This window comes from Carassius auratus, unplaced genomic scaffold (genome assembly GCF_003368295.1).
Source record: "Carassius auratus strain Wakin unplaced genomic scaffold, ASM336829v1 scaf_tig00017270, whole genome shotgun sequence".
Lineage (NCBI taxonomy): Eukaryota > Metazoa > Chordata > Actinopteri > Cypriniformes > Cyprinidae > Carassius > Carassius auratus.
In genome coordinates, this window is record NW_020524764.1 from 1 (window position 1) to 53,469 (window position 53,469).

At 34.6% G+C, this 53,469-nt stretch overlaps 1 protein-coding gene and 2 long non-coding RNA genes across 3 annotated transcripts; all 3 read left to right on the plus strand.

Annotated features, from left to right (window-relative positions):
* Nucleotides 1-27,390: 27,390 nt before the first annotated feature.
* On the plus strand, nt 27,391-27,847 carry LOC113075609 (uncharacterized). Its single transcript, XR_003280995.1, has 3 exons — nt 27,391-27,484; nt 27,576-27,703; nt 27,821-27,847. It is a non-coding gene; the product is annotated as an uncharacterized LOC113075609 (long non-coding RNA).
* Nucleotides 27,848-32,885: 5,038 nt separating this feature from the next.
* Nucleotides 32,886-43,473, plus strand: LOC113075608 (asialoglycoprotein receptor 1-like). The gene is made up of 5 exons (XM_026248290.1): nt 32,886-33,045; nt 42,354-42,743; nt 42,846-42,973; nt 43,091-43,197; nt 43,308-43,473. The coding sequence occupies exons 1-5, from the start codon at nt 32,886-32,888 to the stop codon at nt 43,471-43,473; spliced, it is 951 nt and encodes a 316-aa protein (XP_026104075.1).
* A 3,909-nt stretch (nt 43,474-47,382) lies between these two features.
* LOC113075610 (uncharacterized) lies at nt 47,383-52,322 on the plus strand. Its single transcript, XR_003280996.1, has 3 exons — nt 47,383-47,965; nt 48,428-48,523; nt 51,830-52,322. It is a non-coding gene; the product is annotated as an uncharacterized LOC113075610 (long non-coding RNA).
* Nucleotides 52,323-53,469: the final 1,147 nt, after the last annotated feature.

A 53,469-nucleotide genomic window follows, 5' to 3' on the forward strand; every position in this document is an offset into this window, starting at 1 on the left:
TGCAAACGTTGTGTGGATTGGTTCTGACTGACAGATAAAGAAGGGACTGGAAGTGGGTTGATGGCAGCACACTGCCCTCCAGGTGAGCAGCTTCATCTCAGTTCTCTGTCACGCTGTTAAACCATACAATTTAAACCATAACCTATTTGCAAGCAATATCAATGCATTCATGCATTAACTTCCAAACCTATTTAGTCACTTGAGCCATATTATATAATATGACAAATAATCTTGAGCTGTTTTACTGATGATCTGTTGTAGCTTCTGGAGTTTCTGGGGCCGAGTGAGCCCAATGGCAGAAGAAATGAGGACTGTGCTGTATCTCAGTATAAATGGTCTGATTATCCATGTAATTATACCTTTGTGTGGATTTGTGAGAGAAATTTACAGGTTTAACAAAGCTGTTTCATCAAATCTGTACATCCGAAGTAAAGTGGTAACCAAACAGATTTCTTGTAATGTGAAACACAGTAAAAAAAGTTAGGTCTATTGTTCTTATTATTTTAAATGAACGTATGATTTTAATAAAATTTAAAGAACAATTAAACATATTAAAACAAATAAAAAATTTCACTAATTTCTCTATGCAAAATTGGTTAGTACTGTTTGGGGAACTCTGTTATAATGCAAATATAATTTAATATATCAAATGTTTTTATTTGAATACCCTCTCATTTTTATCATGGATAGTGGTAAAAAAAAAAGGTTGAACTTTTTAGCGCTTATCCAAAACTATGAAAGAACTTGTGTTTATTTATTATTATTATTTTACTTAGGCGGATATGTGTTATAAAACAAAGGAAGAACTATGAATTAATTAATTAATTAATAATAAATAATAATAAATAATAATAATAAAAAAACTAACAAACAACCTTTTATCTTAAAAAGAAATTTTGCAGTTCACTGTAATTTTGCAAGTTTTCACTGGATGGATGGATGGATCAATTAAATGAATCTGAAAACACACATCACTCAAGAGCAAAGAGTCACTGCTGTGTTCTGCTCTGGGAACTAAACTCTTTATTCTGCTTCTGCCTCCTTTGGAACTATTTTCATTGGTGGAGTAAAAATAATAACTGTCGTTCTGTGTATAAAATATAAGTTCCTCAATATTAAATTCTTGTTTATTGAACTGTTGTGTCTGCTTCTGATGTCCTTGAACATAAGCAATACTGCACAAGGAGGTTCTTTTGATAATAATTGTAATTTCAACCTAAATTTAATTTGAATATGTGTCTGGCAGTTCTGTATCGTCACATAGTTTGTGTGCCCAGTTATAATGATGAGAGACATGTACGGAACATCATATCCGTTGTGTTCAGGAAGTGACTTCAGGAAGCTGCAGAGCAGCTACAGAGTGCTTACAGCTACTGTGTTTTCTTTCAAACATTTAGCAAATGAGAAAAACTTGGTCATTTGGTAGTGACCTGCACTTTAGAGGAATGCCTATGAACATCCTATAATATATTTCTATTGAATATAATATATTTCTATATATTTCTATTGAACACAAACATAATATAAGTTTTCATTATAAATTTAAATGGAATATTGCTGTATTTATTATAAATGAATTACAGTATACTTTAAATAACACATAATTTAAAATAACTTCCCCCATCCCCCTTAAGCTTTTTCCTCTTCTCTGATGAGGTGCTTACTGGAGCGTGGGTGGGACAACCTGTCAATCACATCCAACATCCAATCAATTTTCTAATGAAAAAAAAAATCCCATCCCATCATCCCATCCCATCTCTCTCAATGTTTGCATTATCGGTTATATATATATATATATATATATATATATTATATATATATATATATATATATATATAGAGTATGCAAACATTGAGAGAGACCACTTCAGTGTACAGGTAAACACATTCATTTATTTGATTCAATGTTCCAGTTTGCACATGTTCAGTCATTTACCATCATGTCTGTGGTGTTCAGGAACTGATTGTGTGAAGATCAGAAGCTCAAGTGTGCTTGGTGCTGCTGTCTTCTTCTGCTTACATACAATAACTAACCATCTGTTTATGTTTTTGGAAAGTCACTAACCTGCTCAGAACAAACACAGAACAAAACATGTTTACTCAGTTAAGATGGTCATAAACCTGCTATCTGGAATGAATTTGTTAACAGAACTGCACACTGATAATACTAAGTCTATCCTCTGTTTGCCCTTTATTAATGAAGCAAACATCATACGAGGTCAGGTTTTTTCAGGTCATTTGAGTGTCTGTTAAAATATTACCCATAAACATCCAACATTAGTGTGGTGTTTTGTGTCTCGCTTTGTCTAAACCCCGCTCAATATCAGATCTGGCCCACATCTGGCCTACATGGATTTCACTCGGGCCAGATGGTACAACAGAATACAGAGTGGAACCTTTATGCGCCTCGAGATTTCACAGGAAATACTTATGCTGTGTGCAGTGCATTGATTCTATTACCTAATTCTGTGGACCAACTACCCCCTAGTGGTCGGGAACATTTCCTTTGTTGTGGCTTAATGTCATTGTGTTGTGGCTTAATTTTGTTGAGTTGTGTGAATGTCGTTGTGTCGAGGCTTAATGCCATTGTGTTGTAGCTTAATGTTGTTATATTGTGGCTTGATGTTGATGTGTAGTGAGAATGTCATTGTGTTGTGAGCTAATGTTTGCTTTTTTAATGTCTTTGTGTTGTGCACTACTAGGCCACCTTACATTTCACTTAGACATACACTCACCTAAAGGATTGTTATAACACCTGTTCAATTTCTCATTAATGCAATTTTCTAATCAACCAATCACATGGAAGTGGCCTTCAATGCATTTAGGGGTGTGGTCCTGGTCAAGAAATAACGACTCGTTACAACCGAGGTATGCAGCAAAGCATTTGAGAAGCCACAACACGCACAACCTTGAGGCGGATGGGCTACAACAGCAGAAGACCCCACAGGGTACCACTCATCTCCACTAAATAGGAAAAATGTTGCCTGGTCTGATGAGTCTCGATTCTGTTGAGACATTCAGATGGTAGAGTCAGAATTTGGTGTAAATAGAATGAGAACATGGATCCATCATGCCTTGTTACCACTATGCAGGCTGGTGGTGGTGGTGTAATGGTGTGGGGAATGTTTACTTGGCACACTTTAGGCCCCTTTGTGCCAATTTGGCATCGTTTATATGCCACGGCCTACCTGAGAATTGTTTCTGACCATGTCCACCCCTTTATGACCGCCATGTACCCATCCTCTGATGGCTACTTCCAGCAGGATAATGCACCATGTCACAAAGCTCGGATCATTTCAAATTGGTTTCTTGAACATGACAAAGAGTTCAATGTAATAAAATGGCCCCCACAGTCTCCAGACCTCAACCCAATAGAGCAATAGACCAATAGACCCTGGATGTGCATCCCACAAATCTCCATCAACTGCAAGATTATATCCTATCAATATGGGCCAACATTTCTAAAGAATGCTTTCAGCACCTTGTTGAATCAATGCCACTAAATGGACTGTGAATAAGCTCACATTCCATCTAGGCCAAACAAATGAATAAATAAATAAACTTAAAGTGCAACCTGAAACCTTGAAGTCCAAAAGAGTGCCTCATATGGTTTGGTACTGATATTAGCAGACACAAGTCTCTGTTATATCTTAAAATAAATGTGCTTTAACTGAATAAATCTGAGAAACCCAGTTTTGCCAAACTTTACTCTACCCTGTAACTTACTCATTTCAGCCAGTTATTACAGATAAACAGAAAATTCAAGTTAGTCTGATACGCTTTATTATAGTCAGACTTGGGGTTTTGATGTAATTTGATCCATCTGAGAAGTGGTTGTTTACACAACAAAAAGTAAATAGTGTTAAATAAAGAAAGTACTTTTCAAATGTGCCATTTTAAGTAACATTTTACATTTAATCATGTAATTATTCAGCTTATTTAGGCAATAATATCCAAAAGATAAAGGAATTATGGTGTTTAAAAAAACTATTCAATTCACCAACAACTCCACTGACCAGTAGCCACTGCACGATAAACAAATCCCTGCCGGGTCCGACACTTTTTAAGGTCTCCTTGAAACATTTCCATTGTGGTCAGCAGTGTTAATTTCGTTGACTAAATATTTTCGTCATTATTTTCGTCACGAATATATTTTTGCGGACGAAAACGAAACGAAAACTAAAATAGAAGGCACTGATGGAGACTAAAACTATGACTAAATTGATTGACATTATCGTCAACGAATAAAGGACGAGACGAAAATAGACTGTGACGAAAATCAAATCAGCAGACGGGAGAGATGCGAGGAATGAGCAAAAGAACCGGCAAAACAGAACAGACTGCATGAGAGAAGAGAACCAATAAGAGCCTGACTTATTGAGACGTGAAGCGAAGGTTTTCAGTTTTTATGAGCTCCCGGGAAGTCGGCATTCGAAGAGGTGACAGGGACTTTAAGCAACAGCCTCTGGTGGAACGGCAAAGCCATTCTGGCGTTGTATTGCGCCTGCGCGAATTTAACTGCTACTCTGTGACGTTCTAATTTAACGGTCTACTACGGGAGAACAGCTGATTTGCCGGAGTCGCTACAACGTGAGAGGTTAGGTAAATAAATGTTATGTTTTTAGACTTATTTACATCATACAATATTAAAAACTCCCTCTTCTGACAAAAGATTGTCATTTAACGCCAAAAGCAATCCTTCTCTTGCTTTTTTAAATTATATATTTTTTTGGATCTCAATAAATGAATTAATGCTGCGTTGCGCTGTTCTGTTTTACCGTTGTTTAGTGACTTTTACGTTCTTGGCTACAGCGGTGTGACGGCAAACTTCCGGTCGCTGTAGCCGTTCCATTTGCAGCTGTTGCTTAAAGTCCCTACTGTCTAAAAGAGCGACAAAATGTCCACAGCTCACTTCACGTTTGACGAGGAACAAAACAAAACAAAGTGTAAAGCACGCGGAGCGCTCATTCGTGGCAAGAACACAACCAATTTGAAAAGACATTTACAGACGAGCCACCCGGACATTTTCTCAAATGTAATTTTACAACGATGTTCTTTTGTTTATTGAGCTAAGCAAAATTGGAATAGTGCAGTGCGTAGATGTTGTAGCATTAAATATTATGAACTGAAAAGTACTGTAAAATAGCCCCTTCTTCAAGTTAGATGAGAGCACAATACTAATACGTAATATCATGATAAATACATTTGATTAATACTAATGTTTAGTATATTTTATAATGTTCTACTTGTTGACAATATCACAAATGTTTCTATATTAGTCATGTGAAACATGAATGTTCACATCCTATCATTATACATACAAATCTAGCAATATTGTAGTATTTAAAACATACAATATTGCTAGACAAATGAATACCTTATAAAATCTTGTTACTTTTTTTATCCACCCAACTTATTAAATAATTACTTTAAATGTATGCACTTATTGTTCAGCTCAGCTGTAAGCTTTAAGGTCCTGGACCTAACGTTATTTTTCTTTTATTGATGGTCAGTTGGCAGCTAGTTATTGTTTACATTATCATGACAGTGTTTGTTGCTGCATAAAAGCTTTTGAATCGAAATAAAGACACAGTTGTGTTGAAATAAAGTTGAATTTGTGTTTTATATATTTTGGTTAAGTTTGTTTCCTATACCAGCTGTAAAAAATTGTCTAGTAAATCTGTTATTGATTTTAGTCTTATTTTAGTCGACTAAAATACCAAGCAATTTTAGTCGACTAAAATACCAAGCAATTTTAGTCGACTAAAATAAGACTAAAATTAAAACAAATCAGATGACTAAAACTTGACTAAAACTAAAAAGAATTATAGTCAAAAGACTAAGACTAAAACTAAATTAAAATTTTGTGTCAAAATTAACACTGGTGGTCAGTGCTATTTGCAGTGCGTTTCGTTATATGCATGTGTCGTGATGATTTGCAGCATTTCTTAATATGCGTGTGATGCACTTCATGGGTTTTCCGTTACTTATCATGGGTATAAAATCTGTACTTTTCATTGCCCCTTGTATGTTTAGATAACATGAATGGTGTTCCTAGTAGTTTACATTTAGAAAAGGGAGCACAGCACAACTGTTCGCACACATGTGCATATAACAGACTGTCATCTGACTTCTCCTCTTTAGTAACCTCATTAGTAAATGTGAAATAGTTCATTATAACCTCGTTTAGGGCACTGATAAAGTTTTCTGCCTGCAGCAATAAATTGCTATTTTTCTTGCTCTTAAGTGAAATTTTCCAAGATATTTTCAGAGAAGATAGATCTTATAGACAAGACAAGATGTTATAGAATAAAAATCATAATTTTGACAAAAAATAATAATAATAATAAAAAATCATATTTGACAAATTTTTCTAGTTTTATGAAAATGACATCTGATGGGTTTCCCCAGATCACAAACACGCACACATTGTAATTTTTATGGTAGGTTTATTTCAATGGATAAGAGACAGAATATCCCGGAAAAAAACCCGGAAAAACACAAATTATATAAAAAAGTTAGAAAATGATTCGCAATTCAGTAAGTGAAATAAGTATTTGATGCCCCACTAACCAGCAATAATTCTAGGTCTCACATACTGGTTTTGTGCCCATGTGGAACACAGATTAGTCCTTTCAGAAGTTATTCCTAATATTAGCTAATATTAGCTCATTAGGTGTATGAGACACCTGTCCACAATATCTGTATCTACCATTCTAACCATTCTTTGGGCAAGACCAAAGAGCTGTCAAAGGATGTCAGAGACAAGATTGTAGATCTGCACAAGGCTGGAATGGGCTACAAGACCATCAGCAAGAAGCTTGATGAAAAGGAGACAACTGTTGGTGCGATTATTCTCTCTCTTTCTCTCTCTCTCTATATAAATATATATATATATATTAATCTATATAATATATATGTATGAAATAGCTCATTGCGATGTATATATACACACACTTTACTATTTTTACATTTATACTGTACTGTATGCATGAAAGCACATTTACCACCATGTCTGTCATCATCAGGAAGTTTGTCATTTTCACTAATGCCACAGTTCTTCAGAACAGCAGCAGTGTGAGATAAGATTTCAAGCTGACAAGCATTTTAAAGATGTTGATACACTGAATACTGTCTTTTAGAAAGAATCATCAAATTATTAATTCAAATGATTCATTCAGTATTGGTTGTTCACCAGTGCACGTGATGATGTACACTAGAGTTTCAGGCACCACTACAAAAAGTGTGGTTGTAGCTGCTGTATTTTCTTCTAAACTTTTAGCAAATGAGGACAGGCCTGCAGAGAAATGCTATGAACTTCATTCAAATTCTTCAGTGTTACTATTGATATTATATACAGTACAAGTCTTGATATTATAAGATTCACACACAAACACCCACAATATAGTGGTAATGTGACAAAAAAAAAAATCTAAATAATTATAGATTAAAATTATTATATAGTTAAAACTCTGAAGCAATGTTAATACAGTATATACACTTTATGGATTGTTCTAAACTGAACTGTCATGTTTTAGTTTTCACACATTGACCACGACTTTGTTTCTCTGTTGTTAAAAGGAGACAAGCACTGACTACTTAAACACATCTATACAGGAACAAGGAACTAAATAGTTTAATGTTAGACTGTTGAAGAGCAAACATGTCTGATGATAATTATGACAATGACTTTGTGACAGAGACTGAGGGAATGAAAGGAGAGAGAATGGAGATGACCGTGGTTGTCTTTGAAAGTATAGAGCACCTGAGAGGTTATGATTTCAAGACAGAGACTAACACCCACAAACCACTTCAGTGTACAGGTAATCACATGCATTTCTTTGATTAAACATCACAGTTTGCACATGTTCAGTCATTTAGTTCAGCACGTGATTGTGTGAAGATCAGAAGCTCCAGAGCAGCTTCAGTGTGATTGGTTTTGCTGTCTGTTCTTCTGATCCTACTGTATAAATATGACTGTAAAGCTAAAGTTACAGACAATACTAACTAACCTGTGCATATGTCACAAACTGTGAATGTTCCTCATGAATGACCATGCTCAGGAAGGTCATAAATATGATATCTAGAATGTGTTTTATATTTATAGCTGAACTGTATACTTATAACCTTAAACACATCTTGCACCTTACACAACAAAAATAAATGGGAATATACTGGAAAATATAATGCATTATTAAATAATACATTTCCACATTACTGGAAACATATATAATATATAAAAGCAATATATAAGTTTTGTGCACTCTCCCTTTTGCAGTACATATATGTGTGACAGATGGTGCAAAATTGGTTTGTGCATCTGTAGAGGAAACGGCGAGCACTGTTCAGAGATCAGAGAGTTTTGACCAATCAGAAGAGTTAGTTTAGGCACTTATTAGCAGGGAGGAAAAAATAACTTTTGTGAGTTGTTGCTAGCATCTTCCAAAGCAGATAGCGGAAACCAAGGTATGTTTTCTTTCTTTCTTTTTCTGACATCACTCACCGTTATACTGTACATTTGTTTAGAATTTAAATATTAAATGATTTTACCTCCAACCCTGATAAAACTCACTTGTATCATTTTAGTTAATTAAGTTAGCTGGTAGAGGTGCGTTTGATTAGAGGTTAAGCTAAACTGCAGGACTGCTTCACCTCACAAAGATAGTTCATAAAATATTTATTAACCCTTTAATTAAATAGATTATTATTAGAACGCCATACACAAGATGATTGAAAATATTAAATATGTATAAATTGTTAACAAATTTACAGTTTAACAGTGAGTGATTTCACAAAAAGAAAGAAAATGTACATTTATTGGTATTTGTAACTCTCAGGTCTAGAAGATGCTCACAGCTTGCAGCTCGCAAACATTTTTATTAATTTATTTTTCTTCCAGCTCGTTCAGTTGCCAACTGAAATGCACCTAGACTACTCTGTAAAGAGCTTGCTGCAAATTTTACAGTAGATGGATGTATTATTACTGTATTTTCATTTAAAGTATTATTACTGTATTGTCAGTGTTAGTACTGTTCAGTTTATTTGCATTTTTTACCTGTATAAAACAATCTAATTGCAATACAGCACTGTAAACCATATTTTGTTTAAATCCCCAACCCCATAACAATCAGAATAACTCAGTAGCATTTGTCCTGATAATATTCTTTTTAATTGTTGAATATTTCCTTTTTAAAAATATTAATTACAAGCCTTGACCTATAGTATGCACTAGCTCAAAAAGGGCATCATCACAGTCCCTCCAAAACATGCTTTTGAGAAGTAAAATACAGTAAAAATTTAGTTTGTGGTGTTGTGTTAAATTTCAGTAATTTTGGCTAAACTGACAACATTGGCGAAGCTAGATGGGTGGCCAAGGCTAATTCAGGAGTTCCATGACAGAAAAATCGGTGTATAACTCCAACCAGGTATAAAAAAAAGGGAATTATATTAATACTTTCATTTAACAAAGATGTTTTAAAATTATCCAAAGTGATGATAAATACATTTATAGTGTTACAAAAGATTTCTATTTCAGATCAATTGTGCTCTTCTGAACATTCTATCCATTAAAGAAACCTGAAACAATTCTACTCAGCTGTTTTCAACATGATAATAATAATTACTTTTTTTTGAGCAGCAAATCTGAATATTAGCATGATTTCTGAAGAATCATGTGATTGGAGTAATGATGCTAAAAATTCAGTTTTGAAATCGCAGGAATATTTACATATTATACGATGTAAATATAATATTATATATTATATTATATTATATTATTATTATATATCATATTATATTATATAAACATATTATATTTTTAGAATTACATTTTAAAATATATTCAAATAGAAAGCAGTTATTTTAAATAGCAAAAATATTTCACAATATTAATGCTTTTGCTGTATTTTGGATCAAATAAATGCAGGCTTCGTGAGCAGAAGAGGTTTCTAAAAAAAACAGAAAAACAAACAAAACAAAAAAAAACATTAAAAATATTTTTGGCTGGTAGCACACACTTTATTTTATTTTCTAAACTAAACTACACAGGGAACCCTAACAAATGTTTTGTATAAAAGTTATACAAAAAAGCAATTTTGAGTAAATATATAAATGTAATTTTTGCACTACATTTTTCTCACTAGTTTATGTCAATGTCAATGTAAATTTTATTGATATAGCACTATTAAACACAACCACTGGTTGACCAATGTGCTGAACAAGACACTAGTGAGTGGACTTTCTGCTGTAAATATCTTCTAGCTGCTGTCTTTCCGCGGCTGAAACACTCATTGAGTGATTACATGATACACATTAAGTAAGTTGTAGTGTATCTTTCAATATTGATCAGACGTCCTTCAGTGTTTACTTCATGCTAATAAGAATACACTCCTACTTTGCTTGAACTTGAGAAGATACTGGTCACACTACTAAAAATCTCCAAAACTATATTTATCGTTTGAAATTCTTAATAAAATTTGAATGAAGATTTTGAATGCTGAGACTTAGTTTCCTGCTGTGTCGTGTCCGTCAGCTCGTTGTCTGTGACCTCGATGCTCTACAATGTTTTCCACTCCATAAGAAAATGAAGGTGTCGTGAGAGTGTGTACACGAGAGGCTAGACATAGAACTTGGGATGAACCTGCAAGCACAAGAGAGAGAGAGAGAAAAACCATCTGTTAACATTTTTTATGAAGCCCATATTTAATAAGCATAAGCAGTCTGAGATTATGAAATACACTATACCAGAGCTTCCCAAACTTCAGAGGGGTAAGGCCCCCCAAAAACACAGCAAAAGCTCCATGACTATTATTATAGGTGCACCCTAGTGATTCAGGACAGGCTAAAAACACGGTTTGGAAAATGGATTCATGGTGTACTCGCTTATTATATACATTTTGTACTTTTTTAACACACACACACACACACACACAAAAAAAAAAAAAAAAAAAAAAAAGACAGAAAACAGCTAACATTGCAAGTTAATGCAAATAAAAACATTGCAAGTTGCATTATCAAAGATCATTTTCACTGAAAGTCTAGGTTGGGCACTCTCAAAAGCTCCCATTAAAATCACTGAAGCTTTTTTTTTTTCAATATGTAAATTGATTATATGTCTGTTGTTGTTGGTCTTGTGTTTTATTCTGAATGGATATATTAGCTTATTTGTTATAGGCTGTGTTAAAAAAAAAGGAAAAAAAATCACTGAATCTGTTTACACTTTGAAATTAATATCTTACAGATTCGTACACATATTTGATGTTTCTGACTAGAGAATTCACCAGAAAGAGTTATTCAGTAAGTGAGCGAGTGAAGAAAACATCCGCATTTCAGCGATGACTCATCTGAACACATCTGATTGGTCATTGCATTAATAAGCTCAACAACATGGTGTGTAATTGGTTAATGCGCAGTGCAGTAAAAACACATCTGTATATGGCTCAGTGCCAGCCAGGAAACAAACGCAGATTTGAATTCAGCAGCTGATGATATGACACGCTGAAAGTTATAATCAAACTGGTGTGATTGTTTTCAGATTGTATTTAATATAGAAAATATTAATCTGCATTTGTCTTGTCTTTTGGAAGTTGCAAAATCCACTTGGCTCAAAAATCTCTCTTTGAATGGGCAATACGCCTCTGCCTAGCCCAGTCAGCATAAGCATCTGATCAAATATATCATGAGATTTTGTATAAAAAATATCATGTAGTATACACATAGTATAAAAATTAGAATATTTTAATTATTTTAATATTTCTAGCCTAACCACGGAAGCACTGTCTGAATGCACCTATAAAAATAGTGCAATTAATTTATAATCCATCACAAATCATTGAAGCTCCAGTCCTTACAATGCATTCATGTAGATCAAACAGTAGAGCAAATTGCTATATTGCTGAAAAAAAAATGGAATTGATTCCCAGCAAATGGATAACGATAAAAAACAAACAAACAACAACAACAAAAACTTTTAGCTAGTTTACTTTGGTTAACTTACCAGTTGATGTTATCACCGTTATGATGGCAATCACAAGTAAATCCAGACCACAAACTAGAAAATAAAAAACAAAATAAGTAATTTTTATTCAGTAAACAGGCTACCGTTTGGATAACTCAATAATGTGTAGCTTATGCAGCACAAATTTCTTTGAATTAAAGCATCTAGCAGATGCATGAATGTAAATATACTGCAAAATCTAAATATTTTGGGTTACCTAATTCTGTATTTTAATAATATGGACAGCTGGCCATATGATGAGCCCCTCATAATCTGGAGAAACTGGAGAAATCTCCTGTAACAGACAGTCACAACAGCCCTTTATAGTTTATGGTCAGAAAAGAAAAAAAAACTACTATACAACAACAGAACAGTTTATAATAAATAAACAGCATTTCTAATATTTGTTAACAAATTTTGATACATTAATATATTGCTATTCCTGTGCTTTGTGACGAGCAGAACCGGGGGCTAACTCAGCTAATACAGTAGTTGATGGCAGCTTACTCACCTGTTGTAAGCTTCGCTACGATGACAATCACAATAAAAGACTCCAATGCACCTCCGTTGCAGATGACATGACAAATGACCACAACCTGAAAATAAAATAAAAAAGATGTACATAAAAACAGTGTTTATTAACTCAGTTTTCTTTACTATTTTAATGTTAGCTCGCTGCTATGCAAGGCATGTCTGTGATGTCCTGCGATAAAGAGGCAAGGAATAATTATAATGTTTCTTTGATTAATTTACTTGGGCTAACTGACGTTATAACTTACCAGTTGATGTAATCTCCATCACAATGGCTCCAAAATACACCTCCCGACTTTGCAGACGATAAGATTCACAAACTTTAACATAGCAAAAATCAGATAGTGTAGTTCTTCTGATTGGTCAAAACTCTCTGATCTCTGAACAGTGCTCGCCGTTTAATCTACAGATTAAACCATTTTTGCACCGTATGTCACACAGATATGTTGTGCAAAAGGTAGAGCGAGCAAAACTTGTCATTTGCAGTTAAAAAACATCTTTGAGACTTGTAGCAGCAGATTCATGGCGTTGTCATTATACGGAATATATATATAAGAAAACATTCTACAAGTGTGTAAATCTCATTGCAAGAAATCAAATACTGATTTGCAGACGTACAAAGAAATAGTAGCAAAATGTGAGTGTCTTGATTTGTGATTCGTAGAACAGGATTTGTGCATCTGCAGTGAAGGTTTCGAGAAGGTGTAACTATTGTGTTGTTTGTGGACGAGAAAAAAAAATCTACGAGTCTACAACTTTTGTCTGTGACTTCAAATGTACTGGTCCTCATCTGTGGCAATTCTCTACGACTACAAATTCACAGACGCTCAGTTGTTTTGCACCAAAAATACCTTCATATTAATGCATGAGTGTGCATAAAGCTGAACACATTTGATTTAACTTTTTTTGTTTGCATATTTATACAATTTATATATGAAAATATTGTGATGGTATATAATGAAAAGTGTTAACTGAAAACAAATCTTAAAATGTAGAATGCTGTGTAGAAATAATGGCAATCATGGTATAAAGTGGTATATCACCATATACATTTTCCCCATACCTGTGTGAGAACCGTATGAGAAAGAACAAAATAATTAAAGCTCATTTATTACACTGTCGGTCAAAATCAGGAAGTTGGTCAATGAACTAATGTCACAGAATGTGAGAAGTTGAGCTGCTGTTGCTCCTGAAAGCTCACAGAGATCAGAAGGAAGGTCCTGAAGATACAAAACCACAGATGAAGAACAGACTTTACACACTGACCTCAGAACAGTTTCGTTTTACTTTTCTCAACAACTCTCGAAATAGCATTTAAAAGAAGCAGCCATTTTAAATATAAATTCTAATAAGGAACACAGACTTGAGCACCAGTTAAAGGTGCTGTAGGGAACTTTTATAAAAAAATATTTTTTACATATTTATTAAACCTGTCATTATATAGAATATGAGACAGATAATCTGTGAAAAAATCAAGCTCCTCTGGCTCCTCCCAGTGGTCCTATTGCCATTTGCAGAAAGTCCATTGCTCCCGGTAAAAAATAACCAATCAGAGCTGCGGTCCGTAACTTTGTGTTCAAAATGTAGGAAAATTTATATAATAAGCGAGTAAACCATGAATCCATTTTCCAAACCGTGTTTTTGGCTTGTCCTGAATCACTAGGGTGCACCTATAATAAGTGTTTATATTCTGACTATTTTAGATTGCTTCGGGGAAACCGTGGCGGAGTAACCCAGTACCTTTGTGATTCTTCATAGACATAAACAGAGAGAAGTAGTTCCGGCTACGATGTTCTTCCGCAAGACGCAAGCAGTTCTGTTTATTAACCGCTAGAGCGTCAAAAGTTCCCTACCGCAGCTTTAAGTTGAATTTGTATCCAATTTTAAGGATTAAGTCAGGTGACTTTTCACTCATATACTAATTTAAACCTGGCTGCTACGTTTAATCATATTGCCACAACAAATAAAAATAATTATATGGTAATTGGCATGAACCAATAGGATGTCACATGCACCTGTACTTCGACATAATTTGGCTCACCTACTGAAATCTCAAAAAGCAGAGCGCCACAAAGTAGAAACACACAGAGAAAGATTCCACCATTCACAAAACGAACAAAAACATCTGTCTGTGTATGGCAATACTAACACTGATGGAACACGGGGGAAGGACAAAGAAGAGAAAACAAACTCAACACACAGAAACAAATACAAACACACTTTCAATACTGTATGTAGACATTAAGAAACATTTCTTCATGTCTGTCATCTTCAGGAAGTGATTCAGTGAAGAGCAGAAGCTCCAGAGCAGCTGTAATGTGTTTGGTTCTGCTGTGTGTTCTTCTGCTGGCTGCAGTCATAGTTCTGTGTGTCCACATCTACACAAACCTCACAGAACAAAGAAATGAGCTTGAAATCAAGATCACCAACCTCACAGAAGAAAGAAACAAGCTTGAAATCAAGAACAACAACCTCACAGAAGAAAGAAAGACCAAGAGAGACCAGCTAATAAATCAGCTTTCAATTCTTGGTAAAGATTTTAAGTTTATTAATTCTATTCTATAGTCTACACTATACAGTACATTATTAAAGATGAATATTTATATGAATACATACACATGAATATATATATATATATATATATATATATATATATATATATATATATATATTTAAATATATGTTACAGATGAATGGATTTACTATCAATTCAGTTTTTACTATAAGTCCAATGAGAAGAAGAACTGGACTGAGAGCAGACGAGACTGTTTGAAGAAAGGAGCAGATCTGATCATCATAAACAACAGAGAGGAATATGTGAGTGAAAGATACTGTGTGTGTTTGTGATGTTTAGCTGATGAGTGAGAGATGGTCAGATGAAATGTGTATATTGTCAATTTATGATATTAACACATTATTGGCTTCTCTGTTTAGGATTTTGTTATGAATATTACTAATAAAACAGAATTCTGGATTGGTGTGACTGACATTGATGTGGAGGGAAGCTGGAAATGGGTTGATGGCAGCAACATGACCTCTGAGTGAGAAATTACTGAACTGAACTGATTATTATCTAATAAATGATTCTCACAATCAGTATCATATCACACAGAAAGCAGCACTGAACATCTAATGCTGATCTGTACTTTCAGATTCTGGGCAAAAGGTGGACAAGTAAACGAGCCAGGAGGAGGAACATTAGAGAACTGTGCTGTGTCTCATTCAACACAGTGGCCTGACATAAAAGGGTGGAATGATGTTAAATGTAATGATACTTATAACTGGATCTGTGAGAAGAGTATTTTACCTCTGATATAGTACTCATATTATTATTATTATTATTATTATTATTATTATTATTATTATTATTATTATTATTATTTTATTTTTATTTTATTTTATTTTTTTGGGGGGGGGGGGTGACCCAAGTTTAACAGTCATAACTTTCATAACTAATGATTATCATTCAAAGCAGGGGTGTCCAGTTTTGCTTGTGAAGTGTCACATTGTGTCTTTGATATTTGATATGAAATTTGTATTACTAAATTCCAGGCAGGTGTGTTGAAGCTGAGGTTTTTTAGGATGGTGATTCTGCAGGAGCAGGACTGAACACTCCTGATCAAAGATCAAATATGTATTACCATCTCGCATCTACCGTATTTTTCGGACTATAAGTCGCACCCGAGTATAAGTCGCATCAGTCCAAAAATACGTCATGACGAGGAAAAAAACACATATAAGTCGCACTGGACTCTAAGTCGCATTCATTTAGAACCAAGAACAAAGAGAAAACTTAACCGTCTATAGCCGCGAGAGGGCGCTCTATGCTTCAGTGTAGACTACAGGAGCACTGAGCAACACAGAGCACCCTCTCGCGGCTGGAGACGGTAATGTTTTCTCTTGGTTCATATCAAATTAATTTTGATTAATGAGTCGCACCTGACTATAAGTCGCAGGACCAGCCAAACTATGAAAAAAAGTGCGACTTATAGTCCGGAAAATACGGTAACTTATCAGCTGTATTGAAAAAGACTGCTGTAAAATTGTTGTAGTGTTCATCTTGTTGCCAGAATGATTGTTTTGTAAACTGTAACGGATTTATAAGACAATAAACAGATACAATTATAAAACAATTTCAATTAATTATTAATTTGGAAAAAATATCTCTTAAATGTGCATCTGCAGTTTGCAAATGTGTGTCCTGTTTATTGGACGACACTTTCTAGGAACTGCTTTTTTTTCTCAGAATTAAAACAGTTTCTAATATTTCATAGACTTACATCAGAAAAGAGAGAAAAAAAAAAAGCATGTCTGAGAAAATGGCAGATGGCGTCACTAAAAACAATTTAGAATTGTAATATTCTGGGTTTATTGGCATAATATTGTACTTTCTTCCAAAAGAAAAAGTGAGACACTTTCAATGGAAGTGAACTGGGAAAATTTATGAACGTCAAAATACTCCATGTATCACTTGTATATCAGTCGCCAATTATTTGTAAATGTTAAAATAACTCACTGAATCAATATTATAGCCAGAAGATCAGTTTGCCCGTTCACAAGCATTTTATTGTGGTAAGAGGAAAAAAAGATTGATTCAAAAAAACTTTTGAGCTCAAATAATAATAATAATCACCATCACAAATTAAATTAGCTTTTTGAAAGCATTCATAGTACTTATCTATTTACAAAAAACAAAAAAACAAAAAAAAAAAACACCTGTTGCGATTCAAAGACAGGATGCTCAAGCAGCTAGTCAGCAGTGGTTTTACTGTGACAGTACTTGAGAGACGTGGCCAGTACATACAGTTTAACCACAGCAGAAACACATTTACCTCTATGTGTGTTAGGAAGTCACACAGCTGACACAGTTCTGCAGATTAGCTGAAATGAGATGTGCTTCTGAGCTATTTTAAATTCACTAAATTCAGCAAGGTGACAGTTTTTCTCACATGTATAATTTTGCTTAAAATTTGTAGTTGATTCTGTCTCTAAACTTCTACAGACAGAGCAAAAAAATTGCTGAACCAAACAACACCAGACCACATGAGCCCATCTTTAAAATGTATCAAGATTATTACTTTTTTGACTTATAGCCACAATGCAAATTAGTTTTTCACGCTACCCTAATGCTATTTCATTCACTAAATTCTTGACATGTTTAAGTTACAGGTGTATAAAAGAGGAAGGGCCCTATAGTTGCTCTGGTCCTGGAGAACATGTATTGTCCCTCTTTCGCAAAAAAAAAAAGAAACCACAGACCATAAACATTATCACAGTACTTTTCACACAATACACCTATCTGTATACAGCTGTTTTCACTTTCATAAAAACGGGCTGATGACTTCCTTGTTCTATGAAGTCCCTCCTTCAGAAATACGTGACGAGTTCTGATTGTGCCAGCGGTTCCGGTGTTGTGATTCGACACCAGCTTAGAGCATGCTGCCCTCCTGGAAACGCGATTGGACTAGTTTTGAGAAGCAAGTTGGCAGGATTTGTTTTGAAAACCTGGCAATCCTGATCAGAACCAAAGACAGTAAAAGAACGCACATGCTGGAGATATACAGTGGGGCTCGAAAGTTTGGGCACCCCTTGCAGAATCTGTGAACATATGAGTAATTTTCAAAAAATAAGAGAGATCATACTAAATGCATGTTATATTTATTTAGTACTGTCCTGAGTAAGGTATTGTACATAAAATATATTACCATTTAGTCCACAAGACAAAAAAAAAAAACTGCTGAAATTATTAAAATAACCCCCTCAAAAGTTTGGGAACCCTTGGTTCTTAGTACTGTGTTCTGTTACCTGATGATCCTCGACTGTCTTTTTGTTTTGTGATGGTTGTGCATGAGTCCCTTGTTTGTTCTGAACAGTTAAACTGAGCAGCGTTCTTCAGAAAAATCTTTAAGGTCCTGCAGATTCTTCAGTTTTCCAGCATCTTTACATATTTGAACCCTTTCCAGCAGTGACTTTATGATTTTGAGATACATCTTATCACACTGAGGACATTTGAGGGACTCAAACACAACTATTTAAAAAGATTCAAACATTCACTGATGCTCCAGAAGGAAACAAGATGCATTAACAGCTGAAAACTTTTGAACACAATGAAGATGGCCAAATGTGTCTTATTTTGTTGAAATATAATTTTTTTCTGCCCTTCGTAAGCAACAGAAGATACTTGTATGTTTCCCGGTGCACAAATTAAGTACAATTTACCTTGATCTTAAAATTCCAAAAGTTTTCACCCCCAGCTCTTAATGCATCTGGTTTCCTTCTGGAGCATCAGTGAATGTTTGAATCTTTTTAAATAGTTGTGTTTGAGTCCCTCAAATGTCCTCAGTGTGATAAACACAGCCCTAACATCTAGTTAACAAAGCTAAACTGCGTTGCCCTTTGTGTAATAAGTTACAGAAACTGTTAAACGCACCAACTTAAATAATAAAATACACTTACCGGTTGTGATCCATAAACAACGCCTTCTCCAGAAAAGAGGGAACTGCTCCATCTTTCAAGAAAAAAGTTTGTGCGAATCCGGCATTAAACTGATTGAGATTGAGGAAGCTCACTGTCCTCAGCAAAATGTGCTGTACAGTTTTACATGTGGCTTATAATTTTCGGGAACCGAGTTAAACATAAATTGTAACCATTAATCTCCAAGTACAGTGTCCCTGGGAAGCCCAAACAAAGATGATTGGACTCCGAGATGAAAATAACAGCGTTTCTATGACATGGCGACAAACACAAACGCAGCTCTTCCTCTTCTCCGTCGGAGCACAACAAGACCATGCCCCCTTATTTGTGTATTCATGTGGGCGGAGGTTAATCAAAAAACTGTTTTAGTGACGTCATTACTTCAGGAACTAGAGGGATTTAGTCCAAATGGGTTGTTTTTGTAGGCGCATTGCTTGGCATTGAACTTTGAGCTTTAGAATTTTACAGATATTATTTATACTGTAACAACAACATTACACACAAACTAAAGTTTAAAACATGGGATCACGAAGAATGGGACCTTTACCATAAAAGGTATAAACTCAAGGTCTCTCATTAAGGCCTGTAATGGAGAGTAAATAAAAAAATTTTAATCAAATTTATATTTTATGTTTTGAGAATGGCCAGCCCTTCTCTGCAGATATTGTACTTATGGTTTGTGCATCTTTAATCACATAAAGTCTACAAAATATAATGTCTCCCAAAACTCTGGTGCTTTTTGTCACGTCTGTAAAGCATGTGTATTCCCAAATCTAAACTAGCCAATAAAACATATTTATAGATGGATACTTTACTGATGTCTGGACTCTGTTTGGGATTTAGAAAAACTTAAAAAGATGGTTCAGTATATTGTTTACGAATAGGTTACATTCTGTGAAAATTTATATTTCACACTCTAAATAATACTGTTTGGACGCAACAAAATAAAACCGCTGACGCTCCACTCAGGGCTCCCATAGTTCTGATTGGGCTCAACCCTTCCCCAAGGAGTGGATTTTTTTTTTATTCACAGCGTCATGATTTTCACTCGCTCCAAGAACGCTCGACTACCACTCCATTACGAGTACAATTCATGCCAACGGCCTATAATATAACTGCATATTTAGCAAGAATTCACATGATAAACATATTTAGCTATAGGTTGATACACATAATCTCTCCGATCAGGTTATAATGATGGCTATAGTCGAGCGTTAGAGGCCAGTTCTCAAGGAGTTTGTCTCTTCCTTTTACTGATTATTTTCAGGTTAAAGCATGATTTAAACATTCACAAACAATTGCTGTCACAATAATGCATTCAAACAAATATAATTTTTCAGTGCTACTTTGCAGTACTTTGCAGTACTACTTGCAGATCAGGTTGTCCAGGTTGATACACATAATCTCTCCGATCAGACTGTCCATATTAAGATGTAAGTTTCATTTCATAACTGGATTTTGAGATTCTGTCCGAGTCTTCTGCTTCGCGGAAATCTATAGCGCTGTATGCGTCAAGAACCGGGTTTGAATGGGACCTCGGTACCACCGGTACTTAAAGAAACTTGGTGACATCACATTTTCATTTTTTTAGTACCGACTTGGTACCGAAGTACCGGGTCTTTTGACAACACTAGTAGTATCAGTGGTTGAGTGGTGATGTAAGTATAATGTTCTGTGACGTTTTTAAAATAATGTACCATCTGCACTCGACCTAAACCTATCTGATAGTATGAACAAGAGTGAATGTGTGATGTAAAAACACAATCACAAGCTTGCCGTTTTAGCTTGTTCTTCAATGCTCTCATCTTTCAGCTCGTTCATCATGAGTCATGTTTTTGACTGGTTTCATACCCAAGGATTCCACATCCTAAATCGAATTATATGCCGGCTGAGCTACCGAACTAGCTTGTTATGTCCAATATCAGACACAGTGTTGTAAAATCGCATTTATTTGAATGAACTGTAGCATTTGTTTTAATTAATTGTGTTTTACCTGCTTCTGCTAGTCTCTCTACAAACAATGAAGTTGTGTTTAGTCACATCAAATACAGTAATTTTTACACCTTGTTGCTAAGGAATATAATGTAGTGATCTATTAACTAGACTATTTTATTAATAAAAATTTGCGTGGCAGCATCAACAACAAGTTCTGTGTGTGCACAATGCAATCTTGAGTCGGGAAAGGGAATTGATTAGTTCCTCTTTCGGGTCTCTATCAGTTTAGCGTATGGGTCTGTCATGTGATTAAGTAACGACTCGACCTGAAGACCCGAAAGATGACTAATCAATACTTTTTCTGGCTCAGGCTGCATTGGTTTAGCGTATGGGGCTGTCACATGATTAAGGAACGAGTCAAAAACCTGATAGACCCGAACTATAAACTAATCAGTTTTCTTTCCGGCTCAGACTGCATTAACTGACACAGGTGAATTACTACTTAGCAGAACAGAACTTATAGAATATTGTGCATGCGCGACTGAACGAATCACCCCTCGAGAAGACTCGTTCTTCCCAAGTCACATTAAAGATTTGTTCAGAATGAACAAATCTTTCAAGAACGACACAACGCTATTGTAAATCGCGTTGTCAATCGCAGATGCTAATTTATTAAAACATCTACCTACCGAACTACCTACTGTAGCTTGATTTGTGGATGAAGAAGAGAAAGCACCCATTTTTTTCTCCTTAAAATTATAAATTTTCTCAGTTTAAACATCTCGTAAGCATCTATGTTGTACTCTGAATAAAATATTGAAATTTTAAACTTTCACATCATTGCATTATGTTTTTATTCACAATTTGTACAGTGTCCCAACTTTTTTGGAACCAGGTTTGTACTCCAGTGCCCTTGATGATGTACACTATAGTTTCAGGCACCACTACAAAAAGTGTGTTTGAAGCTGCTGTGTTGTCTTGTATACATTTAGTATTTAGTGTTACTATTGATACTATACACAAGTTATAATATTTACACACACAATACCAACAATATAGTGGTAAAGTGACAAAAATAGTTTTCATAATAATTATAGATTCAAATTAATATGTAGCTTAAAATCAGTAATAATTTTTATACACGTTAGATTTACTTGGATGGATGGTTCTAAAGTGAAGTGTCTGTCCCTTTTTAGTTTTCACACATTGACCACAACTTTGTTTCTCTGGTGTTAAAAGAAGACAAGCACTGACTACTTAAACACATGTATACAGGAACAAGGAACTAAATAGTTTAATGTTAGACTGATGAAGAGCAAACATGTCTGAGGATATTTATGACAATGACTTCGGGACAGAGACTGAGGGAATGAAAAGAGAGAGAATAGAGATGATGGTGGATATCTATGAGAGTGCAGATCATGTGAGAGATTATGATTTTAAGACAGAGACAAACACCACAAACCACTTCAGCGTACAGGTAATCACATACATTTCTTTGATTAGACATCACAGTTTGCACATGTTCAGTCATTAAGTTCAGCAAATGATTGTGTGTAGATCAGAAGCTCCAGAGCAGCTTCAGTGTGATTGGTTCTGCTGTCTGTTCTTCTGATCCTATAAATATGACTGTAAAATTAAAGTTAGGAAGGTCATAAATATGAAATATAGAGTGTGTTATATATTTATAGCTGAACTGTACACTGATAACATTAAAATATACTGGAAAATATAATGCAATATTAATTAACTAATTTCCACATTACTGGAAACTAGTGCTTATATTTTTCAATATACTGCAATACGTATATAAATGGCCCATGTACGGGTGATACTTATACATATAAAAACTATATAGCAATTAAGTCAAAACTGCTACTACATTGTAGTAGCTTACTGAAACACCAAATCAGATCATTTCACGGTGTAGAGTTAATGTATGAAGGTATTTTTGGTGCAAAACAAGTGTCTGTGACAGTGGAATTTATAGTTGTAGAGAATAGCTACAGATGAGTACCAGTACATTTTAAGTCACAGACAATAGTTGCTAACTTCCTCTTCCACAAACACAACACAATAGTTACACCTTCTCAAATCCTTATTGCAGGTGCACAAATCCTATTCTACGAATCACAAAACAAGAAACTTGTATGCTCACATGTTTTGCTATTATTGCTGTAGTGAATATGGTGCAAAACGTCTTGGTTACGTATGTAATCCTCGTTCCCTGAAGGAGGGAACGGAGACGTTACAAATGGGATCTCGACAGAGAGCCCAATCACCTTCGAGTGGTACAAAACGATCCAATGGTACACAAAGTACCTTGGTCTGCGGGATTTGCTTCGCGAGCTCCGCCCGGCAGAGCGGGTATATAAGGAGCAACGCGAGCAACTTGCATTCAAGTCTTCACTGAGGAGCCGAGCCAGTGACCCGGGCGTTCAGCGGAACAACAATGTGGCAAGGGGATCTAACGTCTTCGTTCCCTCCTTCAGGGAACGAGGGTTACATACGTAATCAAGACCTTCCCTTTCAGTCGGTCACGTTCGACGTTTCGAATGGGGTCCCTTACAAAATACTTCCAGCGACCCATGTGAGTGATAGCACCCTGTCGTGAGGCCAGCACGAGTGAGGGCCCATAACTTACACAGAATACACTGGGTAGCATATTCCAGCTGGACGTATGCTAGCAGGCTGCCTGCTCGTAGGAGGACTTACAGAATCATAACTAATAATGAACTGCACTTATACGGCAATTGTTCACCTTTGTTCATGTTAATTCCCACATTTAATAATACTTTATTAAAATCTTGTTAATATTAGTTAATGCACTGTGAACTAACATGAATAAACAATGAACAGCTTTATTTCTATTAACTAACATTAACAAAGATTAAGAAATACTGTAACAAATGTATTATTTACTCATTGTTAGTTCATGTTAGTTAATACACTAATGTTTAATAAATGAACCTTAATGTAAAGTCAAGTGTATGAATGTTGTTCTCCCGAGGCATGCTGCCGCACATCTGATGGCATCTGATGGCAGCGAGTATTACCCTATCAGGAGCAGAAAAGGACGAGTCTTCACAGAATGTCGGTGGGATGATTTAACAACAGTGTTTATTAACTCAGTTTTCTTTACTATTTTAATGTTAGCTCGCTGCTATGCAAGGCATGTCTGAGATATCCTGCGATAAAGAGGCAGCGAAGAATTATAATGTTTCTCTGATTAATTTACTTGGGCTAACTGACGTTATAACTTACCAGTTGATGTAATCTCCATCACAATGGCTCCAAAATACACCTCCCGACTTTGCAGACGATAAGATTCACAAACTTTAACATAGCAAAAATCAGATAGTGTAGTTCTTCTGATAGGTCAAACTCAGAAGAGTGGGCGGGGTGGTGCAGTGGATAAGACACATGCCTTTGGTATGAGAGACCCGTGTTCGAATCCACTGTGAGACACCACAATTTGTGTCCCTGAGCAAGACACTTAACCCCTAGTTGCTCCAGAGGCGTGTGAAACTGATTTGATACTCATAGCAGCAGATGCATGGCATTGTTGTTATGCAGAATATATATATATATATATATATATATATATATATATATATATATATATATATATATATATATATATATATATATATATATGAGAAAACATTCTACAAGTGTGCAAATCTCATTGCAATAATTCACATACTGATTTGCTGATGTACACATTTTTTTTTTTTTTTTTGCAGGTGTGTTGAATATGTTTTGCACCATATTCACTGCAGCAAAAGTAGCAAAACACATAAAAGTTTCTTCATTTGTGATTCGTAGTACAGGAATTGTGCACCTGGAGTGAAGGATTCGAGAAGGTGTACAGTATTGTTAAAAATAATAGCAGTACAATGTGACTAACCAGAATAATCAAGGTTTTTAGTATATTTTTTATTGCTACGTGGCAAACAAGTTACCAGTAGGTTCAGTAGATTGTCAGAAAAAAAACAAGACCCAGCATTCATGATATGCACGCTCTTAAGACTGTGCAATTTGGCAATTAGTTGAAAGGGGTGTGTTCAAAAAAATAGCAGTGTCTACATTTGACTGTACAAACTCTATCTACTATTTTGTACAAACATTGTTTTTTTTCTGGGATTTAGCAATCCTGTGAATCACTAAACTAATATTTAGTTGTATGACCACAGTTTTTTAAAACTGCTTGACATCTGTGTGGCATGGAGTCAACCAACTTGTGGCACCTCTCAGCTGTTATTCCACTCCATGATTCTTTAACAACATTCCACAATTCATTCACATTTCTTGGTTTTGCTTCAGAAACAGCATTTTTGATATCACCCCACAAGTTCTCAATTGGATTAAGGTCTGGAGATTGGGCTGGCCACTCCATAACATTAATTTTGTTGGTTTGGAACCAAGACTTTGCCCGTTTACTAGTGTGTTTTGGGTCTTGTTGAAACAACCATTTCAAGGGCATGTCCTCTTCAGCATAGGGCAACATGACCTCTTCAAGTATTTTAACATATGCAAACTGATCCATGATCCCTGGTATGCGATAAATAGGCCCAACACCATAGTAGGAGAAACATGCCCATATCGTGATGCTTGCACCTCCATGCTTCACTGTCTTCACTGTGTACTGTGGCTTGAATTCAGAGTTTGGGGGTCGTCTCACAAACTGCCTGTGGCCCTTGGACCCAAAAAGAACAATTTTACTCTCATCAGTCCACAAAATGTTCCTCCATTTCTCTTTAGGCCAGTTGATGTGTTCTTTGGCAAATTGTAACCTCTTCTGCACATGCCTTTTTTTAACAGAGGGACTTTGCGGGGGATTCTTGAAAATAGATTAGCTTCACACAGACGTCTTCTAACTGTCACAGTACTTACAGGTAACTCCAGACTGTCTTTGATCATCCTGGAGGTGATCATTGGCTGAGCCTTTGCCATTCTGGTTATTCTTCTATCCATTTTGATGGTTGTCTTCCGTTTTCTTCCACGTCTCTCTGGTTTTGCTCTCCATTTTAAGGCATTGGAGATCATTTAAGCTGAACAGCCTATCATTTTTTGCACCTCTTTATAGGTTTTCCCCTCTCTAATCAACTTTTTAATCAAAGTACGCTGTTCTTCTGAACAATGTCTTGAACGACCCATTTTCCTCAGCTTTCAAATGCATGTTCAACAAGTGTTGGCTTCATCCTTAAATAGGGGCCACCTGATTCACACCTGTTTCTTCACAAAATTGATGACCTCAGTGATTGAATGCCACACTGCTATTTTTTTGAACACACCCCTTTCAACTAATTCAACTAATTGCCCAATTGCACAGCCTTAAGAGCGTGCATATCATGAATGCTGGGTCTCATTTGTTTTCTGACAATCTCCTGAACCTACTGGTAACTTGTTTGCCACGTAGCAATAAAAAAATATACGAAAAACCTTGATTATTCTGGTTAGTCACATTGTACTGCTATTATTTTGAACAATACTGTACCTACAGTATTGTGTTGTTTGTGGAAGAGGAAAAAAAAATCTACAAGTCTACAAATTTTATCTGTGACTTCAAATTTTGACTTTCACTTTTTTGGTTTGCATATTTACACAATTTATATATGAAAATAATGTGATGGTATATAATGAAAACAAATCTTAAAATGTTGAATGCTGTCTAGAAATAATGGCAATCACGGTATAAAGTGCTATATCACCATATACATTTTCCCCATAACTGTGTGAGAACTGTATGAGAAAGAACAAAAGAATTAAAGCTCATTTATTACACTGTCGGTCAAAATCAGGAAGTCGGTCAATGAACTAATGCCACAGAATGTGAGAAGTTGAGCTGCTGTTGCTCCTGAAAGCTCACAGAGATCAGAAGGAAGGTCCTGAAGATACAAAACCACAGATGAAGAACAGACTTTACACACTGACCTCAGAACAGTTTCGTTTTACTTTTCTCAGCAACTCTCGAAATAGCATTTAAAAGAAGCAGCCATTTTAAATAAAAATTAAATGAGGAACACAGACGTTGAGCACCAGTTAAGTTGAATTTGTATCCGATTTTAAGGATTAAGTCAGGTGACTTTTCTTTCATGTACTAATTTAAACCTGGCTGCTACGTTTAATCATATTGCTACAACAAATAAACATAATTATATGGTAACTGGCATGAACAGACATGAAGGACAGAGAAGACAAAACAAACTCAACACACAGAAACAAATACAAACACACTTTCAATACTGTATGTAGAAATGAAGAAACATTTCTTCATGTCTGTCATCTTCAGGAAGTGATTCAGTGAAGGTCAGAAGCTCCAGAGCAGCTGTAGTGTGTTTGGTTCTGCTGTGTGTTCTTCTGCTGACTGCAGTCATAGTGCTGTGTGTCCACATCCATACAAACCTCACAGAACAAAGAAATGAACTAGAAATCAAGATCACCAACCTCACAGAAGAAAGAAACAAGCTTGAAATCAAGAACAACAACCTCACAGAAGAAAGAAAGACCAAGAGAGACCAGCTAATAAATCAGCTTTCAAATCTTGGTAAAGGTAGTTTAGTAAAGTTTATTCATTCTATTCTATAGTGTACACTATACAGTACATTATTAAAGATGAAAATATATGCATATTACAGATGAATGGATTTACTATCAATTCAGTTTTTACTATACGTCCAATGAGAAGAAGAACTGGACTGAGAGCAGACGAGACTGTTTGAAGAAAGGAGCAGATCTGATCATCATAAACAACAGAGAGGAATATGTGAGTGAAAGATACTGTGTGTGTTTGTGATGTTTAGCTGATGAGTGAGAGATGGTCAGATGAAATGTGTATACTGCTAATTTATGATATTAACACGTTATTGGCTTCTCTGTTTAGGATTTTGTTATGAATATTACTAATAAAACTGAATTCTGGATCGGTGCAACTGACATTGATGTGGACGGCAGCTGGAAATGGGTTGATGGCAGCAACATGACCTCTGAGTGAGAAATTACTGAACTGATTATTACTTAATAAATGATTCTCACCGTCAGTATCATATCACATAGAAAGCAGCACTGAACATCTAATGCTGATCTGTACTTTCAGATTCTGGGCAAAAGGTGGAGAAGTAAACGAGCCAAGAGGAGGAACATTAGAGAACTGTGCTGTGTCTCATTCATCAAAGTGGCCTAATATAAAAGGGTGGCATGATGTTAAATGTAATGATACTTATAACTGGATCTGTGAGAAGAGTATTTTACCTCTCATATAGTACTCACACATATATATATATATTTATATTATTATTATTATTATTATTATTATTATTATCTTTTTCTTTGGGTAACCCAAGTTTAACAGTCATAACTTTCAGAATTAATGATTATCAATCAAAGCAGGAGAAAATATCTCTTAAATGTGCATCTGCTGTGTACAAATGTGTGTCCTGTTTATTGGACGACACTTTCTAGGAGCTGCTTTATTTCTCAGAATTAAACGTTTCTAATCTTTCATAGATTTTCATCAGAAAAGAGAAAAAAAGCATGTCTGAGAAAATGGCAGATGGCGTCATTTAAACAGGTTTGACAGGATCATTTTAAGATGGGTCTGAATTGTAATATACTGGGTTTAATGCCATAATATTGTACTTTCTTCCAAAAGAAAAAGTGAGACACTTTCAATGGAAGTGAACTGGGAAAGTTTATGAATGTCAAAATACTCAATGTTGTATATCAGTCGCCAATTTTTTGTAAATGTTAAAATAACTCACTGTATCAATATTATAGACATAAGACAAACAATATGCCTGTTCACAAGCATTTTATTGTGGTAAGAGGAAAAAAAAGTTCAAATAATAATAATAATCACCATCATAAATTAACATGTCTTTATGAAAGCATTCATAGTACTTATTAGTAGTAGTCTCATAGTATCTATTTACAAAAATGAATAAACAAATAAATAAATAAATAAATAAAAACTTCCGATGCAAAGACAAAATGCTCAAGCAGCTAGTCAGCAGTGGTTTTACTGTGACAGTACTTGAGAGACGTGGCCAGTACATACAGTTTAACCACAGCAGAAACACATTTACCTCTATGTGTGTTAGGAAGTCACACAGCTGACACAGTTCTGCAGATTAGCTGAAATGAGATGTGCTTCTGAGCTATTTTAAATTCACTAAATTAAGCAAGGTGACTGGTTTAAAACTGGTTTAAAGTGAGGTTTCACTTCACTTCATGGGTTTAACGAGAGATGTCTGTCAGGAGTGCTATACTTCATCATTACACAAATTACACAAACCGACTAATGTTCCCTGAAGAGGACAGTTTTCCATTGCTTATCATGGGCATCATTTCTGAACTTTTCATTACCCCTTGTATGTTTAGATTGCACGAATAATGTGCCTAGTAGTTTACATTTAGAAAAGTGAGCACAGCACAACTGTTTAAACACATGTGCATTTAACAGATTGTCATCTGACTTCTCCTATTTAGCAACCTCATTAGTAAATGTGATACAGTTCATTATAACCTAGTTTAGGGCACTGACAAAGTTTTCTACCTGCCGCAATAAATTGCTTTTTTTCTGCACTTAACAAGTCAATTTTGCCAATATATTTTTAGAGAAGATAGACAAGATGTTACAGAATAAAAATATAATGAAAAATTCATTTGAAAAAAAGAAAGAAAGATATTTAACCTATTTTTCTAATTTCCTGAAAACGACATCTGAGAGGTTTTCCCAGATCACATCACACACACACACACACACACACACACACACACACTGTAATTGTTATGGTAGGTTTATTTCAATGGATAGAGACAGAATATCAAAAAAAAAAAAAAAAAGGTTAGAAACTGATTTGCATTTCAGTGAGTGAAATAAGTATTTGATTCCCCACCAACCAGCAAGAATTCTAGCTCTCACAGACTGGTTATCCCAGACAGTAAGCAGTTTCGGGACATATTTGGCTCGCATGGATTTCCCACAGACTAGATGTGAGCTGATTCTGGGCCGAAACTGCTTGCTGTCTGGGATGTGCCCATGTGGAACACAGATTAGTCCTTTCGGAAGTTATTCCTAATGTTAGCTCATTAGGTGTATGAGACACCTGTCCACAATATTTATATTTTCCATTCCAACCTCTCTCACTGCCATGGGCAAGACCAAAGAGGTGTCAAAGGATGTTAGAGACAAGATAGTGTAGATCTGCACAACCATCCCTACAGTCAATAACAGAGGTCAACTTCACCAAATTGGGGGGCAAATGGACTGGGCCATGCACTGTAAAATCTTTGACAAGAACCTCCTTCCCTCACCAAGACCTTCGCTATGCGTCATGCCAAACAATGCCCTTTAGCCATGATTTAATCACGATATTGTTACGAAGTGAGAGTCAGAGGCGTTCGAATGTGCAGCATTTATTAAACAGAATGGTCAGACAGGCAGAGATCAGGAATGGCATCAGGTGTGTCAGGGATAACCAGAATCGCACGCAGAGATCGGGACAGGCAGCAGAGAATCAGGCAGCAGTCGGAATACACAGTCCAAAGGGCAAACACAGGGAAAACCGCTCGGAAATGTCAGACTGGCTAAACAAGACTTTGCAGTGAGTGAGAGTGATTGTGGCGCTTATATGTGTGTGTAAATGAGGTGCAGGTATGGCAAGGAAATTGGCTGCAGAGACTCATGGGAGATGTATTCGAGTGTGGTGCAACAGTATGAAAGATGCCAGTGTCCAAGTGATGATATGGTGACATCTGGTGGTTGATGGGTGAAATAGTACTGAGTGGAGCGCCCTCTACTGAAGTCCGTGGGCACTCCAGCTAATGATCGTGACAGATATAGCACAGCCTCTCTTACCGTATTGTTTACATACACACACACACACACACACATATATATATATATATATATATCTAGATTAATCTCACTGTAATATTGGAATTAATGTAGATTAAAATGGCTCATTTGAATTCTGCCGAATATGTGTGCTACCCAAATAAAACAATGATTAAAGTAACTTTAAGTCTTTGAGAACAGGTTTCTGAAGACAGGTGGTGCATTAGACCAGGGGCTCATCTCATGTTTCCAAATTGCATCACAAACTGCTTGAGAAAGCTGTAAATGAATTCCACATTGCATAAGGTGCAAATAACCTTACGCCTGTTTCACACATAATCCGTCTACAGTGCGTATGCGTTGCTTATTTTTTTATGCACCCATGTTAACGGATTCCAAGGTTCACGTGGTTGCGGTCCATCAGTGCGTTCCAGGAGCGTTGCATCTGCAGCAGTGCAGCAATCTTTCACGTACTGAGTAGCGGACTCCTAACGTGCATATTTTTTTTATTGCCCAATAAGTCTCACGTTAATACAGCATGTTAACGCTGATAACGGCCCACCACTTATATAAACACACACACACACACACTTCCTTTTTTTACATTTATACTGTATATGACGAAGAACAGCAGCATGAAAGCACATTTACCACAATGTCTGTCATCATCAGGAAGTTTGTCATGAACTAATGCCACAGCTTTTCAGAAAAAGCAGCAATGTGAGATATGATGCTCTCTCAAGCTGAGAAGCATTTTAAAGGTGTTGATACACTGAATACTGTCTTTAACCCTTACTAAGTCACTCCTCATTTTTGGCATGGAGACAGAAATTACATACCCAAAAGAAAAAGGTTTCTGCTCATAATTCTTTCTGACTAGATACATAATCAACATATGTTCACAAAGCTGACACTTAAAAGTTTACGGTTCAAGAATCAGAATTACTCAGACTGTTATGATAATAGAGGTATAAAAACTCAAACATAAAAACAAAAAAATAATAAAAATATTATATTAACAATAAAAATATTAAAAACATATGTTTTAAATTAATTAAAAAAAAAATGTTGATTTAGGATTTGAGTTTAGAAACATAGTGTAGTTAAAGTCAAAAGTCTACCAATGCTTTATTGGAAATGTCATAATATAATCTGTAAAGTAAATCATGAAATTATTAATTCAAATGATTAATTCAGTATTGTTTGTACAAACACGATTCTAAAAAAGTTGGGACACTGTACAAATTGGGATAAAAAAAGAAATGGAATAATTTACAAATCTCATAAACTTATATTTTATTCACAATAGAATATAGAGGCGAACAATAGTGGAGCAATATCAGAAAGGAGTTTCTCAGAGAAAAATTGCAAATAGTTTGAAGTTATCATCATCTACAGTGCATAATATCATCCAAAGATTCAGATAATCTTGAACAATCTCTATGCATAAGGGTCAAGGCCGGAAAATCACACTAGATGCCCATGATCTTCAGGCCCTTAGATGCCATTGCATCACATACAGGAATGCTACTGTAATGGAAATCACAACATGGGCTCAAGAATACTTCCAGAAAACATTGTCGGTGAACACAATCCACCACACCTCACCACACCACATCTCTGGGCCAAGGCTCATTTAAAATGGACTGTGGCAAAGTGGAAAACTGTTCTGTGATAAGACGAATCAAAATTTAAAGTTCTTTTTGTCTTCTAAACATTTAGCAAATGAGAACAGTTCAGTCATTCATGATGCTGATGACCTGTAGAGAAATTCTTATAAACTTCAGTGTTATTATTGATACTATATACAAGTTATAATATTTACACACACAAACACCAACAATATAGTGGTAAAGTGACAAAAATAGTTTTCATAATAATTATAGATTCAAATTAATATGTAGCTTAAAATCAGTAGTAATTTTTATACACGTTAGATTTACTTGGATGGATTGTTCTAAACTAAACTGTCAGTCATGTTTTAGTTTTCACACATTGACCACGACTTTGTTTCTCTGGTGTTAAAAGAAGACAAGCACTGACTACTTAAACACATGTATACAGGAACAAGGAACTAAACAGTTTAATGTTAGACTGTTGAAGACCAAACATGTCTAATGATATTTATGACAATGACTTCGGGACAGAGACTGAGGGAATGAAAAGAGAGAGAATAGAGATGATGGTGGATATCTATGAGAGTGCAGATCATGTGAGAGATTATGATTTTAAGACAGAGACAAACACCCACAAACCACTTCAGCGTACAGGTAATCACATACATTTCTTTGATTAAACATCACAGTTTGCACATGTTCAGTCATTTAGTTCAGCAAATGATTGTGGAAGCTCATAAATATGCAATATAGAGTATGTTATATATTTATAGCTGAACTGTACACTGATAACATTAATTATACCGGAAAATATAATGCAATATTAATTAATACATTTCCACATTAATGGAAACTAGTGCTTATATTTTTAAATATACTGCAATAAGTACATAAATGGCCCATGTACGGGTGATACTTATACATATAAAAACTATGTAGCAATTAAGTCAAAACTGCACTACATTGTAGTAGCTTTACTGAAACACCAAATCAGTTCATTTCACGTTGTAGAGTTAATGTATGAAGGTATTTTTGGTTTAAAAGAACTGAGAAACTGTGACAGTGGAATTTATAGTTGTAGAGAATAGCTACAGATGAGTACCAGTACATTTGAAGTCACAGACAATAGTTGCAATCTTCCTCTTCCACAAACACAACACAATAGTTACACCTTCTCAAGTCCTTCAGTGGAGGGGCACAAATCCTATTCTATGAATCACAAATCAAGAAACTTGTACGCTCACATGTTTTGCTATCATTGCTGTAGTGAATATGGTGCAAAACACATTCAACACACCTGCATAAAAAATTAGAGTCACAGACTTTTTGTACATCTGCAAATAAGTTAGTGCAATGAGATTTGCACAAATGTAGAATGTTTTCTTACCAATATATATTTTTTTCCTTGAATGCTTTTCAAGCACAAACACAAGTGCATAACGACAACAGTGTGAATCTGCTGCTAATGTTCTCAAAGCTGTTTTTCAATTGCAAATGACAAGTTTTGTGCACTCTCCCTTTTGCAGTACATATATGTGTGAAAGATGGTGCAAAGTTATTTATGCATCTGTAGAGGAAACGGCGAGCACTGTTCAGAGATCAGAGAGTTTTGACCAATCAGAAGAGTTAGTTTAGGCACTTATTAGCAGGGAGGAAAAAATAACTTTTGTGAGTTGTTGCTAGCATCTTCCAAAGCAGATAGCGGAAACCAAGGTATGTTTTCTTTCTTTCTTTTTCTGACATCACTCACCGTTATACTGTACATTTGTTTAGAATTTAAATATTGTTAAAAAATGTACAGTATAAACGTGAGTGATTTCAGAAAAATAAAGAAAATGTACCTTTATTGGTATCTGTTACTGTAAGGTCTGGAAGATGCTCACAGCTTGCAGCTCGCAAATGTTTTTAATAATTTATTATAAAACTGTTGTACTATTATTAAACAATTTGCCAACTGATAAGCACCTACACTAGTTTGAAAATTGATTGCTGTAAATTTCACAGTAGATGGATGTATTATTACTGTATTTTCATGTAAAGTATTATTACTGTATTGTCAGTGTTAGTAATGTTCAATTTATTTGCATTTTTTACCTGTATAAAACAATCTAATTGCAATACAGCACTGTAAACCATATTTTTTACATCCCCAACCCTATAAAACATATCTCAATATCTCATTGTTATTTGTCCTGATAATATTATTTTTAATTGTTGAACATTTCCTTTTTAAAAATACAAATTACAAGTCTTGACCAATAGTATGCACTAGCTGAAAAAGGGCATCATCACAGTCCCTCCAAAACAGGTGTAGCGTATCAGACCTGAACCAGACAAATTAAAGATTCGATCAGGACCATCGAAACATGAGGAGCCGAATTCCTCAGGAATGCAACAGGATGTTCCTAGTATGACAAGTCAGAAGCAAGATAACAAACCAACTCACTCACAGAACAGCTTTTTACATTAACACCAAGAGAACAATTATTTACCATTTCAATTAGGAAAAGAGATTGTCAAATTTGGGGCAAGTAATCAAAGAGATGCACAGTCTGACACTCACATGTGAAGCCATGAGAGTAAACAACTAGCAGAACCAGACTGAAATTCCTCAACCTCTGGTCTCCACAGAACATCCTTATGTCAGAGAATGATTTGAATGCACCAAAATGAACTCAAAATAACTCCATATTTATTTATATGTAACCCACACATTTGACTACCATGCTACCATCCTTCGGATGAGACGTTAAACCGAGGTCCTGACTTTCTATGGACAGTAAAAATCCCAGGATGTCTTTCAAAAAGAGTAGAGGTGTGACCTCGGCGTCCTGTCTAAATTCGCCATTGGCCTCAGACCATCATGGCCTCCTAACAATCCCCATATCTGCTGATTGGCTTCATCACTCTGTCTCCTCTCCACCAGTAAAGCTGGTGTGTGGTGGGCGTTCTGGCACAATATGGCTGCCGTCGCATCATCCAGGTGGATGCTACACACTGGTGGTGGATGAGGAGATACCCCCTTACTATGTAAAGCACTTTGAGTGCCTAGAAAAGCACTATATATATGTAAGGAATTATTATTATTATGTTTATAATAGTTTATTATGTATGTTTATGTTTATAATCAGTTATTGTATATGTCTTTTAATAACTATTAGATTGCTTAAGGATTCATATCCATGTTTAGTGTGTACGTGTTCGAATCTGTTTGCTTGAAACTTTCCTGACCATCAGTTATTTATAAAATGTATCATATTCTTGTTATAGGAATCATGTCCAAAATTATACCCTGCAAGAGCGGGAAAATTCGGACCACGTGCTTGATAAGATAGAACATATTATTTATGATACCCCGAGCAAAGACAATATCTAATTGGTCAAGACAAGATTTGAGGTGTGGCCGAAAGGATAGTTTAAATACTCAGGTCACCATTACATTTTGCTTTGAGCCTTTAGCTTTTTAGCTTTTGCTATTAGCCCTGCTTGCTTTTAGCTTTTGCTCCAAGCTTTTTCTGCTCTTAGTCATCGCTTTTAGCGTTCTATGAGTGCGGTTCCAGCGTGCGTCGGCCTGCACGCCTGCTGTTACTTAGCCACAATGAGAAGAAACACAACCTAGTCTCGTCAAACTTTACTTCTGTTCTTTTACTTTAGTTTATTTAGTTAACCTCCAGACTCTGATCTGTAGTGGTGTATCTAATATAATTTTAACCTCATTGAGGAACTTAATGCGATGATTAATTAATTGATTGATGGTTGTTCATGTCTATGCAATTTCACATATTGCTGTAAACTTGGGATTCCACATTTTTATTCTCTTAAACTCATCTTTCCCTAACTTACGATCTTCCTGCAACTAGTGTGAATGTGTGAGTGCGTGTGCGTGTGCTTGTGTAAGATTAGTTTATATGTCTTAGATTTATCTAATAAAGCCTTATTCATATTGAAAAGAGAAGTATCGTGTTTTGTGCTTACAAGTTAATGTCTTCAACTGCCAATCTTGTTACTGTGCTAATTGATAGTGTTTTCACTATAGTTTGGATATTAGTATCCAGCACAGATTTGATGTTAAACAGCTCGTTCAGTGAATCCCTGGCCGTTTCAGTGATCAGCCGTGAAACAGTGATTCTGTTCAAATTCCCTTTAAAATCTTAAATGATTCCCTTTGAGCTAAATTGACCTGTTTCCCTTACACACGCTTTACAGAAATAAAATACAGAAAAAAATTAGTTTGTGTTGTTGTGTTAAATTTCAGTAATTTTGACAAAAGACAAGCTCTCTGATGAGAAACATCCTGAGGGGATTCAGGCTGATGTTTTTGTCTTTTCACCCACTTTTCTGAATAGCATCTGATCCGTGACTTTGAATGGTATTTGGTGACACCAGGGTTGATTCTTGGAATGAACCTGAAAGCACAAGAGAGAGAAAAAAACATCTGTTAACATTTTATATGAATCCCACATTTATAATACATTATAAAGGTATTCTTAATCCATTATAAATAATGCATAAAAATGCATATAAAAACCCTCATAATGTTATATGAACTCATGAATAATCATAACAACAATTAAAATACATTATAATACTTAGGTACTTTAGTACATTATAACACAATGAATATCATAGTAAATCTACTACTTTACTTATATATTAGGTTACATTTTATTTTGATGCTCCCCATTTTGACTATAAGCAACTTTGCAAAACATGTAAACTGAATCTCATTAGAGTCAGAGACAGTTTATAAGAGACATGTCACTTCCTCAATCCTCAATACAACTATATTAGGAAAACCCGTAACGGCAAAGATGGCGGTTGGATGCACGTCCCGTCCCTCCCGCTGGGAAGCAAATCATCTGCTTTTAACAGTCAAGCTGGGAAACATTTAAGCCTATCGTCTGGTTCCACTGATGTATACGCACAGTTGAGGAACCCTTGCGCATGCATAGTAAAGGTATAACCTGTGGGGGAAAAAGCGTTTTAAACCTTATTTTGGGGCAAAGTGATCAATTTTTTTTTTTACAATTTTTATCATATTTCACTGCTGTTTCTATAAATGTTGTTTTTATGTCCCGGTGACCAGTGAAAGTGCAGTTCTGACTCTCTGCCCATTCATTTAGATAGGAGCTGGTCTTGTTATTCTGAAATAGCTGCCTGGAGGCATTGCCAAGATGGCGGCCGAGTGGCACGACTTGCCTGAAAGGACTTTGTTAGAGTATTTGCAGGTTTAGGTTAAGGTTACTGTAGAATGTTGACTTGTTGTGAAATGTTATAGTCAGTTTGTCTGTTGGTGGACCTTCAAAATAATCAAACTGATATTATAATCAAATTAGTTGAAAACAAAGGTGTCATTTCACACATTTATTTGTTATCTGATCTTATAAGTGGTCTGCTTTATGTAAAGTAACATAAGTAACATGGCATAAAATATGTCTTATACAGTAACACATTATAACTATGAGAAATATAATCCATTTACTTAAGTGAGAAATATCATCCATTACTTAAGTGGATGCAACATTTTCATTGTGTTTTAAATCATCATACTCTTAAAAGCTATAATCACAAATAAATAAATATTATAATACATTAAAACTGTTCTTCTTATTATTAATATGATGATACACTTTTTTTATATAGTGCTTTGTGCATTCATTATAATTGCTTAAGAATAATAAATATGGGCTTTATAGAAAGTGTTACAAAACATTCAACCCAGATTAAAAATTTCAATGTATTATTATTAATTTCAATTAAATCAGGTGAACTTCAGAGGGGTAAGGCCCCCCAAAAACATAGCAAAAGCTCCATCCCCCCACACCTCTTTGTTAACAAAACTAGATTAAGAGTACATAGATATATTTTGAGATATTTGTTTGTTAGATATATTTAATAAACAGATTGTCTTTTTCAGGGGCATCATCCACTCATTATTTTTGATGGGCCACAAGTTATTATTATTTTTGTATTTTATTTTTTTTTTCAAAATGAATTATTATGAAATATCTTAATTTTCCCCTTTATAGATTATGATTTATATAGTGGGCGATGGTTAAGTAACCTCATAATGAAATATGCATTAAAGAAACTTGTCTGTTTACTTAACATATATGGAACATATTTTTAATACGACTTTTATTTACTTATATTTAATGTGAATTTAACATTGCAAGTTAATGCAAATAAAAACATTGCAAGTTAAATTATCAAAGAACATTTTCACTGAAAGTCTTGATTGGGCACTCTCAAAAACTCACATTAAAATCACTGAAGTTTTTTTTTTTTTTCTTCTCTCCCTCATTAGAATATGTAAATTGATTACATGTCTGTTGTTGTTGTTCTTGTGTTTAATTCTGAATGGATATATTAGCTTATTTGTTATAGGCTATGATAAAAAAAAAAAAAAAAAAAAAAAAAGGAAAAAAAAATCACTGAAGCTGTTTACACTTTGAAATTAATATCTTACAGATTCGTACACATATTTGATGTTTCTGACTAGAGAATTCACCAGAAAGAGTTATTCAGTAAGTGAGCGAGTGAAGAAAACATCCGCATTTCAGCGATGACTCATCTGAACACCTCTGATTGGTCATTGCATTAATAAGCTCAACAACATGGTGTGTAATTGGTTAATGCGCAGTGCAGTAAAAACACATCTGTATATGGCTCAGTGCCAGCCAGGAAACAAACGCAGATTTGAATTTAGCAGCTGATGATATGATGCACTGAACAATCTAATAACACTGGTGTGATTGTATTCAAATTGTATTTAATATAGAAAATATTAATCTGCAGTTGGCTTGTCTTTTGGAAGCTGCAAAATCCACTTGGCTCAAAAATCTCTCTTAGAATGGGCATTACGCCTCTGCCTAGCCCAGTCAGCATAAGCATCTGATCAAATATGTCATGAGATTTTGGCCAAGTGTGTTACATAACGAGAAAAACTAGGTGCCCATATAGCAACAATATATGTTATATAACCTTGTTTTTCATATTAAGTGCAAGTGTCTGATACAATACCAAAACTGACAATGCAGTTAATAAAGAGGGGGGGGGGGGGATCCCATTTTATAACAATTAGAATATTTTAATTATTTTAATATTTTGATTTAGCCTAACCACGGCCACCCTGCAATACCGCTACGGTCCACAGTTTGGGAAGCACTGCACTACACTATCTGAATGCACCTATTAATTTATAATCCATCACAAATCATTGAAGCTCCATTCCTTACAATGCATTCATGTAGATCAATCAGTAGAGCAAAGTGCTATATTGCTGAAAAAATGGAATTGATTCCCAGCAAATGGATAACGATAAAAATAAAAATTAATAAAGAAATATAAAATAACTTTTAGCTAGTTTACTTCGGTTAACTTACCAGTTGATGTTATCACCATTATGATGAGTGAAGTAAATTCAGACCACAAACTAGAAAATAAAAAATTAAAGTAAAATAAAAAGTAATTTTTATTCAGTAAACGGGCTACTGTTTGGATAACTCAATAATGTGTAGCTTGTGCAGCACAAATTTCTTTGAATTAAAGCATCTAGCAAATGCATGAATGTAAATATACTGCAAAATCTAAATATTTTGGGTTACCTAATTCTGCATTTGAATAATATGGACAGCTGGCCTTATGATGAGCCTCTCATAATCATCATCTGTGTTTTTAACTGGAGAAATCTCCTGTAACAGTCACAACAGCCCTTTATAGTTTATGAAAAAAAAAACAAAAAAAAACTACCATACAACAGCAGAACAGTTTATTATAAATAAACAGCATTTATAATATTTTTTAACCAATTTTGATACATTAATATATTGCTATTCCTGTGCCTTGTGACGAGCTGAACCGGGGGCTAAGTCGGCTAATATAGTAGTTGATTGCAGCTTACTCACCTGTTGTAAGCTTCGCTGCGATGGCAATCACAAGAAAAGACTCCAATACACCTCCGTTGCAGATGACATGACAAATGACCACAATCTGAAAATAAAATACAAAAGATGTATATAACAACAGTGTTTATTAACTCTGTATTCTTTACTATTTTAATGTTAGCTCGCTGCTATGCAAGGCATGTCTGAGATATCCTGCGATAAAGAGGCAAGGAATAATTATAATGCTTCTCTGATTAATTTACTTGGGCTATCTGACGTTATAACTTACCAGTTGATGTAATCACCGTCACGATGACTCCAAAATACACCTCCCGACTTGGCAGATGATAAGAATCAGAAGAGTGGGTGGGGTGGTGTTGGCGCAGTGGATAAGACACATGCCTTTGGTGTGAGAGACCCGGGTTCGAATCCACTGTGAGACACCAATGTGCCCCTGAGCAAGACACTAAACCCCTAGTTGCTCCAGAGGTGTGCAACCTCTGACATGTATAGCAATTGTGAGTCACTTTGGATAAAAGCGTCAGCTAAATGAATAAATTTAAATGTCAAAACTCTCTGATATCTGAACAGTGGTCACTGTTTCCTCTACAGATGCACAAACCATTTCTGCACCGTATGTCATACAGATATGTAGTGCAAAAGGGAGAGTGTGCAATACTTGTCATTTGGAGTTAAAAAGAAACAGCTTTGAGACTCATAGCAGCAGATGCATGGCGTTGTCGTTATGCAGAATATATATATATATATATATATATATATATATATATATATAAGAAAACATTCTACAAGTGTGTAAATCTCATTGCAAGAATTCACATACTGACTTGCTGATGTACAACATTCATTTTTGCAGGTGTGCTGAATATGTTTTGCACCATATTCACTGCAGCAATAGTAGCAAAACACATAAAAGTTTCTTCATTTATGATTCCTAGAAAAGGATTTGTGCACCTGCAATGAAGGATTCGAGAAGGTGTACCTACAGTATTGTGTTGTTTGTGGAAGAGGAAAAAAAATCTACAAGTCTACAAATTTTGTCTGTGACTTCAAATGTACTGGTACTCATCTGTGGCTATTCTCTACAACTACAAATTCACAGACGCTCGGTTGTTTTGAACCAAAAATACCTTCATATTAATGCATGAGTGTGCATAAAGCTGAACAAATTTAATTTGCATATTTAAACATTTCATATATGAAAAAAATGTGATGATGAAAATTGTTAACTGAAAACAAATCTTAAAATGTTGAATGCTGTGTAGAAATAGTGGAAATCACGATATAAAGTGCTATATCACCATATACATTTTCCCCATAACTGTGTGAGAACCTTATGAGATATACAGTAAACAAATGAAAGCTAATTTATTACACTGTCGGTCATAATCAGGAAGTTGGTCAATGAACTAATGCCACAGAATGTGAGAAGTTGAGCTGCTGTTGCTCCTGAAAGCTCACAGAGATCAGAAGGAAGGTCCTGAAGATACAAAACCACAGATGAAGAACAGACTTTACACACTGACCTCAGAACAGTTTCGTTTTACTTTTCTCAGCATCTCTCGAAATAGCATTTAAAAGAAGCAGCCATTTTAAATAAAAATTCAAATAAGGAACTCAGACGCTGAGCACCAGTTAAGTTGAATTTGTATCCAATTTTAAGGATTAAGTCAAGTGACTTTTCTCTCATGTGCTAAATTGAACCTGGCTGCTACATTTAATCATATTGCTACAACAAATAAACATAATTATACATGTTAATTGGTATGAACCGATGTCACATGCTCCTGTACTTTTACATAATTTGCCCCACATTGGCCTCACCTACTGAAATCTCAAAAAGCAGAGCGCCACAAAGTAAAAACACACAGAGAAAGGTTCCACCATTTACAGAATGAACAAAAACATCTATCTGTGTATGGCAATACTAACACTGATGGAACACGGGGTAAGGACAAAGAAGAGAAAACAAACTCAACACACAGAAACAAATACAAACACACTTTCAATACTGTATGTAGAAATTAATAAACATTTCTTCATGTCTGTCATCTTCAGGAAGTGATTCAGTGAAGGTCAGAAGCTCCAGAGCAGCTGTAGTGTGTTTGGTTCTGCTGTCTGTTCTTCTGCTGACTGCAGTCATAGTGCTGTGTGTCCACATCTACACAGACCTCACAGAACAAAGAAATGAGCTTGAAATCAAGATCGCCAACCTCACAGAAGAAAGAGATAAGCTAGTAACCAATATCACCAACCTCACAGAAGAAAGAAACAAGCTAGTAACCAATGTCACCAACCTCACAGAAGAAACAAACAAGCTTGAAATCAAGAACAACAACCTCACAGAAGAAAGAAACAAGCTAGAAATCAACATCACCAACCTCACAGAAGAAATAAAGACCAAGAGAGAGCAGCTAATAAATCAGCTTTCAAATCTTGGTAAAGATTGTAAGTTTATTCATTCTATTCTATACTCTACTCTATACAGTACATTATTACAGATAAATATTTATATGAATATACATACATTAATACATATGCATATTACAGATGAATGGATTTACTATCAATTCAGTTTTTACTATAAGTCCAATGAGACAAAGAACTGGACTGAGAGCAGACGAGACTGTTTGAAGAAAGGAGCAGATCTGATCATCATAAACAACGGAACAGAACAAGTGAGAGAAAGATGCTGTGTGTGTTTGTGATGTTTAGCTGATGAGTGAGAGATGGTCAGCTGAAATGTGTATACTGCTAATTTATGATATTAACACGTAATTGGCTTCTCTGTTTAGGATTTTGTTATGCATATTACTAATAAAACAGAATTCTGGATTGGTGCAACTGACATTGATGTGGACGGCAGCTGGAAATGGGTTGATGGCAGCACACTGAACTCTGGGTGAGAAATTACTGAACTGAACTGAATATTATCTAATGAATGATTCTCACACTCAGAATCATAATCACAGAAAGCAGCACTGAACATCTAATGCTGATCTGTACTTTCAGATTCTGGGCAAAAGGTGGAGAAGTAAACGAGCCAAGAGGAGGAACATTAGAGAACTGTGCTGTGACTTATTCAACACAGTGGCCTGACATAAAAGGGTGGCATGATGTTAAATGTAATGATACTTATAACTGGATCTGTGAGAAGAGTATTTTACCTCTCATATAATACTAATATATATATATATATATATATATATATATATATATATATATATATATATATATATATATATATAAAATGATGATAATCATTAGTTATGACTGTTAAACTTGGGTCACCCAAAAAAAATAAAATAAAAAAAAAAAATAATAATAATATATATATATATATATATATATATATATATATATATATATATATATATATTTATTTATTTATTTATTTTTTTTTTTTTTTTTGGGTGACCCAAGTTTAACAGTCATAACTAATGATTATCATTCAAAGCAGAGGTGTCCATTTTTGCTTGTGAAGCATCACCTTGTGTTTTTGATATTTGATTTTTGATATGCAATTTGTATTACTAGATTCCAGGCAGGTGTGTTGAAGCTGAGGTTTTTCAGGAAGGTAATTCTGCAGGAGCAGGACTGAACACTCCTGATCAAAGATCAAATATTTATTACCATCTTGCATCTATCTTATCAGCTGAATTGAAAAAGACTGCTGTAAAATTGTTGTAGTGTTCGTCTTGTTGCCAGAATGATTGTTTTGTAAACTGTAATGAATTTATAGACAATAAACAGAAACGATTATAAAACAATTTCAATTAATGGACCCACTTTAAATTAAGTGGCCTTAACTACTTGGTACTTACATTTTAATTAATAATTTAGTACAATGTACTTATTGTGTACATACATGTTTTTACATTGTACTTTATATATATATATATATATATATATATATATATATTTTAAACTACACATAATTACATCTGTAGTTACACAGTTGACCCATACTTTACACCTTAACCCACCCTTAAACTTACCCATACCTCCAACCCTCTCCCTAACCTTACCCCTATCCCACCTCAATAGCAGCAAAAGTGTTTTACAATACAATATGAACACAATAAGTAAATTGTACTTATTTTTTTTATATAAGTACATAGTAGTTAAGGCCACCTAATATAAAGTGGGACCCAATTAATTATTAATTTGGAGAATATATCTTAAATGTGCATCTGCTGTGTGCAAATGTGTGTCCTGTTTATTGGACGACACTTTCTAGGAGCTGCTTTATTTCTCAGAATTAAAAGTTTCTAATCTTTCATAGATTTACAAAAAAAAAAAAAAAAAGCATGTCTGAGAAAATGGCAGATGGCGTCATTAAACAGGTTTGACAGGATCATTTTAAAATGGGTTTGAATTTTAATAAACTGGGTTTATTGGCAAAATATTATACTTTCTTCAAAAAGAAAAAGTGAGACCCTTTCACTGGAAGTGAATTGGGAAAATTAATGAACGTCAAAATACTCCCTGTATCAGTTGTATATCAGTCGCCAATTATTTGTAAATGTTAAAATAACTCACTGTATCAATATTATAGCCAGAAGACAAACAATATGCCTGTTCACAAGCATTTTATTGTGGTAAGAGGAAAAAAAGGTTGATTCAAAAAGCTTTAAGCTCAAATAATAATAATAATCACCATCATAAATTAACTTATCTTTATGAAAGCATTCTGAGTGCTTACTAGTAGTAGTATCATAGTATGTATTTACATAAATAAATAAATAAATACAAACTTCCGATGCAGACAAGATGCTCAAGCAGCTAGTCAGCAGTGGTTTTACTGTGACAGTACTTGAGAGATGTGGCCAGTACATACAGTTTAACCACAGCAGAAACACATTTACCTCTATGTGTGTTAGGAAGTCACACAGCAGACACAGTTCTGAAGATTAGCTGAAATGAGATGTGCTTCTGAGCTTCACTAAATTCAGCAAGGTGACATTTTTTCTCACATGTATAATTTTGCTTAACATTTGTAGCTAATTGCTGAACCGAACAACACCAGACAACATGAGCCCGTCTTTACAATTGATCAAGACTATAACTTTTTTGACTTAAAGCCCCTATGCAAATTAATAAGTATGTATAGGTTAGACTTCACACATTATCTTTGATATAACTTTGACCTGATCTATCTGTTATTAATTAATTAATTTATTTATTTATTTTCAACATTTATGTTTATTATTTATATTATGTGTATCATTTGTTTTGCATGCTACCCTAATGTTATTTTATTCACTAAAGTCTTGACATGTTTAAGTTACAGGTGTATAATAGAGGAAGGGCCCTACAGTCCATCCTGAAACTCAGATGCCACCAGTTGCTCTGTTTCTGGAGAACATGTATTGGCCCTCTTTCGCAACAAAAAAAAAAAAAAAAAAAACACAGAAAAACCAAATGATATTTGTTCAAATCAGAAAGACAAGAAAAACCACAGACCATAAACATCATCTCACACTGATAATGTAAACTGTTATTTATTTATTTTTTTTATTTTTTTTGCAAAGTCATATTTTATCATAATATAATATTGTATCAAAACAATATTTTTTTTTTTATTTTTTTTTTACATTTCAGAAATCGGGTAACCTTTTTATGCTTTTTATGTCCCACAGCAAAAAATAAAAAAAAATAGTACAAGATAAGTAGACATCAACTGTTAAACAATTAGATGGGGATGTTGCCAATGTAGATCGCATGGCAGTTACATTTGAAACAAAACTAGTAAGTAAAAACATTGATAACACTTTCTATGAAGCCTGTATTTATAATACATTATAAGGGTATTCTTAAGTCATAATGAATGCATAATGCATTATACAGAAAAAAAAACAAAAACAAAAAAAACATAGTATGTTATATGAATTCATGAATAATCATAACAACAATTATAATACATCATAATACTAACGTATATGTGGTTATAAGTTTAAGAATATGATTATTTATAACACAGAATAAACATCATATTAAATCTACAGTACTTCATTTACAGTATAATGAACTGTATCATATCCTGACATTGTTTATTTAAGATCTGCACCGTATCTTACTACTACTAGTGGTTAGATGTTGCGTGTTATTTGAGTTTTTCCTGTACAGCTAATGTTAATTATTTGATGTGAGCTTAATACCCCAACTGATTTTTTTTTTATTTATTTGGTTACATTTTATTATAATAGTCCCATTAATCAATCAACTATAAGCAACTTTGCAACTACCTGCCAACTAACTCTCATTAGAGTATTAGTATGCTCAAGAATGGTAGACTCTAGTATGGTAGAATAAGTTGACGTACTTGCAAAAACACTTATAGTCAGTTTGAGTGTACTAATACTCTGATGACTACTAGTTCATGTTGCAGAGTTACTTATTTAACAGTTGTTTAAAGGTTCTGTCTGTCTAATAATCAAACTAATATAACGATAAAAACTTGTTCAAAGAAAATGTGTCATATCACACATTTAAGTAAAGTAGCATCAGAAAAATAGCAAGATAAGAGACTTATAATACATTACAGCTATGAGAAATATAATCCGCTGTAAAAGTGGATGCAACGTGTTCATAGTGTTATCATCATACTCTTAAAAGCTATAACCACAAATAAGTAATATTATAATATAGTAAAAGTGTTTTTATAAATATTAATGAGATGATACAAAATATTATGTTTTTTTTTATTTTTATTTTATTTTTTTTATAATGCGTTATGCTTTCATTATAATGCCTTAAGAATACCCTTATAATGTATTATAAATACGGGCTTCATAAAAAGTGTTATCAAACATGCTTCAGAAATGTTTTTGATGACTAAATGAGAAATTGAGGAACCGAGAGTGGACACAGTATATTTTGGGAATGCATTGGGTTCTTCAGAGAACTGCTATTATAATGTGTTACCACTTTGCTTTATAAGTCCTTTACCACTACAGGGGTTGCCAAGTCCCAGAAAAAAAAAAAAAAAATATATATATATATATATATATATATTATATATATATATATATATATATATATAAAATTATTATTGTTATGATTATTTATTCTAGACAAAACTAGTCATTAATCGGACAATTCACACAAAAATGTATATTCAATGACATGCAAAATACTATAGTATGTAAAATGAATAAGCTAGTTTTCACACATCGCTAGTGTATCACAACGACCTCGTCAGGAAAGACTGCAGCATGTGTATGTAGAACGTGTCTAATGCTGTAAGAAGGAAGCTCTAGAATTAGACATCTTCTATCAAATTAAAAAAATCTCCCCATAAGAGTCACCTAAGGAGAATCACGTAAAGAGAGTCACCTAAGAGTGATCCTCACATCTAACCATTTTCCAAAAGGAACTATTTTTTTTTAAATAGTCAGGAGAAAAAAAAAAATACAAAATCAGTGCCTGAACAAGATATCACATGACCACAGTGGTGCTTTATAACTGTGAAAACCAAAAAGCAGAACTTCAGGTCCAGTCCACTTGAAGCAACAACGTCCAATAACCTTACGTTCAACTCCAGCAATATGGACTTTTCTGGCAAATTTCAGACAGGAATAGAATTTGGAGAGATGGATCTGTATTTGATGTCAATACAGAAAGAGAGTACATGAATACTGAGAGATATCGGACACCTCAAAACACAGGTACTGAGACTCATTTTATTATAATTACAAACTGTCAGTTTATGTCTAGCAAATCACCGTTTGAACTGCACATACAATTGCTAATGTGAAAACTGTAATGCGGACCTGGGAATGCATCATGGTACTAAACCTAAGACTTCCTATAGACATACATCAGAGCTGGCCTGAGTTTGAGTTGGCTTGATTTACAAGAATGTGAAAGCAAACTCAAACTCACTTGTTAGTATACATTAGATTAGTAATATGTGCCCTTAAGTGCTACTATGAATTATTTAGGGGTACATTTTGTGATGTCAAGATGACTACAAATGCATGGGGCTTGAGACAACACTGCAGAAGGTACTGAATTTGAATTTGGGACCACAACAAATCTGTCCCGTGTGAAAGCACACAAACTGACATATTTAAGTCATAAGAGAGTTTAAGAAACATTAATCTTCATATATGTCATCTTCTTTTTAGTGAGGATCAGAAACTACAGAGCAGCTGTAGTGTGTTTGGTTCTGCTGTGTGTTGTTCTGCTGTTCTGTTCTTCTTCATAGTGCTGTGTTGGCAAAGGTACATTTCTTTATTTTATTGTAGTTTGTTTGTAGTCTCAGTATCTTTTATGGTACATTATATATTCTTTGGAGTAAACTATCTGCAAGAAGTTACAGGCTAGTGTATAGTTCTTTATGGGTCCACTTGCTTTAGAATGAAAATCAGCATAGTTTATTAAGCCTTCAATGCCATCCAAGATTAATCGCCTTTTTTATCAAAACAGATGTGGAGAAACTTACCATCACTCACACAACAGTTTAAAGTTAAAATTCCTTAATGATGGATTTGTTTTTACAAACACACAGCTTCTGGAGTCATGTTGATTACTTGTGGATGTTTTTATGAGATGTACTCTCATTGTGATAGCACCCATTCACTGCAGAGGATCCATTAGTGAGCAGGTTCTTACATTTCTCCGAATCTGTTTTGATGAGGAAACAAACTACATCTTGAATGGCATGAGCATAAATATTAAGCAAAATTTCTTTTTTGGTAACACTTTAGAATAACTTTCATTGATGAGCCATTAACAAACATTATATAATGTTTAAATAATCATTACTTAAATATATATTCACATTTATAGAAATATGAGATAATGTACTTGTTAATGTTAACCGATTAACTTCTTAACATTACCAAATGATTAACCATCATTATTTAATGTAGATTGAAATGCTCACAAATGTCTATAAACTTTAAAAAAAATGTAAATCTTCAAATGATTTTTGACAGATGGTTTACAATGATTAAAAGATTCATTAAGAAATCATTTACAGACATTATATAATGCTTAACTGACCATGAGTTAATGTTACAAATGTCATCACACTTTAAATGTGTTTTAAAAATCTACATATGATTTTAACAGAAATAACTGACAAGTTTATTTGTTAATGTACTGTAGAATGCTTACAAGCATCATTAAACTTCAATTCACGTATTAGTTAATGCTCATTTATTTACATTTACAAATGTTGCGAGAATAAAGCTTTATTATTCATTTTAAGCACTTCACAAACTATTTATGTTAATATTATATTTAACACATAATCATAATCTGTAATGGTCAGTCATTACATTTGGCTGTTGTTAGTTTGTGGTTAGTAAAGTTTTGCTGAAATGCTTGGTAAAGACATTACACACATTGTAATTTGGGTACAAAATCTGTTTTTTATTGGCCTCAACACTTATATAAGCATATTATTGTGAATCATGAAACAGAATATTCCTTGAATCAAACATCAGCACGATTCAATCTATATCAATAGATTGAATCATGTTCCCTTATAGTAGTCATATTAGATCCCTGTAACACTGGTTGACCTCTTGCCCAAGCCATTAAACCAACCCTGCACCAAACCAGTCCCTAACCTAAACCTATATCACTCCTCAACAGCAGCAAAGGTGTTGTGCATTAACAAACGTTTTTAATCATTGTATAACCTTTGTTAAAATAATTGTTAGATTTCATATGAATTTGTATGAATTAGAAGTTTAATGACATTTTTAAACATTCTAATTTACATTAAATTTGAAGTATAAGGTAATGTTTAATACATTTATTAGTAAACATTAACACTCACTTTATTTAATGTTTCTAGATATGCAAATATATTTTAACTAATGATCCGTTAAGCATTACATAATGTTTGTTAATTATTATTATTATTATTATTACTTTTTTGTTTAATTGTACTATACATTGAACAGATTGCTCTGACTTTCCAAAATGGATAACGTACAAGCATGGTTTCATGCATTTCAAGATTCTTTAAGGAAACCGTCATTGCCAATAAACATTCTTTCAATGATGTTGGCTCATTCGGGAATGAAGCAAGGGGATTTTATTCATAAGTGAGTCATTAGCTGTGTTTGAAATAACCCCTATATCTTCATTCACTATTCCCTACTTTAATCCACTAATATAGACAATTTGAAAGAATTAATGAAAGTGACTGAATGAGTTCAGACACTGAATGTGGCGGAAGGGCTGCTGATATAATCTTCTAGAAAGACGCGGACATTTATTTGAATTGTCTCTCACGTGTTGCTGTTGGTTGTACATGGGTTATACATTTGCTTTTGAGGTGTATTATAGGACTGAATGAGTGCATTTGACAATGTTCACTACTACATACAGTACTTAAAATGGCGGTCCCCTTGAACTACAGGGGAGGACCGTCACTGAATCATTTAGTCAATCATTTACTTCAGAAACTCTCATTGACTCATGAATGAAACACCACTGCTGTGTGCTGCTCTGAGAACGGAACTCTTTATTCGGTTTTGTCTTCGTTTGGAACTATTTTTATTGGTGGAGCAAAAATAAACTAAAATACATGTCCTCAATATTAACTTGATTATTGAACTGTTGTGTCTCCATCTGATGTTGTCCTCGAACAATAGCAATACAGCATAAGTAGGATCTTTTGATCATAGTGTTTTGATAATAGTCATTACATGCACACAGCCAGTAATAATTGTGAGAGCCACACTGAACATAATGGGCCCTATTTTTACGATCTAAGAGCATGGTCTAATGTGTGTGACGCTGGTGCACTCAGGGAATCCACTTTTGGTAGTTTAACAACAGGAAAACGGTCAACACACCCAGGCTCATGCTCTAAGCGGGTTGTCCCTATTCTCTTAATGAGTAATGGGTGTTTTTGGGACATAACGTGCAATAAACCAGTCAGAATCTCCCATCCCCTTTAAAAACCAATTGCACTTGTGCCATGGCAGGTTAACATGGTGGAATGTCATTTTTAATTATTAAAAATGTTTGTGTGCTGCTGCGAATCCCTGTGTATATAATAAGTAAAGTGTATCTGCATTGTGCACCTGCCTATAGGTGCATATTACTAACGCGCTCTTTAAATAACAAAGAAAAAATATTGCACCAGACTTTGGACCAGGTTTGAGTTGGTCTTTGGCGCAATCTGTTTTCACTTCCTCAAAATAGCAACGCACCAACAGTGCGCCTGAACACATCACTTTTTTTGACCAGCACGCCCATTGGTGCACAAATGGGTGCAAATGCTTTTGCTATTTAAACAATGTAGTGCAGGATTGGAAAAATGAGAACTGTGTTAGGCAAAAACTAGCAAAAACACTTGCGCCACGCCTTGCGAATCATTTAAGATTGTGGTAACGTAGAGTAATTCTTTAGAGCTTCTTTCCATTCTATACACAAAATGTCATATTATAAGTGCAATACGTAATATTGGCAGCTATCGGATGAAAAGCTATTGGTTGTAATGGGTATTGTAGTCCAAATTCTAAATAATGGATATAATTGTTTCTCCCGCCCCTCCTCTTCAGACTTAACCCTCACATGGTTTACCAGGCTAAGGACACAAAACAAGAATGAGCACAACTGACAATGGAAGGCGTCGAGCCATTCACTGTAAGTTGATTTATCAGTGTTTTCATGTATCTCTTTTTATGAATCATACTATGTTTCTCAACAATTGTCATCCCATGGTGTTGAAATTATATTTGATAAATTGTCAGTGGACTGAATTACACAGACCAATACAAAAAAAAAAAAAAAAAAATACATTTTGATAAGGAATGCCCACTTCAAAATAGTTTTTCAGTAACAAAAAAGAAAAAAAAAAAGAAAAAAACTAGTAGGTGAAATTAGCCTGCTTTCTAAATATTTGTGAATTATTCATGCCTTATATTTTGTAATGAACCTCCACATGATCTATTAGCCATAATGGCTTCAGGAGAGTTCAGAATAAGTCAAATATAACATTTTATTTGTCAGGTAAGAATGACAATTACATGAATAAACAATGACAATCCAAGTCAAAAATTATAAATACATAACTTCAGTTGCTCGAAAGTAAATTAAGTGTAACAAAGGAGGAGTCGTGACGACAAAGTGCAAGCTTTATTTCAAGACCAAAGTCAAAACTATATAATCCAAGGCAGAAGAGGCAAGAGAAATTCACAAGACAGACAATGATCAGTGCAGGCAGCAATCAGTCAAAGCAAGGTAACAGTCCAAGGACCAAAAAACACAAAGGGAAAAAACATGGAAGAGCTAAATATTCAATCACCAGCGAAGACAGTGTGTGTGTGTGTGCATATTCTCATAGTCCTTCTAATATGAGGCAGCTGTGAACTGATAATGAGTGCTGATGAGTCCGGGCAAGCAGAATAGGAAATGGCATTCTGAGTGAATGGCAAGGTAGAGAATAAAGTGCCCTCTAGAGGAGCTCATGGGCACTCCAGCTGGAGATGGTGACACTAACAGTGACACGATGCCTAAACTGACAGCACCACACAGCAGCATCCAAGTTTACTGGCTTGAGGACACGGACTACTTGTCACTCACAATCAAAGCAATAACAAACCACATCCATTCAACCATCCAATCAATTCACAATGAACAAAAAGTCCTGTAATTACATTTATTCTTGTTTGAGAAAACAGTGAGTATATTTTGTCATGCTTCACAATAGAATAGGAAAGTCTGTCACAACTTCCACTTAGTACTGAGTATCTGAGTGTCACATGATTTCATACATTGACCACAACAAGTTTGCTTTCCTCTAGCTCTAAAGAAGCCAAGTGCTGCATACTTCAACACATCTACATGGGAACGTAACGTAATTGGTTTAAATAATTGATGATTAAAGAGCAAAATGTCTGATGCCATTTACGATGATGTCATCAGAGCTGAGGACATGAAGAGAGATAGAGTGGAGATGACAGTGTGATACCTATGAGAGTGCAGATTCTGTCAGGGATTCATGAACTTCACGACAAAGACAAACAAACCCCCACAAACAAAAAAGCCCCCACCACATCAGCAGACAGGTAATCACATGCATTTCTTTTATAAAATGTTTAGTCCATTTAACATAATGTCTGTCATCAGTTTAAGGTGCATTAACAAATTTTATTGAAAGGCCTGATTGTATATACTCAATGAAAGACTCATTCTGTTT

Coding starts and splice junctions, on each gene's coding strand:
- LOC113075608 (XM_026248290.1), top strand. CDS start 32,886: ATGTCTAATGATATTTATGACAATGACTTCGGGACAGAGACTGAGGGA. Junction 42,974..43,090: donor TAAACAACGGAACAGAACAA/GTGAGAGAAAGA, acceptor TTCTCTGTTTAG/GATTTTGTTATGCATATTAC. Junction 43,198..43,307: donor GGCAGCACACTGAACTCTGG/GTGAGAAATTAC, acceptor CTGTACTTTCAG/ATTCTGGGCAAAAGGTGGAG.